A 72,089-nucleotide genomic window follows, 5' to 3' on the forward strand; every position below is an offset into this window, starting at 1 on the left:
ATCAAGGTTTGGACAAGACCAGGCTAAAATATGGCAATGGACTCTAAAGATAAAGTGTTCCACTTAAAGGCAACATTAAACATAGTGCTAGAAACATAACTGGTCCACATAAAATTTCCCAAAAGTAGACTACACTAGTGGAGAAATGTCTAACCACAACTCTTGTTCATGGCGCACCATTTCCCTCCAACACCAGAACTAATACTTTCAAATAGTACCGATGTTGGCTAAATTCGAATGCCATACTTAGTGCTGGCGTTGCACATTAGGACAATTAGGCCGACGCTAGCTCTAGTTCGTTTTATCAACCCTCGCAAGTAAAAAAACTTATCCACCCTTTTTCACTCTCATGATCGGTCCCAAATGCCACCCCATTCCTCCTCTTGATCCCCGACGACGCCGAACGCCTCCCCGCCCTTTGTCCCTCGTCTCCGCCCGATGCCACCCGATGCCGCCCTTCTCTGCCCAATGGCTCCTGCCTCCGCCCGATGCCGCCTACACATGTCCTCACCCCTGAGCACCTCCGTTGTAAATCCGATGCTAGTTCTACTCTCCTTTTCCTCTCTCTCTCTCTCTATCTCTCTCTCTCTTTCCCTCTCTCTCTCTCTCGCTCTCTCTCTCCCTCCCTCCCTCTCTCTCTCTCTCTTAGTTAGGAAAAATCTTTTGCGTGGCACTGTGGGCCATCTGGATGTGTTTTAATGTAAATCTTTTGTAATACCCACATCAACCTCTTTATGAATTAAGTTGCTATGTAGAATGTTGGAACTAGAAAACAAGTGCTTTTGGCTGCAACTCTTTTATTTAAATCTCTTGTGGTTGAATGAATAGATCTTGGAATATCTTAAGTTGGAATGTAAGGGGTATTAGTTCCAGTGATAAATGGTTGGTCATTTCAAACAAAATTGAAGAGGCAGTCTCCTCAGTTATTTGTTTGCCAGAAAAATAAAAGAGAACTCTTCGGTAATAGTTATATAAGAAATTTTCTGCCAAGAAGAATCAATTTTTTTGATATTTGCTTTCAATTGGGGCATCAGGTGGTCTTTTGGTGGCCTGGAATGATAATATGTTTCAAGGAGAATGTCTCTTCAAAAATGATTTCTCCATATCTCTAAGATTTATATCAGTACACACACATGTGTCTTGGATTTTAACCAATATATATGGACCCTATGATACCGAGGGCACACAATTTTTTTAAATTGGTTTAAAACATCCAAATGTGAGTTGATACAGACCGGATCATCATTGGAGACTTTAGTTATATCAGATATCCTTCAAACAGAAATAGTGGGACATGAGTTATAACCAATATATTGCAATTCAATGATCCAATCAGCAATCTCGCTCTGGTAGAAACACCACTTAAAGGAAGAAGTTTCACTTGGATTAATATGTAGCAAGCTCCTCTTTTCTAAAAATTGACTGGGTTTTCACATCTGAAAGTTGGTCAAATTTATATCCAAACACTACGGCTCTTTCTCTTTCCACACCTGTCTCTCACCATACCTCATGTGTCATCCCCATTGGCACCAACATACCAAAAGCTCAAATTTTCATATTTGAAAACTACTAGCTTCAACACAAGGACTACAAACAAGTAGGTCATAGCATCTGGAGCCAACCTCCGCAAGAACACAATAGTGCCAAACTGATAACTGCAAAATTCAAAATGCTTAGAAAAGGTCACTCGGTGAGGCAAAAATAAATTGCAGAGATATGGTAAAGTAACAACTGCTTGAACTTTTATCTTTCCAAAGGATATAGTCGAAATAGAGAGCCACGATCAGGTGGGTTAAATTTGGAGATGAAAACTCAAAGTTATTCCAAGCAAAAGCTTCAAACAAATATAGGCACAACTATATCAAATTACTCAAAGATGAGCATGGCAATGAACATACTAAACACAACCCCAAAGCAACTCTGCTATGGAAGGCCTTTAAAAAATATTAGGCCAAACAACCAACATTTCAGACCCATTACATATGATTGATCTTATTGAGAGGGTACATGTCTCACAACAGCTTGAATGTCCTTGCACAAAAACAGAAATTGATGATGTTGTTAAAAATCTACCTTCAGACAAAGCTCCTGGGACAGATGCTTTCAATGTTGATTTTTCAAAGCATGCTGGAATATCATTGTTGAGGATTTCTACAAGTTAATTGAGGACTTCTATGAAGGCAATATATCACTGCAAAGCATCAACACGTCATTCATCACCCTGATAATCAGTGCAAATGATTTTAGACTAATTTCTCTTCTCAACTATACTATCAAGATTTTTACAAAGTTGCTTGCGAACAAAGTTCAAAAGGTGATTCTAAAACTAGTACACAAGAATCAATATGGGTTCATCAAAAGCAGAACTATTGAAGACTGTTTAGGCTGGGCATTTGAATATATTCATGAGTGTCATCAATCCAAGAAACATATTTTGTGATCATTAAGCTGGACTTTCAAAAGGCTTTTGACCTAACCAATCACAAAATAATATTAGCAATCCTGAAAGCAAGGGGCTTTGGACAAAGATGGATCAATTGGATCAATATGATCTTCACCTCTGGAACATCCTCGGTTCTTCTCTAATTGGATCAATATGGTCTTTCTTTGCTTCCCACCCTATTTTTCATGTGCACATTGGGTCTAATAGTTGGTGTCATTGAGTAGATCAATAAATATTTAAGGAACTTCTTATGGAGAAAGTTTGGCATGGAGGGCAGAGGAACCGTACTTATTGCATGGGCAAAAATATGTAAGCCAAAGAAATATGGAGGGCATGGATTTTTGGATATTGCATTTCACAACAAGGCTCTCCTCGTGAAAAACCTCTATAAATTCATGAATAAGGTAAACATTCCATATGTAAAGGTTATATCGGAAAAATATTATCATTCAATACCACCTATGGAAAGATGTGAAGGATCCTTTTGGTGGAAAGCTCATACTTCCCTTCTACAAGAGTTCAAATCTTTATGCAGTTGCACGGTCGAATCTGGTCAAACAATCCTCTTGTGGCAAAACAGGTGGTCTGATGAGAAATTTCAATAAAAATTCCCTGAACTGCACTCTGTTGCTCTTGATGAATCTATATTTGTTGAAAATTTCTGTAAGACCCAAGGCTCGAATAACCACTTTCATCTCCCATTGTCAAATGAGGCATTCCAACTATTCTTGCAACTAGATACTATAGTCCCATAGCTGAAGCCAGACTAGATAGATAAATAGATTTGTAAGGGACTTCCAGTACCTACTCCTCCATGCATATTTACAACCAAATGATGGGAAAACATGACCAACATCCATTCTTTAAGCTAATTGGCACAGTTCAAGCAAACTGAAGCATAAAATTTTCTTCTGGCCTGTAGCACACTGCAAAATCAACTTCACAGCTCTTCTCTTAAGGAAAGGAATGCCATTGGATAATCCTCATTGCACCAACTACAATCAAAGAGCACAAGAAACCACAATGCACCTTCTATGGGACTGCAATTTTGCACAAAATTGCTGGAACACTCACTACTAGAAAAAAGCCTATAGCTAATATGGACACTAATGGCGCACCATGCATGTGGTGCGCCATTAGTGTCCATATTACTAATGGCGCACCATGTGCCTCGTGCGCCATTACTATCTTTGACCTGGCCCCCCATCCTTTCCTAGACTTACCAGTGGCGCACCGTGGGAAGTGCGACATTACTAGTTTTAACTAGTAATGGCGCAGCACGTCCACGGTGCGCCACTACTAATATTTTTTTTTTCAGTTTTTTAAAAAACTACTAATGGCGCATTCTTCCCAGGTGCGCCATTAGTAATCCTGGTTACTAATGGCGCATTCTTATGTGGGTGCGCCATTGATAACCAGAAGTGAAAAGAAACTCCCGCTCCCCTCCCCTCGTGGCTCTCCCTCCCGATCCAAATCCAAAAACTCCCGCTCTCCTCCCTCCGGCCACACCTCCCACCGGCCGCCCCTCCCACCGCACCTGCCATCGCCGGTTGGCCCTCCGACCGCCTCCCCCACCGCACCTACCGTCGCCGGCTGAACCCCCTGCTCCCCCCTCGCCGATGCGCCACCATCCGCCTCGCACTGCGCCCTCCCCGCTCCGTGCCTTTCCCCACCGCCGCCAGGAACCCCTGATGATGGGCGACGACATGGGCGCCACTGCCTCCCCCTCCGCCTCCGCTGCGCTCCCCTCCTTTGGATGCGAGGTTCACCCCGAGGTTCGCCCCCTCCCTCCCCCGCATTTTGAACATATATTGAACATAGATGGTGGTCTTGTTCATGTGTTAGCTGATCTAGAACTTCCAGCCTCCACTGCCGAGAGAAATATCAGGTGCCAGAACTAGGACAACCAACCAATTTAGCATAGCACAACTAGTAATTAGGTTTGGTGGAGTAAAAGGATTCCACCTGAGCCCATTAAGGGTTGCTGGTGATGGTTTTCACATCACCCCTTGGGTAAATGGACATACAATCTGTCTTGAACCAGTTTATAATCAGCGAAGACTCGCTTGTAAAGTTTGCCACTGTCATCTACGATAGCTTGAACTAGATGGTCAATCTCCTTTGCAATCTTAAGATCAAGCATATCAGAGCAACATGGCTTCCTTGGCTTTCCATCAGCGAATTCAGTAATTCCCCTTCTGTAGCCCACGTTAGGCTTGTAGTGATGTGCAGGACAGTCTTTTTTTCCTTGAGATCTCATTCACTTGTGATGATAGATCAAAACATACAACACTACAATACATGACACGTTGGTACTTGCACATTCTTCCCATTGCAGGACTTAGGAGCACCAAACTTCCATCCACACTAATGGAATTCCTACCATGCATGACCTGAAAAGGTACATCAATCTGCTTGCCACTAGCGCCTTTCTCAATATAAAATGAACTGTATTTTTTTACCTGTCCAGGTGAACACCATAAAGTGCACTACATGTATGTAACTACAAACCCACGATCGAATTTTCTATTCTCACTTTATCGGTCCTTCAGAATGTGCATCCAGCACAGTTTAGCTTCATCATGTCCAGATGATTATTAGCGTAAAGCCTCTGTTCCTGCCACTTCGCAAAGGAATTAACTTTACAGTCATGACCAAAGTGTAGGGCATGTGATCCCATAGTTTAAGAGATGCTGGTGACAGAAGCTCACGTGTCATGTGAAGGACCATTGACTGTTGTCCCTGGAAGCCTTGAACTGATGATTATATTTGGTGTGTTTTAGTGTTTTTGAACAATGATTGTATTTGGTGTGCCTTAAGATGAACCTTGATATTTTCATGCTATTTGAAGCTATTTGAAGTGACATGATTATATTTGAACTGCATCAGAATAGCTTCAAATAGCAAAAACACACCAAACATTAGTTTAAAACATCATAACTAGAAGCTATTTGAAATGACATGATTATATTTGGTGTGCTTTAGTGTTTTTGAACTGCTAATTCTAGTTATGCTGTTTGGTTGCCTTAAGATGAACCTTGCTAATGGCTTCATGGGTCACGACCATCTATAGTTGCTGAGTCGATTGTTTGAACTATTTGGTTCAAATTTGAATAGTATACTCGCTCTATTTTAAAATTAGTGTTGTGGTTTTAGTTCAAATTTGAACTAAGATAATGAAACTTATAATTTAAACTAAAACCATGACACTTTAGTTTGAAGCATGGTTACCAGGCAAAAGACAGTCAAGATGTAGGTGAATCGTTTCATCTTTCTTACTCATGTGCCGATGATATGAAACAAATGCATTTTCTGGTTGATGTAGATAACTAAGTAGTTGTTGTTGTTAACTTGTGATGGTGTTGTTTAATCCTCACATTCCCCTCCTATGATATGATGTTTGCCAATTATTATTCGAACCAATTATTATCTGACAAAGATGAAAGTAGAATGCTGATGTTCTTTATTCTTGTTTATTCATGCTTTTCCTTTTTGATACTTCCCTTGCACCGAAAGAGTGCTCTTCATGTTTGGTAGCTTTGCTTGTTTTGCCGGATGTTGATTCATTTCCATTCCGGCAAATTTCAGGCGCTCCATATGTCCACTTTTTAGTAAATGTCAAGCCCAAATTTTCTCTGTTTTAGGAATTGTCGTCTGACGACGAATACGTTATGTGCGAATACTGCCAAGACAAGCGCGGCCTTTGCGACATGCCTTTCCTAGTTGATGATAGGCGCTTCAGCATCATGCTAGATGGGGACTTCGAAGTGGATACAGTAAGTCACAACGACAAGTCTTTTTTCGTAATTAAGCATGACTTCTTTTGCTTCAACTTATAATTTTTATTTTTTACTATTCTACTAGCGTATCCCCTGCATGCAAGACATTATGTGTTGGATAAGATTGGTTTCAGTAGTGAAGAAACTATGGAGGTAAAGATAGTTCACTTGAGGACCGAGCATGGTTATACTTTTGCCGTAAAATTGTACAATGCAGACACCTACTCCTATTTTGAATGCAGAACTTGGGTAGCACTATGCAAGGCTTATGCATTTGGGCCTAATATGCTTATCACCTTTGATATTCGTCTGGAAGATGAAATTGAAGGTAATATCGACATCTGGGTCGATGTGCAGACGCCTCCAGTTCTACCATTATGTGAGTTTCTCAACCTCATTTATTAAGTAATTTATATTGTTTATTTAAAAATAGTTGAAAACTTATTTCCATTGACAGTTTATTTTCATTCTTCAAAAAATGTACGGAAAATGATAGACATAACCTATTACTACAATGATGAAGCAGAATTAACTTGTCAGGAGATACATCATCTTGTCCATTTTATCATTGATCTTGAGAAGTACAATACCAATCAGCAAACTTCCCCACATTATGGTCAATATGTGCCACTAGTGCACGTGGTGAACTACGGTAACATGCATGGAGATTGCATGGTAAGATTTTCTACTATTACGACATCCATGCATCTTTTGCATAAATTCTTGTAAAACTAAACTACATTGCTAGCTACAAAGCTAATACTATGTTTTTCAACAGAAAATCCCGAAAGATTGTGTGCCTCATCTGATGTTACCAAGAGGTAGCGTTCATTTTAGGATGATACGACCAGCACGGCCAGGTCAGCCTAGGTATCTGATGTACACCTGTCCATACCATATTTCTAAAACCGATGAAGTCATGATCCTACAGAGCTACTTGGAAGTAACATTGTGCGTAGGTCAAGAATTGGAGACAAGATGATCTCCATTCTTCATAATGGAGAGTCCGGGCCTATCTTGTTTTTTGATATTCTACCTAAGGAGAGGAGTAGGTCCTAGGTTCAATGTGTTATTATGTGCTACAATGTGATGATGTGCTACAATGTGATGATGTGATGATGTGCTACAATGTATTAAATAGTATTTGTGGTAATGACTATGATGATTATTAGCTATTTTCGAGATGATGTGATGATGTGCTACAATGTGTTAGAGTTGACGATGATGATGATGATGTGCTACAATGTATTTTGTAACCTGTGCACCATCTAAAAATGCACAGGTTACAATGATGATGATGATGACGATGATGATGATGATGTGCTACAATGTGCTAAAAAGATCCTAATATTCATAGTAGTGGCGCACCATCTACAAGTGCGTCATTAGTAAACCCACAACAGTGGCGCACTTCTGGGTCTACTAATGACGCACCAGGTGGTGCGTCACTGTTATGTATATTAACAGTGGCGCACCAGGGGTGCGTCATTACTATTTATTAGTAGTGGCGTGATAATAGTGACGCACCTATAGTACGCCATTAATAGGTAAAATAGGTGCGCCACTAATACTCTTTTTTCGAGTGTAATTTCAAACAGAAAAAGAGGCATTTCTCCATATGAAGACACCACTCTTGCTATGACTCAACTTCCCAAGCATTTTTTTACAGAAATTATCATCCTCAGCTGCTGGAATATATGGATACAACGAAAAAGAAAAATATTTAGAGCACAAACGCAAGCATGGAGATACTTTCTCAAGCAAGATTTGAAACTCCTGAGGTTCGAGACTGAAGAGAAGTATGCATACAACTACACTCTTTGGATAGAAAATAATTTGTAATATAAGCATAGTGATACCTGAGCAGGCATCGGATAAACTATTGCTTGTTCTTTTCGAAACTTTAATGTAATTGTTTATTTTTCATAAAATACCGTAGAACAATTGTTCTATGATTTGAGGGTAAAAAAATTACTTCTCACACTGTGTAGAAAATGTGAAAGTACAAATAAAAAAACCTTTTGTGCAGTCTCCATTGATTTATTACCTTACGATTCTTCATCAACTCTTCGCTCTTCACCATCTAAAGTGGTAGTAATCTAGCATGATACTAATGGTGAAATGCAGAGTAAGTTCAATAGCGTATCGCCTCTTTACTCTTGGAATCCTGTAGAAACCCGATTAAGGCAAATACCTAGCTATTTTTTAGAAAAGGAGGTTAAGCCCCTGCCTCTACATCAATTGATGCATGCATACATCTTTAATAATTATCATCTTTAATAATTATTTCACACAGATCTCACAAAAAACATACGTTAATCCATCGAAGCCGTCAATCACACCTACAAACTTTGATAATGTGGAGTGCTCTCATTCTCCATATCTAAAATCAGTGTCGTCGTCAATCCATCCACATAATGTATCGGGATTAACAGCCGGTGGAGCCTACCTAAAGCTCACACCACATACACACGTTTTAGAAGCCGTCATCATCATCGTACCACTGACCCATCTTCAGGAGAGATATCTGCATCATCTTTGCCAGTCCGGACATCCATCGACGCCACGACGGCGCCACATACACACGTTTTAGAAGCCGTCATCATCATCGTACCACTGACCCATCTTCAGGAGAGATATCTGCATCATCTTTGCCAGTCCGGACATCCATCGACGCCACGACGGCGCCACATACACACGTTTTAGAAGCCGTCATCATCATCGTACCACTGACCCATCTTCAGGAGAGATATCTGCATCATCTTTGCCAGTCCGGACATCCATCGACGCCACGACGGCGCCACCGTCCCGCGCTCATCCGCCCAGACGTGAAGACTCTGGAAGATTTGTCATGCGTAGCACCTGCCAACTAGGCATGACTCGACATAGCACCTGTCGGCAAAAGGCATGACTTGATAGCTCCACTGAAACTCCATGCCACAAGAGGCCGCTCCACCTCTGCCACTGTCTTCTAGCGATGTTCCACAAAACGATGCTCCTAGGAAAAAAAGGGCACCGTAGTACCGCCATTGTTCGATCTGGAAGACCAGATCCTAGGGTTTCCACCGAAGTAGCACGAGTGGGTCGACAACAGTTAGACGACGATGCCTTCATCGAGGTAACGTCGCAAAACGCGCCATCGCCCGCCAACGACCTGGTTTTCACTGGTAACTATGTCTCCCCGACTCGTAACCGGGACTAGGTGACAAATCTTGAGATACGACCACCCACCTGCAGGACAACCACCTCAGACGGAAGAGATGACCACTATCGCCGCGTGCACCAGTCAGAACAGATCTGACCGGAGGTGCCGCTGACACGACCACTAGGCCCTCCAAGCCGCTGCCGCCGATCCAAAGGCAGATGGTGTGTCGCCTGCGCCACTAGCCACAACGTCGCCGTTACCCGAACAGGGCTGGCAGCTGCGCCCGCATCCCACACAGCCTCCACACGATCCGGGGCCCCGCACAACCCCAGATCCACAGGAGAGAGGCGATGTCCTTCGTAAACGCCGTCGACCCCCGGGCTTAGTCCGACAGCGTCCCTCGGCGGCGGCGGAGGGAGGGAAGGAAGGAGTATGGGCCCTAGACGGCTGGGTTTAGGGTGCCGCCCGAGTGGGGACGACGCGGGGGATTCAAGTTGGGCCTGGTGATTAAGAGGGGGAAACCCATAAAAAATGGAAAAAACTTCGCTTCCCGGCCTCTGCACCAACTAGGAAACTATATTAGTATGAGTATCAAGTTAAACATGGTCCTGAGAAATTTTGTATATGAGTATCAAGATATTTTTTGATGTGTAGTTTTACCACACATCAAACTTGTGTGGTAGCCGACGGCACCGGAAGGGACGCCACCTGTATGGGCCAGTGGGCGAGGGGTACCGACGGCTATGGTTGTCTCGCGTGGTGTTGCAGTCGGCGTTGGTGCAAGGCGGAGAGCGCGGGAAGAGGCTTTGAGGGCTTGCTGATGTCAATGCAGGATGATGTGCGGCTTAGGTGGTGTGGAGTTTGGTAAAAACCATGTCTTGATCTTGTGCCGTGACCATCGATGGCGGCGGCTGTGGCCGTTGTTGACCTTCTTGGAGGCATCGTTGTTTGTTCTCCCACCCCTTCTGCGCGGATCTGGCCATTTTGGTCTCTCCGGGAGAAACCTTGATCTGTGATCGGACGATGATGGCGCCTTGGTGTCTTATTCCCTCTTGAGGGCTTCGTTTTGGGAGCTTAGCATCGGTGACCGGGACCAGTGGACGGTGGTTGGTGGTGGGTGTGGCGTCCAGACTTCTGTGGCAACGATGATGGTGGGAGCAATGTTGGCGACGCGGCAATGGTTGCGGTAGTCGGCTCTTCTTCGACGTGTTCACGGCTTTCCCTCGGTTTGTTTGTTGCTACGGAGGCAAAGCTGCGGCAGTAGGGCCTGCGGTATACGATGACTGGATGCAGATGGCCCGTCCGGCAATCTTTCGTGGCGCCAGCCGTGTCTGGTTTTGTCCTTCAGAGTTCTCCGTCTGAGTCGGAGCTGCGGTGTTTGGCCGTAGGTCGACGTGTCGTCGATAAGGGTGGGCTTTGGCCTGAGTGTGTGAGTCTATGAGAGTGGGCTAGGCCCTTGTTGTACCGGTTTTGCCCAGTTTTTCGTGATTAAATGAGCAATTCTCTTGTGCTTATTTAATAGATGAGGCAATATTTGCCTCTGCTTCAAAAAAAAAAACTTGATCCTCAATAAATAAGGAAAACCCCCTATGAATCACCTATCAATTCTAAAAAATGAACTCAACCCGTTAGGTTGCATAACCGCCTGACAAACCACTGAGCCAAGGCTCTCTTTGCTAGTAGCTAACTAATACTAATGGACAAGGTCTTCTTTTGTCACAAGGATCAATGAAAATAATGTGGAGATCAACTGAAACTCGGAGTTTGTTTAAGGTCTAGGTGGAACATAATGTTATCCATATTCATGTATGGCGTACTAGATGGCAAAATTTGTGCAGAAAAAACATCAGCGACGACAAGAACCGTGTCGAAAACAATGAAGAATACCAGTACAGTCCGGCAAACGAATTGCCAGGAACCGATTCGGCGCCGACAAGCTGAGCTGGTTTCCGAGGAACCACGGACGAGTCGCCCTGGTTTCACAATAGCATCCACATAGCACCTCTCATCACCTAACTGTTGCCACAGAATCCATCCAACTCGCTGCTTTTTCTGTGCATGTTTAGCTACACTTGCACTTTGGAACCACATCATCATGGATCGACGGCCTGATCATATCAGATATGGAGATGTGTTGTGATGCCACGATCCGATGAGTATGTAATTCTTTCTTTTTCTTCATCAGCATCGAATTCTTCCCTTCCTAGCAGTATGTTGTACTGTTCGTACAAAATCCTGATGCTTAAGCTTCTGCAGAAACTAAGATATATATTATCAGATCTTTTTCCCCTACTTTTTCTTCATTCCTGACGCTATCAGAGAAGGATGGATTTTTCGGTGGGAAGGAAAATAGGTATCTCATGAGAATAAAAAGTTAGTATTCTCTAGACCAATCTTCATAGGTTCAGAATCTTATGATTCTTAACCAATTCTTGGCTCCTCGCATTCTCGAGGGGTATCGGCTCTTTGACTCCTGAGATGAAAGGTGTTGTTCACCGTATATTGATTCATCACATTGTTACACATATTTATACATAGAGTACAACAGCACGAGCGCGAGAGGAGAAAGTGGTGCGTAACGGACGCACGCATGCAGGCGCGACGTGCGCGGGTGAACTGCCCCCGTGGGAGTCGCTCAGTTGGGTGGAGTGGACGTCTTCCAACAGCCCACCGCAGCCGAAACGGGGTCCTCGACGACGTTGAGGCTGGACCTGAACTTGATGAAGACGTTCGTGGGCAGCCCCTTGGTGAAGATGTCGGCAAACTGCGACGTGGATGAAACATGCAGAAGACGGACATCTCCAAAGGCGACGCGGTCGCGAACGAAGTGGAGATCGATCTCCACATGCTTGGTGCGCTGGTGCAGTACCGGATTGGAGGAGAGGTACGTGGCCGACACATTGTCGCAGTAGACGACGGTGGCGCGATCCGGTGGGCGCCCGACCTCCTATAACAGTTGCCGAAGCCAGCACGACTCGGCGACTGCATTGGCCACCGCCTGGTATTCGGCCTCCGCGCTGGACCGGGACACGGTGGTTTGCCGCTTCGACGACCAAGACACAAGATTGTCGCCAATGTACATGCAGAAGCTAGACGTCGATCGCGGAGTGTCAGGGCAGCCTGCCCAATCGGCGTCAGTGTATGCGACCAGTTGTGACGAGGCGGAGGGTCGGAGATGGAGCCCGAGATGGAGCCCGAGATGGGTGGTGCCGCGCAGGTAGCGCAAGATGCGTTTGAGCAGGGCGACATGCGGTGTGTGTGGCGAGTGCATGACAAGACAAACTTGCTGGACGGCGTAGGCAATGTCAGGGCGCGTGAGCGTGAGGTATTGCAAGGCACCGGCGAGGCTGCGGAAAAGAGAGGGATCAGGAGCCGGAGCGCCGGCGGTGGCAGACAGCTTGGCTTTTGTGTCAACGGGAGTGGCGATAGGCTTGCAGTTTAGCATGGAGGCGCGGTAGAGGATTTTGAGTGCGTATTGCTGCTGCGAGAGGAACAAGCCGTGGTCGCTGCGTTGCACATTTATGCCAAGGAAGTGATGAAGGGCGCCAAGATTCGTCATGGAGAACTCCGACGTGAGGGCGTTAGTGATGGAGGTGAGCAGCGCGGAGGAGCTAGCAGTGAGGATAATGTCGTCGACATACAGGAGGAGATATGCCATGGCATCACCGCGGCGAAGAATGAACAGCGAGGAGTGGTGAAGTGCTGGAACCACGCTCTTGGAGCCTGTTTAAGCCCATACAGGAAGCCGGCCAGTTGTTGACGGTAGACAACCTCGACGAGAGTGCCGTGGGGGAAGGCGTTCTTGATGTCGAGCTGGTTGATAGCCCATTTGCTGCTGAGGGCGAGACTAAGGATGACGCGGATGGTCGCCGGCTTCACCACGAGGCTAAAGGTCTCCCCGTAGTCAACACCAGGCTGTTGAGTGATGCCTCGTAACACCCAACGAGCCTTGTACCGGGCCAGCGATCCATCAGGGTGAAGCTTGTGGCGAAGATTCCATTTGCCGGTCACCAACTTGATCCCTGGAGGGCAAGAAACCAAAGACCACGTTTTGTTTGCCACCAAAGTGTTAAACTCCTCAAGCATAGCATTGTACCAGTTTGAGTCCTTGAGGGCATGTTTATAGCTGGCAGGGATGGGAGAGATGGGTGCGGTGGTGGTGGAAACGTTCATGAGTTTCTTGTGCTGGAGGAAGCCGGACTTGGCGCGGGTGCGCATGCGATGAAGATTTTTCGGCGAGCGACCGGAACCGCGCGGGGTGGGAGGGCGGGCGCATGCACGGGCGGCGTGTGAGCGGGGGAGTGGTTGGCGCGTGCATGCATGGGCGAGGGTGGGGCAGGCTTGTCGGGTGCGGAACCCAGAGGGGAGACGCTGGGTCCGAGTGGTGCGACAAGCACGGAGCCCGGAGTGGATGGACTGGGCGCGGCAGGCTCGGGATCCAGAGCGGATCGGCTAGGCCCGGCGGGTGGAGGGGCCGCGCTATTGGTGGGTACGCGATCCGCGAAAGATGCGGGTGGCAGGCGTGCAGGCGATAGTGGGGCCGCAGCAGGGCCGAGGTGGATAGGGGGCGGATTTTCTGTGGCCGGCGGGGTTGGCTCTCGTGCGGTGGTGTGGCCAACGGGAGAATCAGAGTAAGGGAACTGGTCTTCGTCAAAGATGACATGGCGGGAGGTGATAACGCGTCGGGTTTGGAGTTCGAGGCACCAATAGCCCTTGTGTTCAAGGGGCATACCGAGGAGGACGTAGCGGACCGAGCGGGGAGCAAGCTTGTGTGGCATGGTGGCGTAGAGGTTCGGGTAGCACAAGCACCCAAAGGTGCGAAGGGAGGAATAGTTGGGGGAGGTGCCGTAGAGCAGGTAATAAGGGGTTTGTTCGTAGATGGCACGCGACGGACGGATGTTGAGTAAGTAAGTGGCGGTGTGAAGGGATTCGACCCAAAAGGGGGGTGGCATGCGGGCTTGGAGGTGAAGTGTGCAGAGAATGTCGTTGGTGGAGCGAATGGCATGTTCGGCTTTCCCGTTCTGTGGAGAGGTGTGTGGGCAGGAGAGACGGAGGGCGACACCACGATCGTAGAGAAAGGTGTGGAGGCGAACGTTAAGAAACTCGCCGCCGTTGTCGCATTGCACACACCGGAGGGCGATGTGGAACTGGGTAAGGACATACATGTAGAAGCGTTCTAGGGTGGTGGCAGCGTCAGACTTGTTTCGGACGGGAAAGCTTCACGAAAAATGCGTGAAATCATCCATGACAAGTAAGTAATATTTGTAACCAGAGAAACTCGCAACGGGAGAGGTCCAGAAATCACAGTGTATTATTTGGAAGGGAGATGTAGTAAGGGACATAGAATCGGGAAAGGGTAAACGGGCCTGATGGCCTAACTGACAAGCATCACAAGCACCACGCGGGTGAAGTCGTTTATTACAATTTGGTAAGAAATCATGTGCTAAACGGGAAAGGGAGGCGGCGCTGGGGTTCCCTAGCCGCCGATGCCATAAGGTGCCGACGCCCACGGAGAATGCAGCAGTGATGGTGGTGTTGCCGTCGGAGAAGGAGTATAGTTGACCATAGCTACTGGAGCTCATGAGCGGGGTCCGTGTGGCTAGATCCTTCACAACAAAGTCAAATGGGTAAAACTCAATGGTGACAGAATTGTCAATGCAAAAACGACGAACAGAGATAAGATTTGTGACAACGTGGGGGAGTAAAGAATGTTGCGAAGGTTAAACGTGTGAGAGGTGAGTTTGTCAGAGCCGGTGGCTACTACAGGGAGATGGGACCCATCCCCCACAATGATGCTGCGAGAAGAGTGCTTAGGAGGAGAACAGAACGAGTCAAGGTTACCTGGATTCCCTATGACATGGGACGAGGCACCCGAGTCGAGGTACCACTCGTCGGGCTGCTGCTGCTGCTGCATCGTCATGTTCTGCATGCCGGCGATGAGGCCGGCCTGGTCCCACGAAAGAGGCGGGGAATGTGGCTGGATGATGGGGCACCGGGGAAGACGACCGGGTAGGCGTGTGCGGGGTTGCCAGGGCGCGGCCTGAGTACCCCGGCGGCGTTGGGAGGTACCCATGGTGCACGTCCCTGGCGAGGGAATGGCGCACCCCACGGCGCGAAGTACCCCATCCAGGGGGTGTGGCCCGCCGGAGCCAGATGCGACTGGCCGCGTCCACCTGTGTTTCCGCCGTTGTTGTCGCCGCGCCCATTGTCACGACCACGGCCGCGTCCCTGGCCACGCCCGCGGGTGTTGCCGCCGCCCTGAGCACTGGGATCGGCTGGTGGTTTGCCTCGGCCACTGCGGTCACTGGAGGAGTGCGGGGCACTCGAGGAGGAGCCGGTGCCAGCGGATGGGCCGCCGCCGCCGTCGCCGATGCCGATGGAGAGGGCGGTGGATCCGTCGGAGCGGTCGCGCTCGTCCTGTTGGATCTCTTCGAGAAGAAGCCGCGAGCGGGCCTCGTTGAAGGAGGGGAAGGGGTTATGCATGGACAGGACAGTAGCAATCACATGATAGCGGCGGGAGAGCCCGCGTAGCAGCTGCAATGTCAGAGTCCGATGCTTGACGGGCTCGTCGACGTCCGCCAGGGCGTCGGCCAACAGCTTGAGGCGAGCGCAGTACTCGGCCATGCGGAGGTCGCCCTGGGAGAGAGCGCGGAACTCGGCGGACAGATGGACCGCCTACGTCGGCTAGTGTGCGAGGAAGAACTCCTGGAGTTTGTTCCAGGTGACGAAGGTGGTGTTGGCGTCGCCACGGATAACCTCGTAGAGGGCGTCGGTGATGGTGGTGTACAGCAGCAGGAGGAGGGTAAGGTCGGTGTGGTGCCAGGCCAGAGTCTGCTGGTCGGGATCGGAGTAGTGAGTGATGTGGTGCTGCACGACATAGATGGTGAGGACGCAACGCCATAGCTCGAGCCAGTTGGAGTAGCTGACGTACTGGACGTCCATCTTGAAGGGAATAAGGTTCCCGATGTTGTGAAGAGAGTGGATGGTGGGGACGGTGGCGGCCGAGGAGGAGGCCGCGGCATCGGGAAGGATGGGAGGTGGCGGCAGGGTCATGGCAGACGAGGCCATGGCTGGCGTCGTGGTGGCGACGGGAGTGACGAGCTCAGGCGAGGAGAGCACCGGGGTTGGGGTGGGAGGGATAGGATTTGGTGGCACTGGATTGGAGGAGGGAGAGATGGTGCCCGGGTGGTCGCCGGAGGGTGCGTGAGAGGCCATGGCTAAGAAAAAGGAGGCTCTGATTACCAAGATAAAAGGTGTTGTTCACCGTATATTGATTCATCACACTGTTACACATATTTATACATAGAGTACAACAGCACGAGCGCCAGAGGAGGAAGTCGTGCGTAACGGACGCACGCATGCAGGCGCGACGTGCGCGGGGTGAACTGCCCCCCACTACTGGAAAAACATAATTTGCCGACAGCTTTAAGCTTTGCCATCAACAATTTCACGGGGCTAACGGCAAAGAGACTTCGCCCTCAGCCAAAATAAATGCTGACGGCATAGGAGAGGCTGACGGCATAGAAAATCTATGCCGTCCGCTTTATCTAAGCCGTTAGCCAGCTGACGGCAAAGGACAAAAACACTGTCGGCATAGGGAGGCTGACGGCATAGGGGGCTAACCCAGCCGCACGTTCGACCAGTGCTTAACGGGGGCCGTCTTTGCCGACAGCTGGCTGAGGGCAAAGACTAACGCATGTCTTTGCCGATAGCTGGCTGAGGGAAAAGCCACATGCCTTATCCCCTCCGTGCCATGACCTAACCCCTCTTCTCTCTCTCACGTACCTCTCCCACCCTGCTCTCCCGACCGGCCCTGCGCCGCCCCGCGCCGCCCCGCGCCGCCCCTACTCGCCTCTGCCCCCGTGCCCGCCCCTACCCGCCTCTGCCCCGCGCCGCCCCTACCCGCCTCTGCCCGGCGCCAGCCCCGCCCCGCCGCCGCCCTGCGCCAGCCCCGCCCCGACTCGCCGGTGAGCTCCTCCTCCCCCTTTTTTTGTTTTTTAGTTTACTTTTTCTATGTTAGGGCCTCTTAGATTTACAGGATCGCAAAAACATGGGAATAGGAAAAATGTAGGAAAACTATCGGAACGAGTGATTTGGCAGTCGTTGCATGCTTAGGAAAATACATGTTTTGTTGGTGTGGAAGTCGTTGCATGCTTAGGAAAATACTTTGTGGGTTGCAACTATTTAAGAATAGAAAAGGGTTGCATGCATAGAAAATATATTTAGTGGGATTGTAGATTAATTATGTGGCATACATGCATGGTTTTTTGGTGTGGAAGCATTGCATCCTTAGGAAAAATACTTTGTGGGTTGCAAGTATTTAAGAATAGAAGATGCATGTGTAAAACTGAGGTTTGAAAAACAGAGGAAAAGTACATGAATATGAAACAAATGAAACGTTTGAAATGGAGGCCTTAGTTAGATCCTATGGAATTTGCATTCCTGCGTTTTTCCTATGAAAAATCCTTCAAATCAAAGGAGGCCTTAGTTAGATCTGTTAGTAGTGGATTTTTAGTTAAATTTAGTTAGCAATTACTTAGTCGTAGATTTTTAGTTAGATTTAGTTAGCAATACATGTTAGTACATGTAAGTATTAGTTAGCTAGCTGTTAGTATTAGTCAGCTAGCTGTTAGTATTAGTTAGCTAGCTGTTAGCAATAGAAAGAAAATAATAAGAAGAAAAGAAATAGAAGAGAAGAGTAACAAAACTTGAATAATAAATTATGAATAATAGATGTTAGTATTAGTTAGCTTAATTACCGCGAATGCGTATTTGTGTTGATTGAGTGCATTTAAATGTGGAGTAGCTTCTCCGCGAGGGATTGGTTTTCGACGACCTCCCCTGCATTTAAAAGTGAGCACATTTGTTAACTCCTCCTCCACTCCCTTTATTTTGCTCTGTTCCGGCCTTCGTGCTGATGACACTATCTAGCTAGGTATTTTTAGTATTAAAATGCAAAGGTGTTGCGTAACCGATATGCGTCTCCCATTCGAAAGGGTTCCTGTCATAAATATGCATGTATTTGCATATTTATAACGGCGATTCTTTCGAATTGTCCAACGTTATCCATGGACAGCCCGGGTATGTGTAGATTGGGTCGTTTCCCACGCTTTGCTCCGGATCTCATGCAGAGTTTCGACATCTCCTCCTTGTTGTTCTCCGGGTACAATCCTCTCGGTTAGTTGCCGAGACGTGTATCAGGAGAACAGCGGGCAGGTGCTGCCGAAATTTTGCGTTGGGTCGGGAGCAGAGCATGGGGAAATGACCCAATCTACACATACTCGGGTGGGATTAGGACCCATCTTTACCTAGTAGCTGGTAGGTGTGCATGCCGTGCATCCCAATGTATTAACCATGATTAAAAAATGGCCATAATTAATTTAACATACTTGATGAATTGATAATTTATATTGTTTTATATGTGGATACTATGTAGCTAGCTTGCCAGAATGACTGATCGTGAATGGATGTACACCGGTCACCATAGTCAGAGAGATATGACCGATGAATGGTTGAGCAAAACCTATGAATTTGTGGAAACGGCGTTTTCTAAAGGTCAGCCAAAAACATGGTGCCCCTGCACTAAGTGCAAGAATTATTCGCGACAGACAAAGGATGTAATGGGTAAACACGTGCAGATGCGTGGTTTTACTCCCGGCTATACCTTGTGGACATTCCATGGTGAGTCGGCCCAACGTAACAGAGACGAGGTGTTGCGTCAGCGCACCGATGATTATGGTACAGGGATTGAAGACATGGTGAATGACTTTGATGATGCTCGGAACAAGGACGAAGAGATGGAGGAATCCGCGAAAACTTCCTCTTCACGAGCACACTAAGATTTCTCAGCTAGATGCCATCGCACAAGTAATGGCTCTAAAAGCCCAGTTCAACATTGGAAGAGACCTGTTTGACTCAGTGATGACCATATTTGGGCGCTTTCTACCAGAAGGTCATATTATGCCTTCAAACCTATATGAGTCAGACAAAATCCTTAGTGCACTCAAGATGCCGTATGAGCAGATACATGCTTGTGAGAAGGGATGTGCCTTATTTAGGAAAGAGTATGCGGACGAAACATATTTTCCATTTTGCAAGTCCTCCAGATATGTTGAGGTAGAAAACGGTGAAGGTGAGAAGAAGCAGAGCAAAATCCCCGTGAGTGTCCTACGGTATCTGCCGATCCTACCAAGACTTCAACGACTTTACATGCTCGAAGAAACAGTAAAACAGATGACATGGCACAAACATGAAATTAGGAAAGAATTAGATGAACACGGAGTTCCGATGTTGGTACACCCTTCAGATGGTGACGCATGGAAGGCATTCGATAGTATACATAAGGAAAAAGCTAAAGAACCAAGGAATTGTCGAATCGCCATCAGCCTCGATGGGTTCAATCCTTTTGGTATGACGACTACCCAATATAGTTGTTGGCCTGTATTTGTCATTCCCCTCAATCTTCCACCATTATCCATTATGCAAAGAAAGCACATATTTCTGACGTTGATAGTTCCAGGGCGAAAATACCCGGGGAAGAATATGAGTGTGTACATGCAACCGCTGATGGATGACTTGAAAGAAGCTTGGGTGAATGGGGTCAACACATACGACGCAGCTAAGAAAGAGAACTTTCAAATGTATGTTTGGTACCAATACTCGTTGCATGATCTGCCAGCATTTGCGCTTTTCGTTGCCTGGTGTGTGCATGGAAGGTTCCCATGCCCACAATGCAAGGCAACTCTTAAGTTTCATTGGTTGCCGGCGGGTGGGAAGTATTCCTTCTTTGACTTGCATAGACAGTTCTTGCCTATGGACCTCCATTCAGAAAAGACAAGAAGAATTTCATGAAAGGTAAAGTTGTCAAACACTCAGCACCACCTGCGTTGACGGGGGCACAAATTAATGAACAGTTTCTAGGGTATTTCTTGGGTTATAATGAGGAACACGCCTGGACCCACAAGCCATGCATCTGGGATCTCCCCTACTTCGAAGACCTCTTACTTCCACACAACATTGACATGATGCACACTGAAAAGAATATCGCCGAGGCCCTTCTTGGCACATTTTTCGGCACTGATAAGAGCAAAGATAATACAAAGGCTAGAGTTGACCAGGAGACTCTGTGTGATAGGCCATCACTAAACATGCGAGAACCGAAAGAAAGAAAAAATTGGTCCAAACCACCTGCCTGGTACAATCTTGAGAAGGGAGCAATAAGGGAAATCCTCTTGTGGGTGCAAAAAAAGTTGCTGTTCCCCGATGGGTATGCTGCAAATCTAGCGAGGGGAGCGAGCATTGAAAAAATGAAAAATTTTGGGCTCAAGAGTCATGATTGGCACATATGGCTTGAGCGGATAATGCCGGTGATGTTGCGTGGCTATATCCCCGAGGCTGAATGGCTAGTATTGGCCGAATTGAGCTATTTCTTCCGTGTTCTTTGTGCTAAAGAGTTGTCGCGTGCCTTGATAGATGACATGGAAGAGTTGGTACCTGAGTTGCTCTGCAAGTTAGAGAAGATATTTCCACCGGGCTTTTTTAATCCAATGCAACACATGATTTTGCATCTCCCAACCGAGGCAAGATTGGGTGGCCCTGTGCAAAATCGTTGGTGCTACACAACTGAAAGAATGCAGAAGACACTTCGAGGAAAATGTAAAAATAAACGTAGAATTGAACCATCGATGGCCGAGGCGTTCATTACCGAGGAGGCGGCAAACTTCGTAACAGCACACTATGATGCCACTATGCATAGCTTGCATAATCCAAAGCCTCGGTACAATCTGGGCGACCCCAAACGTCGTGAATCCAATCTCAGCCTTTTCAAAGGGAATCTCGCACCTTCTGGTGTGGGAAAACCAAAGTTGTTGTGCGTTGAGGAGTGGCGCACACTAACGATGTATATATTGAACAATTTAACAGAAGTTCGGCCATACATTGAGTAAGTGCTCTGTACATTGTTTCGCAACTTTTAACAAGTTTTGTGTCTAACAACTATTATTAATTGATATAGTCGATACGTCGAACAATTCTCGAATGGTGTTGCAATCGAAAAAGAATCCATTCTCGAGTATGAACTTCTTGAAAAGACAGGAGGCGGCTATCCCGGTTTCATCTCTTGGTTCAAAAAAACGGTACCTCCCTTATATATAATAAGTGATTTCCTTTCTTGCTATTACTCATGAGTAACACACCAAACTCTATCTTTTCTTAACTTCTAGGCTAATTCAGATGAGCAAGTCGACGATGAATTGAGACAAATAGCTAATGGTTTTGTCTTTAAGGTCCGTACATTTCAGAAGTACGACATCAACGGGTATCGCTTTCGTACTGCTAGCAAAGAGCTTTCAATGCCCGGTCGAAAAACAAACAATTTCGATGTCTCTACTATAGGCGAGGGAGGTGTCGAGTATTATGGAAGACTTGAAGAAGTCTACGAACTTCATTATTATGGTGAAAATCCTCCGAACGTTGTTGTGTTCAAATGTCATTGGTTCGATCCTACTAAGACAAGACAGACTCATGAACATCTTGGGATTGTCGAAATTTGACAAGACAGGTAGTTAAGCGGTGTCGATGTCTATATTGTGGCTCAACAGGCCACCCAAGTTTTCTATCTGCCATACTATCGTCAAAGTGTTAAGAACCTAGAAGGTTGGTATGTCGTGTTCGATGTGCCGCCACATCTTAGACCACCTCCCCCAAATAAATATGATTATGAACCTCAAATTGACCCAATAACATATGATGGAGAATTCTTCCAAGAATCACGTGGTGTCAGACGTCGTACCCGAAACTGCTCTACGTCCACCCTGAACACGGAGGAACAAGACTCACGTGATGATGAGGAAGAAGTGGAAGTAGAAGAAGTTACCAATGCCGATGAGCTATCAATGCTTGATCGGTTACAAAAAGGCCTTCCACATGATGTCCCTGAACCCGATGACGATATCAGTCATGACGACACGTGTGATACTGATGATGATTTTGCTTCAATTGACCATGGAGAAGAGACAGATGATCCAGACTATTAGTACTTTGTATGCATCCAAACATTGTTGTTTAATTATTCAATTATTAGTTGAATTATTCATGTATTTATTATTGTTCATTTAATTATTGTCCTTGAATTTGTACTAATTATTTAACTATTTATCGTTACAGGTGGTGAGACATGGTAGGCGGGGATAAGTTGAGGATAGCACCTGGGCAGCTACGGAGAACTTTGTTGCAGAGCTTTGCCGAGGAGCCCCGTGGGAGAGGCGTAGGAAAGAAGAGAGGCAGAGGACGTGGTCGTGGGAGAGGGAGGCTGCATGATAGGAGCCAGTCGCCACCACCCTCGGCTACTTCTATCTCAGCCACTTCACCCTTGCAGACGAGGGTGTCACCGGTGCGGGATCCTACCGTCCAGGAGCAGACACCGATGCAGGGGGCTGAGGCGGAGGGTGCTGAGACGGAGGCTGAGGCGGAGGGGGCTCAGGCGGAGGGTGCTGAGGCGGAGGGGGCTGAGGCGGAGGCTGAGGGGGCTGCCAGCAAGTCGGTCTACCAACGTGGTATGACACGACTTCCAGACCGATTGGAGTTCCAGCACAGGCCGTTCATTAAGCCAGATGGCGAGAAGTAAGTTGATATATATTGTGTACCTTATATCATTATATTTCACCAAGTAGCTAATGTCTTTGCCTTATCATTATGTAGGGGGTGGGATTACCCGCAGAATACCCGGAATTCAAACTGCCTCCTTGGTGCTTTACTTAGGGAGCACTTCCCCGGGATAGTGCAGTTGCCCGGTGAGGGTATGGTTCCCGAGCCAGGTCTCAAGTGGGAGCACTACCAAGCCGCTCTGCTCCCGGAAAACACAGATGTCAATGGTGTTGTTTGCGTGAGCGTGGCCGACAAGGTGTTGGCTGATTTTTGGGTAACTATTATTTTACCCAATAAAAAGTATACAATGTTATATATTGTTATTTCCTTCCAAATCATTTCACTATTCATCTGTGCATCTATTTGGCATAATTGCAGAGTTACTTTAGGGTCGAGGAGGGGATGGAGGAGGCGGCCAAGAAGAACCTCGTGAAAGAGTGCAAGAGTTTATTGAATAACACGAGGAACGAGCTGCGTGTTCAGGCTGTTCGAGATTGGTATGCCAAGCAAGGGGAGCCGAAGACAAAGACTGAATGTCGAAAGATTTTTCTTGATAAGACCGAGTACATGGAGGTATGTACATTCCAAAGATCAATTCTTAGGGCTAGTTAGGTCTATTTAGTTATAATACTTAGTTTCATTCTTCATTAACTTACATTCATAGGTGCCCCCGTGATGGTTGGCCGATAAGATGGATTGTTGGGAGATGATAGCGGACAGGTGGTGCACAGAGGCTTGGTTGAGCACCCACACTATGGCCAAGGACCGTCGTGCCCAATTGGTTGGTGTGCCACACCACCAAGGCAATGCCAACATCAAGCAATACGCCAAAAAATGGGTATGTGTGCCTTGTTTTGTTTCATCAATAATTCATTCGTTCATGATTTTTGTTGTACTAATTCTTTGTCTTTTCGTGTAGGCCAAACACAATAACCAGCCCGAGCCTGAGGGATACGCCGCATTTAGCATGGCCCATAAGGGCTCGTACAAGACGGCGAAGGCATATTCCGAGGGGGACGGGCCGTCGGCGTACACAAGCCTGTCCGCCTACAACAAGATGACGCCTTATTCTGAGGTGGTCAAACAGCTGCGCGGGCCTGACTTTGACCCGAGCCAGAATCCTATCGATCCAGAGGCATTAATGATCTCTGGTGGCGGTAAGAGTCATGGCACGCTGGCCATGTGTGATGGCTTCGTCCCTATCACTGAGACTCTATCTCAGATCAAGTCGAGGCAAACGAGCTCCGCTCCTGCAATACGACAACGCGCGAGGCCAGTTGATCTTGCCATCAAGGTTAGTTTTCTTCATTATTTCTTTCGTTCTTTTGTCCCTGGATGGATGATGAAAATTCCTTTTGAGGAGTGGTTGCAGGCCGCACTTATGAAGGAGAGGGAGGCCACCAGGCTCTTGTTGGAGGAGAGGGACCGGAATACGCAGAGGTTGCTTGACGAGGAGAGGGCACACAATAATGCCCATGCAAAGGCCATGCACGACTTCGTTGCGGTAAGTCAATTGTGTGAGAAGCAAGGCTATTTCTTTGACTCCTCGAAAACTAATTTGCAGGCTATGTGTGAGAAGCAAGGTTTGCCGCCCCCTCCGCCGATGCCTTCTTCGGTGGGAACGGTGAGTTCCCTTTCAATGACCAACCTTGCACGGTCTTATACCATTGTCTGTCGCCGTGGTAACCACATATTTTAACTCTTGCCTTGTTGCAGCATCATTCCAGAGTTGAATCCCACGATCCCTTTACTTCTCCTCGTGAGAGCCCTAGCAACCCAGCGACCAACGGAGATGCAGCTTCTCCTCCGTTTCTTGGCATTCGGTAAGTTATTCCTCTCCTTCTTATTCTTCTTATTGTTTAGATCAACTTAGATTATGCCAGGCTTTAGTTAGCTTAGTAAATTCTAGTTGATATTAGCCATGGTTTAGTTAGCTTAGTAAATTCTAGTTGATATTAGAGCTCAAAAGTTACATAATTAGTTTAGAAAGTTTTAAAAGAAACCAGAAGAGAAGAAGAAACAAGAGAAGAAGAAAGAGGAGAAAAAGATAACTTCTCTTCTTTCTTTTTCTCTATCTTCTTCTTCTTCTTCTTCCACTTCTTCCACTTCTTCTTCTTGTTCTTCTTCTTCTTCTTCTTCTTTTTCTTCCACTTCTTCTTCTAATTGCTTAGCTTAATTTAGATAACTTCTTTCTTATTGTATTATTCTTCTAACTTCTTTCTCATTATGCAGATTTTGATAAAGCAGCATGGCATATGGATGGATGCTCGAGGGACTTTGTAATGCACTTGTGTAGTCTTAGATGAACTTTGTAATGCAATTGTATTTGTGGATGCACTTGTGATGCTTTGTAATACTTTGTGATCTTGTTTGCACTTTAATTACATATATTCGTGCTGTTTGCACTTGTGTTGTGCTATTTGCACTTTGTGATGCACTTGTGGTGTTGTTTAGGGGCTGGGCAAATATATATATATATGTTGTTGTTTGTATCTATGTTTTGCAAATGCAGGGAATTAACAGAAAACAAATATGAAAAAAAAGCAGAGAGGGTCTTTGCCTACAGCTTATTGACGGCAAAGGCTTTGCCGTCGGTGGACTGACGGCAAAGAAGACACGTGGCGGCAGCCTGTGTATCCTGGCAACTCTGGGAATACCAAATTTTCGGCTTTGCCATCAGCTGGGATCCAGCTGTCGGCAAAGAGGCGACCAAGGGGACCCAGGGGTTTCGGCTTTGCCGTCAGCTCTGCTACGGCTGTGGGCAAAGAGGGGACCTAGGGGACCTAGGGGTTTCGGCTTTGCCGTCAGCTTTGCTACGGTTGTGGGCAAAGCCTACCGTTAACCTTCTAACAGAGCTCGGCCTGCGCCGTTGCCGCCACTGCTCTTTGCCGTCAGCCCGTGCCACAAAGCTGATGGCAAATTCTTTGCCGTCGGTCGAGCTCCGGCTGTCGGCAAAGAAGGTGATTGCCGATAAAATCTTGGCCGGTACCTTTGCCGACAGCACACTAACGGCAAAGCCTTTGCCATCAGTTAAACTGTCCTTTGCCGTCAGCTCTGGCTGTCGGCAAACCAGCAGATTCCAGTAGTGCCCGCAGGACTCGCTCAGGTGGGTGGAGTTGACGTCTTCCAACATCCCAAAACTGGAATACGCAATGTAGCTCTTCAATTAAAATCATTGAACTGGGTGTTGAAATAAATTGTCGGCCTTGTTGACATATATCGGGCATCTTTGTTCATCAGTTCGGTCCTGAGCAACTGCCTCGAGGATAATTTCAATATGGTATCAAAGACAAGAGGTCGTTATGCCTTTATAACGCTTGGATTGAGTTTTTGTGCACACCAACCAAAGGAGACTAAATCTACTGCTCGTTTCCTTGGAACTGTTGGTAGACCTCAAATGGATTATGATGTGCTCTCTTATCTGTCTACTTTCCTTATGAGTTGTATCAAACTTCAAACATGAGTTATCAAAGAATTTGATAAATACACGAGTCATTGTCTGTTGGGTGAAAAATATATGAGCAAATGTAGAGTAAATTGTCAAAAACTAACACATTTCGCGCAACCGTGTCGAGTAGCTACCACTTTACGATTTTGTGCGGAAAACTACCAAAATTTTCGTAATCCGTTGCTAAAAACTACCAAGTGTGAAAACTGCTCCATTAACCTCTTCTAAACACCTTTCCAACATGCTGGGCCCACAAGTCAGGTTGACCATTAACGTTGACCGTTATTACAGATAGGACCCACACGTCAGACCTTTCTTCCACCTCTCTCCACCCTCATGTGCATTACATCGAACAGGTTATGTGCGTCTCGTCGCAGAGCACGGAGAACTCGAAGGCCGCCTCCTCCTCATCATCATCGGCCTCTGCATCGTCGCCGCCGTCCTCGGCGCGCTCCTGCCGGCCAGCTTCCCCGCCGACCTAGGCACTGGCGTCCTCATCATAGTCCAGGGCCTCTGGTTCTTCGAGGCTGGGTTGACGCTCTACGGTCCTACGCTCCCCGCTGGCTGCCGCGAGCGTCGACGCGCGCGTCGAGTGCCGCTACGGCGCCATGCTGGAGCGCGCCGAGCAACTGGCAAAACTGCAGCTATTCGGGCTCGTGTTCCTCGCGTTCGTGTACGTGCTCGGGTGCTACGCCGTCGCCGCGGCGAGGTCTTCAGGCACCCGGACATGACGACAATGAACAACAGGCATGTCTGGTCGATGGATCCGTGCCGCCGCTGGCGAGAACGACAAGCACGTCGCCGGGTGGATCTAGCGCTAGCGTGCACTCCTACTGGTGCTGTTATTTTTCTTGGATTTGGTAATGCTATGGGTAAGTACATGTTCTCCTCCTCCACCACCGACAGCTCCATCGTGTCCTCCGCCAGCGTGCGCCCGCCGCCCACCAACCGGCTCGACTGGATCTGGAGGAAGAGAGTGAAGCGAGAGGACGGAGAAGGCGAACACGCGCCGTTAACGGCCATCTGCGCGGGGGCGTCAAAGGTGGCTATGCTAGCATCTGACATGTGAGCCAGCCTTGCCAGAAAAACGGTTAATCGAGGTAAAACGGGCAGTTAAAACTTTTGGTAGTCTTTTGCCATTGATTAGAAAAAAATTGATAGTTTTTCGCACAAAATCGTAAAGTGATAGCTACTGGACACGTTTGCGTGAAATGTGGTAGTTTTTGGCAATTTACTCAGCAAATGTACTAAACCCCTGTTGCTTGGGATCTTGTTTGCACAACAAAACATGGAGGAGGTTTCGGGTCTTGAATTTAGAGCTTCATAATAATTATGTATTGCTAAAGAATATTCACAAATTTCTTAATAAGCAAGATATTCATTGGGTCAAGATGGTGTAGGAGATTCTTGTAATGTAGAATTCGGTAGGGCCTACATGATGACATGAGGCCACGGCCAAAATTATGAGAGTTTAAACGGGTATTTTGGGCAATTGGTAAATTTTATAATTTCAACCCTTTAGATTAGATGAGGGTTGAATTAATCATCAGTTTCAGACTAAAATGAATGTATAATAATGCTTATGAGATGCTCATGATGCACAATCAATTCCAAATAAAATGTACCCTCTGTCGGCTATTACACATGTTGTTATGGAGCCGTCGACCAAGGATAATTTGATAAATTGAAGATGATAGGAAGACCTTCTTGCTGCTATTGTGATCAAAATCTTTCTCGAGTGCCCATTTGCAAAACTGTTATGAAGGACTGTTCATATAGCTATAAAGTTAGTCAACCTACAAGCATTAATGTGTTATTTGGGACTGGCTCGTTGGAGTAGATGAAACTATAGCGAATCTTATACGGATTGGTATAAGTGCTTTAATTTGGTCTATATGGAACACTGAAAACCATATGATTTTTAATGGCAAGAACTTTAACATATTTTTGCAGGTCATTCACAAAGCCACGTCTTGGATCCGTATATGGTCGTTACTCACTCATGAGAACTTCAGGGAGCTTATGGCTATTGGGTGCAACCGATGAAAGACGGTTGCACGGGTTATCTTCAACCGATATGGATAGCGAACTAATAATAGACTAGGTGTATAGGCATCGTAGTCTCCTTTTTGTTTCGTCGGTTGTGGCAGGTTGTATTAATTTTTACAGTTTTCTATATACTCGCATCTTGAGCATTTTGTGGATCTAAGATTTTTCCTTTAAGATTATTAAATAATATAACTGCATGCATCGATTGATGCAGAGGTCGAGACTTAGTTCCTCTTTTTTTTTAAATGTCGTCCTATTTGCCGAGCGCAACACGGCAAAACCAGTGTAAGCCGGTCTGTTCGCTTTGCCAAGTGTTTTTACTACGCGCTCGTCAAAGGCACTCCTTTACCGAGTTTCTACCTTCACTGAGTGTTGTGTTATGTGTACTCCGTAAAGGACATCTTTGCGGAGCATGAGGAAGATGGCGACAAGTGTTGGAACTGGACGTAATAAATTACACTTCTCATTTGAAGATACATGTATTCCCTCCGTCTTAAAATTCTTGTCTTAGATTTGTCTAGATATAAATGTATCTAGTCATGTTTTAGTTTTTTAATATATTCATTTGTAGACAAATCTAAGACAAGAATTTTAAAACAGACGAAGTATGTGTTATTCGAGAGACTCACACAGTTATCTCGCCAACGACAAAACAAAACTTCTCGTGTTCCCGTCATGTTGGAAAGAGGAACTACTCTATGCTGATGCGGCGACAAGCCCAATAACCAGCACAAGCGAAATTGCCCTACTTATGTTATAAGCGCAGCCGATACATGCTTGCATGCGAGGTGGGAAAATTGGCAAAACTGGGATGAAGTGCTGTTGCTTGCTCCCATGGTCAGAGCCACATGGCTCCGGCGGCCACGAGCCTTGAGCCCATGGTCAGAGCCTTGAGCATGACCACGAGCTTCCCACTGAGATGCAAGGACATGATCCTGTCGGTTGAGCCAACGAGCTTGCCGCCGATGAAGACTGCGGGGACGGGCGGCGTACGCCCAAGGCGTCGGGCGAGGTCGCGCTCCATGTCGCGGCCGCGTGGGTCCTTGTCCAGCTCGTGGACCGCGGCGCCCACGCCGAGGCTCGAGAAGAGGCTTGTCACCGAGTGGCTCATCGGGCAGTTGCTCACGGTGAAGATCACCACCGCTTTCTCCGATGACAGCCTTGTCACCCTCTCCATCGCTGGCAGGTCAGCGTGTTCCTGTCTCCTTTTGGATGGCAACTTGGTGTTAGTATGCTCAGCTGAAACTGTTTTCTGTTGTCCTGTGATCCGTGGTTTGTAGGGGTGTGAATCGATGCCCTCTTATAGTGTTCATGGATATGTGAACCGATGAGAGGGGAGAGGGGGGGGGGGGGGGGGGGGGGTGTTGGGGGTATGCAGTGCCGTGGGCCCTTGGTGTGGGGCATAAGAATCTGGGACGTCCGTGGTCAGGTTAACGGTTGTACAGATGCGTACTTCTCTTTTGCTCTGAGAAAATTGAGAGGGCGAAGAGGACAACAACTACAAACAAGACCAAGGGAGAGGGCGATTACCGTATATAAAATCCGTGTAATCTTTTATAATCTTTTAAGAGGAATGACTGATTGACGGATGCATACAGGGTAGCTCGAAGTAACAAAGCAGCATTGCTCTCTTAAGAGGAATGACTGATTGACGGATGCATACAGTACTTGTGACATCACTGTAAATGCAAATAACGAAAGGTCGAGTACATCCTATTTGTGTTATAAGCTCTTGAAAAATATTTTGCAGTTATAATGTCTGTTTTAGCAAAATAGCAGGACGACAGTCTTATGTAACGATTCAATGGCACTTGTAGAGATATCCATGCTATAAAGCATATATGTGTGTCCTTTTTAGAAAAGGAGGATTCCCTCCTCCTCTGCATCCAAACGATGCATGCAGCCATTTTATTTATAAAATTAAAGTAATGTCTAAAGGTTCCGACCAAGTTTAAAAAGGCAGTAAAAAGATAAGTAGTACAAAAAATATGCCACAACCGACAAACATAGGCCTGGATGACTAACCATCTATCATATTACAGAATCGCATTTCAAACCGGTTGTAGATATCCCGAGCTATCATCTTCCACCGGATAGACCGAGTAACCAAGGGCTGCCTGATTTCCGCACGAGTGAGTAACGACCATGTACAGATCAGCGTTGATGCCATGTAGACTACCTGCAAGAAATTTATATTTGATAATCTGTTAAAGGTGACATCATTTCTGCAGTTCTATATAGCCTAAATTAATGCACATACTTCTATACGAATATTTCTGGCAATAATTAGGTCAACCCTATTTAGCCACGTCCCAAACGACGTGTCGATGCTATCCGACGGTGTAAAATTAAATGCTATACACACTGTTTGCCAAAAGATTTTTGCTAATGGGCATTGAAGAAAAAGGTGTTTGATAGTCTCATCATGGTCACAAAAAGAACGTCGTTTACTTCCCTCCCAATTTCTCTTTGCCAAATTATCTCCAGTAAGGATCACCTTCTTATGGACAAACCATGTGAAGACTTTGATACGCAATGGCACTTTCACCTTCCAGATATAATTGGACTTTGGAAATTTTGTTGTATCAATGAGACTCAAGTACATAGACTTGACAGTAAAGATGTGAGTAGACGTTAGCTTCCACTGAAGCATATCGGTCTCCTCCGATAGCTGGACATCCATAAGTCTTGTGACTAAGTGCAACCATGCCTCCCATCTATGCCCTATTAAAGCTCTCTAGCATTGAATATTTAGAAGGTTAGACTGTAATATTTTGGCAACGTATGTGTCGTGGGTATAAGTCTGACAGTAGATGTGTAGGGTATGAAAGGATGGGCAGAGCCTTAGCTACGGCGAGGTTGTATGAGTTCATGCCCCTCTACGGCGGAGGTAAAAGCCCTACGTCTCAGTGCTCTTGGGAGCTTAGTATCGAGTGGAATATAGGATTACAGTAAAAGCCAACCCCTGCACCAGTGGGGAAGGGTGGCTTATATAGAGTGCACTGCCCTTCACAACGGCCCGGCGGACAGGGGTGGATTAGTGGTGAATAAATGCCTACGTTACAGGTAACGTGTGCCTTAAATGTTAATAATGGTGTATGAAAACGTATGACCGTTGTCCTCCTAGGAGGTTACCATGTACAGAGTGGAATCCAGTCGGTACGTTGAATACGCTCCGAATGCTCGTCACCGACTCGATGATGGGAGGAGTCCTTAGTTCAGTCGGAACTGTCTAAGGGCCTTGCCCTCTATGAAGGGTAGTCCTTGGGTAGGACATATAGGGCAGGCCTATGACCCTACCCTGGGACTATAACCCCATCATTAGTCCCCGAATGGATCGGGGTTAGTACGATGAAGTGATGCCTGGAGTTCGGATCTGACTGGTATGGACGTGACTTTGGCGTTGCTTGCCCCGATCCATTGTATCCTTTCAACCAATGATCCGAGTGAATATACCAGTGAAACGAACCGTCAGGGACCAAGTGCTTCCGCGGAATCTTTCGATGTGACCGGTCAACTGACAGCGGCGGATTTTCTGGGATCCTCAAATTTCGGTTGCCGCGCGCTCAGCGGGGATGACGACATCGTCATCGAGTAGTTCATGCCGCCTCGATTACCGTGCCTTTATCTTCTCCACTAATATCGCAGTAGCCGGTCGGGGGATAAGATTTCGGGGCCACCTGTTAGTGACCCAGTCGGAAGCTTATTTAAGCCTCTCCGGCGGGGGTCTCTTGTTGCGCTGCCCTTGTTACTCGCACTCGCCTCGCTTCTCCATAGCTCCCTGTGCGCTCCAAGCCTCCTCCTTCCTCTCCTCCTCTGCGGATCTGCTGCCTTCACCATGATAAAGGGGCAGACGAGCAAGCTCGAGTCGCAGAAGAAGAAGAAGAAGAAGGCGGCCCCTGCTCAGCGGCGACAGCGGGCACTGCCGGTGGGTTGGATCCAGGGGGATTTCCTCCCCTCCACGGTGACGGCGGACGACTTGCTGGAGCTGGTGGAGCAAGGCATGATTGCCAACAAGTCGTGGAGGCTCCCGGCGGAGGGCGAGACGGAGCCGGCACCGTAGGAGGGAGAGCGCGTCTTGCTGCTCAGCCACGTGTACAGGGGCTTCTCCTTGCCTCCCCACCCCTTCTTTAGAGGTATTATGAATCACTTCGAGCGCAGCTCCATCATTTTCCTCCAAAAGCGATAGCCCATCTCGCCGCATTCGTCACCCTTTGTGAGTGCTTTATTGGATGTCCCCCCCCATTGGGGGCTCTTTAAGTACATCTTCTTCGCTCGGTCCCAGACTGTCAAAAAGCTTAGCCAGTCGGACGATAAAACCCATCTCCTCCAGCTCTGTGGGGGCTTAGGCTTCCAGAAGAAAACGAAGAGTAGCTACCCCCCTCTCCAGTTGTCCGAGTCAGTTAGGAACTAGCAGTCGACCTGGTTCTACTGCCAGGACATCGCTTGTCCGAATGCCGCGACTGGGTTGCCACCCTTTATCCTAGACCATCCAGCTCCTCCCAGGCAGCTTGCGCTCTCAAAGGTGGAAATGATCCAGATCCAACCTCTGGTTGACGCGCTGATAGCTGTCGTCCGCAAGGGGGTCACCGGCACGGATTTGCTGGAGACTTTTCTGGGTCAGCGCATCCAGCCGCTGCAAGCCCGACACCATGCCATGTGGCACTACGTGGGGCCTGAGGACTCCACTCGGACTCATCCAGAATGCGTGATCGGGGAGGTTGTGACGGCGTGGGTCCGCGGCATCACAGGCGCATGCGATAACCCCGAGGAGCCCGGCGGGTGAAGCCCTTCCGCACCGACAATCCTCCTCCGAATGAGGTGAACACATCTTGTCGAGTGTTTTCAATCTTCTTAGATTTATTGCTTTTTCTTGTACCACCGACTGACGTCTGACGTTGTCGACTGTATTTTGTTCAGGAGTGGACCAACTGGTATTCCCCTGTCTCGAACGGGAATCCAACTAAGGAAGAGGAGGGCAGCCAGGAGGGCAGCGTGGACAGCGCCGAGTACGTCTCCGGCAGTGGGGAGATGGAGGAGGAGACTGAAGAGGAGGAGGGGGAAGTTGGGGAGCAGAGCTCGCCACCTCCGCCATCAGAGCCTCGAACTAAGCACCGTCACGAACCCGTGGCTCCGCCGGCTCCTCCAGCGGCCCCGAGTGCTCCGCCGGCCTCTCCCGTGGCTCCGAGTGCTCGGAGCGTGAAGAGGACTAGGGACGCTGCTGCCGAGCCCACGGACTAGTCGTCCAAGGTGGCCAGACCTAGCGGGCCCAAGCCTCGGAAAGCTCTGCCTCGGATGAGGATAACTGTTCCAGTCGCCTCAGCATAAGTGTCTTGTTCTCCCATCTTCCTTCAGTCTCTAGTTGAACTCGTGCTTATCCGTCGAGTGGATTTTACTCGACAGAGCTGCTACCTCCGCCACCTCTCTACCGCGCCAGGACGATGATCCCATGGATACGGATCACGCTGCCACATCCCAGCAAGGTACGTTGTCACGACTCTGAGAGTTTGTATTATTGTTTCGCGAGTGTTGTCTTTAATCTTGCCCTTTTTCTGCAATTCCATGTTGTTCAGTCGGGCTTCCTTCGGAGGTGATTCATCTGGAGGACGATGAGCGGAGGGGGTCAGGGCCAGCTTTGGCACCTGTCCTTGAGGTTGTTCCATCTGCTGCTCCCACCACGAACGTGCCGCCGACCGAGACGGTGCCACCGACTGAGACGGTGCCGCCGACTGAGACGGTGCCCCTTGCGGCCGAACAGACTGGGGCGGAGCTTGGGATGCCCAAGGAGTCTTCTGTCGTGCCGGGTCCGTCGACCGTCCAGTATGATGCCCGACACCTCCCGGAAGACCAAGTGGGAGCCGCCAAGGAGGCCATGGTGCAGGTGGAGTTGATGGTGGGTGATGCCAAGGGAGCGTACGACTCCATCGCGTCTTTGTACAAGAGAAGCTTGGAGCTTCGGGACGATATCCGAGTAAGTGCGCTAGTAAGTGTTTACTTTCCTCTTGTAACCCACTGGGGGTTTAAGTGATATACTCGGATACAGTACGATTATTTTGCAGTGGGTTCACTCCGAGTGAACCCAGTGGGTGTAGTCCCCGAGACTTCTGTCGAGTGCTTGCACCGGTAGTTGTCTTTATATGCATTTTCTGTGACCCGATCAGATCAGAGCTGATCTGCTCGAATGGTACCAGTGGGGGCACTCCGAGTGCACCCACTGGGTGTAGTCCCCGAGAGTAGTGTTACTCTTGTCGGGTAATAGTAGTCTCATAGGCTTGTCTGTTTGTCATGTAGCTTAATAGGGCCGGCCTATTCGAGCTTCATGCCAGTGGGGTCACTCTTAGTGAACCCACTGGGTGTAGTCCCCGAGGCTTCTGTCGATTGCTTGCATCGGCAGGGATCTGAAGAACTTTGAGCTTTGTTTGTTTTCCTTGTTGAATGTGTCTGATCTTCCCTTTGCGCTGATTTGGCAGAAGACTTGCGAAATGGGATCTGCGTACAATGCTCTGAAGGCTGAAAAGATTCAGCTTGTTGCGGAATTGGAGGCGGCTGTGAATGACTTGGCTGGTGTGAAGGGGGCTCTTGCTGTCCGAGAGAAGTCTTTGGAGGAGTCCCGGGAGACTAACAAGGCACTGGTGGCCGAAATTGAGAAAATGGGCAAGCAAAGAACGGAACTGATGGGTCAGATGAAGTTGATGAACAGTCGGTGCATTTCGCAGGAGAATTACGTCAGCGTCTGGGCAAGGAAGATGATTGTACTGCTCGGTGGTAAGCTTTTTCCCGAGTGCTTCTTGACTTTGTAGTTCATTCTGCGCTTACTTTCTGCTCGTCTTTTCTTTGCAGATTTTTGTCTGGACGCTGAGGCTGAAGCAGCTGACATTGAGCGGTCGCTTATTCCGAACGTTCCACTCGGCAACGAAGCCAATCGGGACTTGCTCCGAGCGCATATTCGCCTTGGCAGAGTGGGACCTTTCATTGGCCGCCTGAGAGAAGTCATCGGCCGGATCGACATGGAGCTGTGGCCCGAAGACGATTCCCGGCGGGAAATACAAGGGTTGATGACTCGGCTAGAGGATGTCCCGAACAAAGTGCAGGCATGGAAGAAGTCTGTCGCTCGTTGTGGTGCGAACGTGGCGCTATCGCTGGTCCGAGTGCACTGCAAGGAAGCTCGCGAAGAAAAGCTGAAGGGGTTGCAGGTCGCCAACACCAAGAAGCTTCGATTCGAAGATTTCATGGAGACCTTCCTCGAGACATCCACTCGTATCGCGGACGGGACCGACCTTGACACCTTTGTGGAGCCTGCCAGTCCCGGTGCCAGTCCTGGTGACGCTTGAAAATCTTTACCTCAGTATGCCGAGTGGTATCTGTATCAAACTTTGGCCACTGCTGTTGGCCGTCACATTCGTGGTTCGGTGTGGATAAGCTTGATCCACACCGAGCCGACTATCGTAGATCCAACTTTGAATTGGAATCGAATATTTTGCTCTTCTTTCGCCAAAAAAAAAATTTGACATGATTTTGGCTCGTGGTTTTTGTTTGGTGTTTTTTGGTGAAGCCAGTGGCAAACGTGCGGAGCATGTAGTTGTCAGTTGTCTTCACATCCACATGAGCCTCAATCAGGGTCTGCCTCAATACGCACTCGGAGCGAGCTTTTATTTGGTGACTCTTCGTCGCGGCTAAGTCTCCGAGTGCGACTTTTAGTGCACACTCGGAGCGAGTTGTTACTCATGTAGTTGTTTGTTGTCTTCACATCCACATGAGCCTCAATGAGGGTCTGCTAAGCCTCCGAGTGGATCTCTAGGATACACTCGAAGGAAGCTTTTTACTTAGGGGATTCTGGATCGCAGCTAAGTCTCCGAGTGCGTTTTTTAGTGCGCGCTCGGAGCGAGTTTGTACTTAGGCGATTCTGGGTCGCAGCTAAGTCCCCGAGTGCGGCCTTTAGTGCACACTCGGAGCGAGTTTGTACTTAGGCGATTCTGGGTCGCAGCTAAGTCCCCGAGTGCGGCTTTTAGTGCGCACTCGGAGCAAGTTTGTACTTAGGCGATTCTGGGTCGCAGCTAAGTCCCCAAGTGCGGCTTTTAGTGCGCACTCGGAGCGAGTTTGTACTTAGGCGACTCTGGGTCGCAGCTAAGTCCCCGGGTGCGACTTTTAGTGCACATTCGGAGAGAGTTTTTTACTTAGGCGACTTTGGGTCGTAGCTAAGTCCCTGAGTGCGGCTTTTAGTGCGCACCCGGAGCGAGTTTGTACTTAGGCGATTCTGGGTCGCAACTAAGTCCCCGAATGCGGCTTTTAGTGCGCACTCGGAGCAAGTTTGTACTTAGGCGATTCTGGGTCGCAGCAAAGTCTCCGAGTGTGGATTTTAGTGCGCACTCGGAGCGAGTTTGTACTTAGGCGACTCTGGGTCGCAGCTAAGTCCCCTAGTGCGACTTTTAGTGCACACTCGGAGAGAGTTTTTTACATAGGCGACTCTGGGTCGCAGCTAAGTCCCCGAGTGCGGCTTTTAGTGCGCACTCGGAGCGAGTTTGTACTTAGGCGATTCTGGGTCGCAACTAAGTCTCCGACTGCGGCTTTTAGTGCGCACTCGGAGCGAGTTTGTACTTAGGCGATTCTGGGTCGCAGCTAAGTCCCCAAGTGCGACTTTTAGTGCACACTCGGAGAGAGTGTTTTTACTTAGGCGACTCTAGGTCGCAGCTAAGTCTCCGAGTGTGACTATTAGTATGCACTCGGAATGAATTTTTTAGACCGGAGTCTGCAAACGCGGAAGAACTTTGAACCTGCAAGAAATCAATCTGCTTTGTATTACTTCAATGATACTTGTTCTTTACATTGCCCCCGTCGGCGGTCACGTGTAGAAGCGCTTCAGGAGATCTCCGTTCCATGCTCGTGGCTCATCCGTTTCCCTGTCGAGGTTGTAGAGTCGATATGCTCCGTTGTTCAGCACCTTAGAGATGATGAAGGGTCCTTCCCAGGCGGGAGCCAACTTGTGAGGCCTCTGCTGGTCCACTCGGAGCACCAGGTCACCTGCTTGGAATGTGCAACTACTGACATGCCGCGCGTGAAATCGCCACAGATCTTGTTGATAAAACATTGAGCGAGTCAGTGCCATCTCGCGCTCTTCTTCTAGTAGATCCACTCCATCTTGCCTGGCTTGCTCTGCTTCGGCTTTGGAGAAGAGTTCGACTCGTGGAGAGTTGTGAAGCAAGTCACTCGGAAGGACTGCCTCTTCTCCATAAACGAGGAAGAACGGGGATCGCCCTGTAGATCTATTTGGAGTTGTGCGGAGGCCCCACAGCACCGAAGACAGCTCGGTGACGCATGCGCCGGCAGCATGTCCAACTTCTCGCAGGAGTCGAGGCTTCAACCCTTGAAGAATAAGTCCATTCGCCCGCTCTGCTTGCCCGTTTGTTTGGGGATGCGCCATAGATGCAAAATCCACTCTGATACCTTGGCCTGTGCAAAAACCTTTGAATCTGTCCGAGTCAAAGTTTGTGCCATTGTCGGTGATTATGCTGTGCGGAACCCCAAATCTCGCGATGAGGTCTCTGACAAATTTGATGGCAGTAAGGGTGTCAAGCTTCTTGATGGGCTTGGCTTCAATCCACTTGGTGAACTTGCCGACTACCACCAACAGATGAGTGAATCCCCCCTGGCCTGTTCTGAATGGTCCGACTGTATCTAATCCCCACACCGCGAACGGCCAAACAAGAGGGATTGTCTTCATCGCAGATGTTGGCTTGTGGGACTTGTTCGAATAGAACTGACAGCCTTCGCATTGGTCGACCATATCTTTTGCCATTTCATTCGCCTGCAACCAGAAGAAACCAGCTCTGAATGCTTTGGCGAAGATTGCTCTTGAGGAGGCATGATGGCTGCAGGTTCCCGAGTGAATTTCTTCCAAGATTAACTGTCCCTCCTCAGGGGAGATGCATCGCTGAAGGACGCCTGAAACACTTTCCTTGTACAAATGGCCATCAATGGCGGTGAAGGACGTGCGGACGATCTGCCTCGCTTGGACTTCGTCTTCTGGTAATTCTTGCCTCAGGATGTACGCAATGAACGACACAGTCCAATCGGGGATGAGAGCAAGAATCTCCATGATCAAATCAACCACAGCTGGGACCTCGACTTCAGTCGGATCTGTTGAGCTCTTCGGTTGTACTGGTTCCTCTGTGAAAGGATCTTCTTTTACTGAGGGAAGGTTTAGGTGCTCGAGGCAGACATCACTCGGGACCGGTCTCCGAGTGGATCCAAGTTTCGCCAATTCATCAGCTGCTTGGTTTTTCAGTCGCGGAACATGGTGAAGTTCCAGACCTTCAAACTTCTTCTCGAGCTTCCTTACTGCGTTGCAGTATGTAGTCATGGTGGGGTTCCTTACATCCCACTCCTTCATCACTTGATTAACCACCAAATCTGAATCGCCATAGACCATTAGGCGACGGACGCCGAGTGTGATGGCCATGCACAATCCATAAAGGAGAGCTTCGTACTCTTCCTCATTGTTGGAAGAATCGAAATGTATCTGCAACACATACTTAAATTTATCACCTTTTGGTGATATGATCATTACGCAAGCGCCGGAGCCATTCAACATCTTGGACCCATTGAAGAACATGGTCCAATGAGCCGAGTAGATGTGAGTCGGTTGCTGTTGTTCTACCCATTCTGCTATGAAGTCAGCCAGAGCTTGAGACTTTATAGCCTTCTTGGCTTCGAACTTGATGTCGCAGTATAACATCTCCATTGCCCACTTCGCCACTCGGCCTGATGTGTCTCGATTGTGGTGGATTTCCGACAACTAAGCATCAGAAATGACAGACACCGAGTGGTCTTGGAAATAATGAGCCACCTTCTTTGCAGTCATGTAGATCCCATAAATAAGCTTTTGATAATGGGGATACCTCTGCTTGGAAGGACTCAGGACTTCAGAGACATAATATACTGGCCGCTGAACCTTGTACGCTTTGCCTTCTTCTTCGCGTTCGACTGTGAGAACAGTGCTGACGACTTGATTTGTAGCCATGATGTACAGAAGAAGGGGTTCTTTACTGAGCGGGGTAGTAAGAACCGGCTGGGTGGAAAGCAAGGCTTTGAGGTCGTTGAATGCAATTTGGGCTTCGTCTGTCCACTCGAAAGTATCTGATTTCTTCATGAGTCGGTACAGAGGTAACGCCTTCTCGCCGAGTCGAGCGATAAACCTCCTCAAAGCCGCCAGGCAACCTGTGAGCCTTTGAACATCATGTATTCTGACCGGCCGCTCCATTCGGACGATGGTCCTGATCTTTTCGGGGTTGACATCGATCCCTCGTTCGGAAACGAAGAAACCGAGTAACTTTCCGCTGGGAACACTGAATGAACACTTGGCAGGGTTGAGCTTGATATCGTACCTATGAAGGTTGGCGAATGTTTCTGCCAAGTCAGTCAACAGGTCGGAACCTTTGCATGACTTGACTACGATATCGTCCATATATGCCTCCACATTTCGACCGATCTGGTTAAGGAGGCATTTTTGGATCATGCGCATAAAACTTGCTCCTGCATTCTTCAAACCGAATGGCATAGTGATGTAGCAGAAACACCCGAACGGGGTGATGAAGGCTGTTTTTAATTCATCCGGACCATACAGACAGATCTGATGATAGCCCGAGTAGGCATCAAGGAATGATAAACGCTCGCAACCCGCAGTCGAATCAACAATTTGATCAATGCGGGGGAGCAGGAAATGATCTTTGGGGCAGACCTTATTGAGATGCTTGAAGTCGATGCACATACGGAGAGACTTGTCCTTCTTGGGCACCATTACAACATTGGCGAGCCACTCGGAGTGGTGTACCTCGCGAATGAAGTTGGCTGCCAAAAATTTAGCCACCTCCTCTCCGACTGCCTTCCTTTTGTGCGCGGCGGACCGACGCAGGCGTTCTCGGACGGGCCGAGCGGCAGGATCCACATGCAGTCGGTGCTCAGCCAACTCCCTGGGTACACCTAGCATGTCAGCGGGCTTCCATGCGAAAATGTCCCGGTTCTCACGGAGGAATTGGATGAGCTTGGCTTCCTATTTTGGATCAAGGGTGGTGGAGATGTTCGTCGGGGCAGCAGTGTCGTCCGTCGGGTGGATGCTGACCTTCTTCGTGTCTCCCGCTGACTGGAATGCGGACTCCGAAGGTGGCTTCTTCGAACGCATCAAGTCAGCGGGGTCGGCAGTCTTCTTGAACTCGTCCAGCTCGAGGATAGCCATCTGCTGATCGGCGATCCTCGACCCCTGCTGCAGACACTCCTCGGCTCGCTGTCGATTGCCCGTGACCGTGATCACACCTTTGGGACCCGGCATCTTCAGCTTCAAATACACATAACATGGACGAGCCATGAAACGCGCATACGCCGGACGGCCCAGAATCGCATGGTATGCACTCTGGAAGTCCACCACCTCGAATGTCAGCTTTTCCTTGCGGAAGTTCTTGTTGGAGCCGAAAACGATGTCCAACGCGATCTGGCCGAGTGACTTGGCCTTTCGTCCTGGGACGACTCCGTGGAACTGCATGCTGCTCTCGCTAAGTTTGGACATCGGAATGCCCATCCCCTTGAGAGTGTCGGCGTACATGATGTTCAAGCCGCTGCCGCCGTCCATGAGGACTTTGCGCAGTCGGACTCCTTCCACCACCGGGTCGACGACAGAGCTTGCCTCCCTGGGGTGGGCACGTGTGCTGGATGATCTGACTGATCAAAGGTGATCGCAGTCTGAGACCATTTGAGGAACGTGGGGTTGGTTGGTGTTGCCATGTTCACCTCCCTGTTCACCAGCTTCAGTCGACTCTTGCTTTCCACGTCAGCAAAAATCATCAATGTTGCATGGACTTGGGGGAACGGATCCTCCTTGTCCTCATCATCCTGCTCATTGTCCTTTTCGCTCGGCTGCCCTTCGCCGAACCCTTGTATCAGGAGGCGACATTGCCGAGTGGTGTGCTTTGGGAATATGGCGTTGCCTTCTTCGTCCATCTTTGTGTGGATTGGACATGGCTGATCCAGGATGGAGTTTCCGAATTGCTTCTTCTTGGGGGTGTACTGAGCTTTCCCCTTGCCCTTAAACTTGGCATTGGTAACGGCTGCTGCCTCTGCTTGCGGCGTGGACGGAGCTTTCTGCTTCTGCTTCCGATTGTTGTTCCCATCTCCATCGGCGACTGCCTTATGCTTACCGCTCCGTATGCGGTCCTCTTCTTCGCCATTTGCATAGCGTGCGGCTATCTCCATCATCTTGCTCATGGAGATGTCGCCTGTCCGACCGAACTTCAGGTACAAATCTTTGTACCGCACGCCTGCCTTGAAGGCGCAGACTGCTTGGTGCTGTGTGACGTCCTCTACCTTATGGTAGAGGGTCATCCAGCGCTGGATGAAATCACGCAGGGGCTCATTCTGCTTCTGGACACAGTGCTGGAGCTCCACGAGACCAGCAGGGCGTTTGCACGTGCCCTCGAAGGTCCTGATGAAGATTCGGGCTAGATCTGCCCAGCTGTAGATGCTTGATGGGGCCAACTAGTTCAGCCACGCTCGTGCCGAGCTGTCGAGCATTAGGGGGAGATGTTTCATGGCGACCTGGTCATCTCCGCCACCGATCTGGACCGCCACTCGGTAGTCGTCCAGCCACGTTTCTGGCTTGGATTCTCCTGTGAACTTGTTGATCCCCGTCGCCAATCGGAAGTTGGGAGGAATGTCAGCTGAACAGATGGCCCGACTGAAGCACTCGGGGCCAGAGACGATGGTCTTGCTTCCACTCGGACGGTCTCTATCGTGATCATCACGGTGGGCTCGACTCCTATCGACCTTCCTCTGGGCGATGTACCCTCTTGCGTCGGGCCTTGGATCATAGGCATCACCGACTGAACGCCGATCATCATGATGTCGGGGGCCGTAGGGCCCACCCCGCGGAGGGGTGCGTGAACGGCGACGATCTTCGGGATTCATGGAACGGCTGCCCCCTCTGCGTCGCTGATGAGAATCGGGGCTGAAAACCGACCGATGCGTGTTCGCGTGAACAGAACTGTTGTGGATCCTGTTGTGTGACTGGGAGACCGCCGAATTCTGCTGCTGCGCCGTGTGCAACAGGGCACGGATCTGCTTGATCCCTCTACCAGCCTCTGAATCAGTCGGTTGGAGGGAATCGGCTATCTTGGCAGCGGCAGCCAGGTTGAGGACGGGTGTGCGGAACACCTCGACGTTGCTCTGACGAGTGCGTCGACTGGCAGAACGGTGGTGTTGGCGACGAGCGCCGGATGACTCGCCGACCTCATGCTCGTTCCAACCAGTTCGGCGGGGACTTTCATGGGAATCGGCCATGAGAACTTCGGCTGCAGGCCCGCGACCCAAGTACTCGGAAGGTAACTCAGTCGGAACTGAGTCCAAGCACTGGGACGGCGGCGCGACTACCACCGACTCGAGGACCGCCACTTGAGAGGACGCGTTCTGTCGCGCCTGGGCGTGTCGCACCCAATGCTGGAGCCGCGGATGGCGGGACCGCTTGTTCCGGCGCGCGACGGGGGCGAAGATCGACACCGGGGCCGATTGCTGGAGGAGAAGGACGCCACGGGAACCGGCACGGAAGTGTGTAGCCCCACGACTGGGAGCGCCTCGACGTCGAGAGGCACATCCCGAAGCCATGCCGAATCGTCGACGATGAAGGAGAGTGCGCCGAAGAGGATCTCATGACCCATGCAAAAATCTCCGCCGGACGACATGATGAAAAGATGAAGTTGCAAAATCGCCGGAAGTCGCTTAGACGCGTGCCCCAAGGTGGGCGCCAACTATCGTGGATATAAGTCTGACAGTAGATGTGTAGGGTACGAAAGGATGGGCAGAGCCTTAGCTACGGCGAGGTTGTATGAGTTCAGGCCCCTCTACGGTGGAGGTAAAAGCCCTACGTCTCAGTGCTCTTGGGAGCTTAGTGTCGAGTGGAATATAGGATTACAGTAAAAGCCAACCCCTGAACCAGTGGGGAAGGGCGGCCTATATAGAGTGCGCTGCCCTTCACAATGGCCCGACGGACAGGGGTGGATTAGTGGTGAATAAATGCCTATATTACAGGTAACGTGTGCCTTAAATGCTAATAATGGTGTATGAAAATGTATGACCGTTGTCCTCCTGGGAGGTTACGATGTACAGAGTGGAATCCAGTCGGTACGTTGAATACGCTCCGAATGCTCGTCACCGACTGGATGATGGAAGGAGTCCTTAGTTCAGTCGGAACTGTCTAAGGGCTTGCCCTCTATGAAGGGTAGTCCTTGGGTAGGACCTATAGGGCAGGCCTATGACCCTACCCTGGGACTATAACCCCATCAGTATGCTTCCTTACATTGAACAATATTATAGAGAGATGGATATTGTATGGCTAGAGGCGTCTCCCCCAGCCACGTATCCTTTCAAAATCTCGTAGACTTACCATCTTCAATGATAAATTTAGTTTTGTGGAAAAAGGCCGCTTTCATTTTCATCAAGCCTTTCCAGAAAGGAGAATCATTGAGCATCACTGTTACCTGAGCCAAGGTTTTAGATTGTAGGTACTTATTACGCAGAATTTATACCCACATGGCCTACATCTCCACAGATAGTCTGAACAGCCATTTGCTTAGCAGACATATGTTCTTTACTTCTAAATTTTTAATTCCCAAACCTCCCTGATCTTTAGGTCTACAAATAATATCCCATCTAGTAAGCCGATATTTCTGCTTAACTTCATCACTCTGCCAGAAAAATCAAGATCTTCAAAAGTCCAGTCTTTCCAGTACCCCTACTGGTACCTCAAAGAAGGACAGAAGGAACATCGGCATGATCGTGAGAACCGAGTTGATCAGTATGAGTCTTCCTCCGTAGGACAATAGCTTACCCTTCCAGCAGCTAAGTTTTTTCTCAAAAGGGTCCTCAACACATTTCCATTCTTTGTTTGATAACTTACGATGATGAATTGGTATGTCTAAATATCTAAACGATAGGCGTCCCAGTTCACATCCAAACAGTGTGTCCATGTCCATTTTGATAAAGGAGCTCAGAGGCATACGGGATAACGTTTAAAGAACTTTAAACAGGGACTAGCAAGATATTGTGGGAATAGTTCAGATGCCAACTACTTAATGAAATGGAATCCCAAAAAGCTTCCCCCTCACGTCTTTTTCAAGTCTATGCCACTTACGACAGCATTGGATGCTATATATTTGGCAATGATCTAATTCAACCTATACATTTTCTAAAAGCTGCTTCTATATACATGCATGGATGATGAAATATTTGTGGTGATTGTAATTTAGCCCATGTATATTAATTAGTGGCATAGGTTGTACACCTGTTAATTTGTGTAATATAGAAAATTATTTTTATGTGGCAAATGAAGTTTCATATTAATTTTCCTATGGGGCACTTTATCTAAAATTTATTTGAAGTTGGTTCTTCTACATTGCATATGTTATCATATATAAGTTTCCATCATAGTCGCCACCACTGCACGTATTCAACAAACTTATGAAAATTCAAAAATCATAAATATATCAGTTATGATTATATCCAACAAATAGTTCAAGTACACACAAAAAATCCATATCGTCCAGCACACACAACTTTGCATGTGCGTGTTGCAATCAATACTATGCATCGACTAGTCATTGCAAGTGCAGTGTCAAAATCATTTCTGATTCCACTAAACTAGAGATCCAAAATTGAGAAGCCAATAAAACGAAATCAAAACATAGATTGAAATTGAGCTGCCATATATGCTCAGATATTTGCACCCAACAATCCACACCTTTGGAGCAACTCTAATAGAGTCGCCATCCGGATCTAATCACCATAATATAATTGTTAGTATGCTGTTCAAGCCAAGGAACCACTCTAGTAGATTCATCGTATTTGTGAAAATCGCCATATCTTTTGAAGTGGTGTTCATATCTGGTATTCCAACCTTCATATTGGATGCCTTGCGGCTAACTTTTGAAGTGCACTCCATTCAACCAAACTGTATGGCACAAAGAAAACTTCACATGATCCCCCACCTCAAATGGAGATGAGAAAGAGATTAAACGAATATTTCATTGAAGGGGAGGGGGAGGGAGGGAGCACGTGTTAGACCCCCCCCCCCCCCCCCCCCCCCAAGCGATCGCACCCTCAACAATTTTTAGCAAACAGTGTGGGGCTATATAGTACGTACCGTACCACGTACGGTTGCTATGCTAATGGCTGGGCATAATAATAATTAACTTAATTAGCCCAAGCTTGACCAATAATGCACAAATCAAAAAGCCTAGCCCATGTGGCAATGTGGCTTTGCCATGTGCCGTTGTTTTACCCACCATCCGTCAGATCGACCGGGGTATATGCGTCTCGCTGCTATATGGCATCTGTGAGTCTAGGTCTACGGCGTTTCCTGTGGCCGCTTGCTGATGTTTGCCTCGCTGCCGTCCATAATCACATACGAGCACACGATGGGACGTTAGGAGATTGGAGACCCGCTGTAAGTAATTTGTATATACTAATTTCAACCCGGCCACTTATTAGTCCTGCAACGGCGGCATTTTTTGCCATCGTCGGCTTTCGGCACGCAGATGGCGCCATGAAGTGTATTCTCTGGCTTGATCGTTTCTTAAGGTACTTACATACAACTAATCTCCCTCTCTTTGATGCATCAAATTTTAGTATAACTTAATTCATAAGAATAGTAAATTAGATGTACTAAGATGAGATATAGATCTAATTTATTTGTTTCTTCATTCAGCTACACAATATTATCTAGTTTAACCTTGAGAGGAATTAAGAATAGTGCAGATTATTACTCCCTCCCTTGAGTGACACTTGGTATGGGCCTAAGTGAGTAACTCTTATAATCTTATAAACAAACGTGTGCAAGGCTAAATTTAGACAAACTATCGTTGTGACTTGTATTACATAAATTGTTCATGTAATGTTATTGGAAAACGTATGTTGCTATGTGAGTGTGACACTTGATCCTTGCTTCTTCATCCTCCTATATTAAAATCCTGGCTCCGTCCCTGCAACCGATAAGACGATTTTCAATTTGTGCATCACCTAGGCATGCTCTAGCGTACTCCATACGAGTTAAAGGTCGTTAATATGACGACTCTGTTAAAGTTGTTGTTAGATATCATGCTCGATCTTATTTATCCATGCATCTCCATTTCTGGTTCTAGGAAATTAATGACACTAATGCATGGAGATGAAAAAGGTAGCTAAAGTAGCTAGTCACCAAATGCAACTAGCAAGAGGCATCAGTCTCTTTTTTCCCTTGGTCTATCGCTTACCTCACCGGGTCGACAGCTAAGAGTATGTACATACAGTGCGTGTGATGCAGCGATCCGAGATCGATCGATTGCAACGTATATATCCCATATGCATGCATGACCGCTTGCCTTTATATCCATCTATCACATTATCATATTACCTCTATGTATTGTCCATTCACCGTAGATACATGCATGCATGTACCATGCACTAGCTCAATTTTTTACTGAATTATCACCAATCTGTGGACAAAGGCTTCTAGGTATTACTTTTCATTAGTAGAAAACAGGTATTTCGTCCGGAGCATTAGTCCCGGTATGGGTTGAGCCCAGGACTAATGTGATCATTAGTTTCGGTCCCAACGGTTAGGAGCGGACGAGGGCACGGCCACCATTATTCCCAATTCATTTCTTATCTTTAGTCCCGGTTGGTATTACAAACCGGGACTAAAGAGGTGGTGGCAGGCTGGCGGCAGGCTGGGGCCCTAGCGAACCCATTTTCTTCAGGTTGGTATTATCAACTCGTACTAGAGGTGGACCTTTAGTTCCGGTTTGTACCAACAACAGGGACTAAAGATGTCCCTATATAAACACCTTAGTCCAGTCCGAGCTCGAGCTCATCCTCTCTGTCTTCTCCTCTTTGTTTTCCCCATAGCTCGAGCTCTCATCCTTCATTTTTACCAACTGTCGTGGGTATAAGCCTGACAGTGATGTGTAGGGTACGAAAAGGATGGGCAGAGTCCCAGCTACGGCGAGGTTGTATGAGTTCAGGCCCCTCTACGGTGGAGGTAATAGCCCTACGTCTCAGTGCTCTGGGAGCTTTGTTGTCGAGTGGAATATGGAATACAATGATTTGCTAACCCCTGCACCAGCGGGGGAGGGTGGCTTATATAGAGTGCGCTGCCCTCCACAACGGTTCCGGTACAGGGGTGGAGTAGTGGCGATTGAATGCATACGTTACAGGTAATGTACGTCCTAAATGCTAATAAATGCACTGGGAAATGTACGACCGTTTCCCTCCACGGGGGTTACGATGTTCCGAGTGGCATCCAGTCGGTTAGTTGGATGTTCTCCGAATGCTAGTCTCCGACTGGATGGTCGAGGACCTGTTACCGGCTAGACGATGGGGACTCCTTAATTCAGTCGGAACTGACTAAGGGCCTTGTCCCTGATGAGGGTAGTCCTTGGGTAGGACTTACAGGGCAGGCCTATGACCCTACCCTAGGACTATAACCCCATCATTAGTCCCCGAGTGGATTGGGGTTGGAACACGAAGCGATGCTTGAAGTTTGGATCCGACTGGAACGGATATGACTTTGGCGTTGCTTGCCTCGATCCATTTTATCTTCTCTGACCAACGATCCGAGTGGAAATCTTTGTGGAACAAATTGTCGGAAACCGAGTGCTTCCAGGGTATCTCTTGACGTGACCAGTCAACTGACAGCGGCGGATTTTCCGGGATCCTCAAATTTCGGTTTCCGCGCGCTCACCGGGGATGACGCCAGCGCGCTCGAGTAGCGCCTGACGCCTCGATTCTCGCGCCTTCAACTTCTTCACTGATATCGCCGCGGTCGGTCGGGGGATAAGGTTTCGGGGCCACCTGCCAACGACCCAGTCGGAACCTTACTTAAATCCGAGCGGCAAGGGTTTTTCGTTATGCCTGCCGGATCTTTTGCCTTTGCTTCGTCCTCCTCGCCGCCTCCAGCGCACCTAACCTCTTCAATCCTCCTTCCCCTCCGCGGATTCGCAGCTTCTGCCATGACCAAGGGTCAGACCAGCAAGATGGAGGCGAGGAAGAAGAAGGGGAAGGCGGCGGCTCCTGCTCAGCGGCGGCAGCAGACGTTGCCGGCGGGGTGGATCCAAGGCGACTTCCTCCCCTCCACGGTGACGGAGGGGGATCTGCTGCAGCTGGTGGAGCACGGGATGATCGTGCACAAGTCTTGGAGGCTGCCAGCGGAGAATGAGGTCGAGCCGGCGCCCCGGGAGGGGGAGCGCGTCCTGCTGCTCAGCCATGTCTATCGAGGTTTCTCTCTGCCCCCGCATCCTTTCTTCAAGGGAATTATGAACCACTTCGGGGCACAGCTTCACCACTTTCCCCCGAATGCTATTGCCCATCTCTCTGCTTTCATAGTTATGTGCGAGTGCTTCATCGGCTGCCCTCCCCATTGGGGGTTGTTCAAACATATATTCTCTGCCAGATCTCAAACTATCAAACGACTCAGCTAGTCGGATGATAAAACGCATCTTCTCCAACTCTGCGGAGGCTTAGGTTTCCAGAAAAAGAGTCAGAGTAGTTATCCTGCTCTTCACCTGAGTGAGTCGGTTAGGAACTGGCAGTCGACGTGGTTCTACTGCCAAGACGTTGCCTGCCCGAATGCCTCGACAGGGTTGCCTCCTCCGCCACCTCTCCGGCGCGCCAGGAGGATGATCCCATGGACGCATACAACGTCGTGTCGTCCCAGCCAGGTGCGTTGTAGCGATTCCAAGAGTTTTATATTATCGCATCGCGGATTCTGTCTTTGGTCTTGCCCCTTTCTTTTTCTGAGATCCCGCGCCATTCGGTCCGGCAGGGGCGATTTATGTGGATGAGGGTGACCAGGGGAGACCTGAGCAAGCTGCGGAGCCTTTCCTTGAGGCTACCCCGCCAGTTACTGCTCTCGCCGCGGTCATGCCACCGACTGAGGCGATGCCGCCGACTGAGGAGGCGCTGGTGGCTGCTGAACCGACTGGAACGGGCCTTGGGATGCCCAAGGAGCCTCCAACGATGCCAGGCCCGTCAAATGTCGAGTTCAACATCAAACACCTCCCGGAGGATCAGGTGGGAGCGGCCAAGGGAGCCATGGTGCACGCAGAGCTGATGGCGGGAGAAGCCAAGAAGGCGTACGACTCCATCGCCTCTCTGTACCAGCACAGCTTGGAGCTGCGGGAAAATATCCGAGTAAGTAGTCTAGTAAGTATTTGCTTTTCTCTTGTTTCTCTTGTAATCCACTGGGTGTGCTCGGATACCGTATGATGTTTGCAATGGGTTCACTCTGAGTGAACCCAGTGGGTGTAGTCTCCGAGACTTCTGTCGAGTGCTTGCACCGGCAGTTGTCTTTATGCATATTGTCTCTGACTTAGTCATATTCGTAAATAATATGGTCGACTGCTAACAGTTGGGGCACTCGGAGTGCACCTACTGTAAGAGTCTCCGAGAGTAATTTTACTCAGGTCGGGTGGTATTAGCCTTGTAGGCGTAAGTGTTGTCATGAATCTCAATAGGGCGGACCTGTTTGAGTTGCATGCCAGTGGGGTCACTCTCAGTGAACCCACTGGGTGTAGTCCCCGAGACCGCTGTCGACTGCTTGCGTCGGCAGGGGTCTGAAGAACTTAGACTTTGTATTGTTGGATTTGTCTGATCGTCTCTTGGCGCTGACTGGCAGAAAACTTGCGAGATGGGGTGAGCATATGAGACTCTGAGGGCAGAAAAGGTGCAATTTGCTGGTGAGCTGGATGCGGCAATGATTGCAATGGTTGGAATGAAGGAAGTGCTGGCGGAATGAGAGAAGTCGTTGGATCAGGCTCGTGAAGTGAACAAAGCGCTGACTGCTGAAGTTGAGAAGATGGGGAAGCAAAGGTCCACGCTGATGGGACAAATGGATGTGCTGAACAAACGGTGTATAGCGCAGGAGAAATACGTCAGTGACTGGGCTCGGCAGATGATGACGTGCTTGTGGTAAGTCCTGTTTTTCCGAGTGCTTGTGGTACGTGCGTTACACTTGGCGCTGATTGTTTGCTTGCCCTGTTTTTGCAGATTTTTGCGTGGACGCTGAAGCTGAAGCAACTGACGTGGAGCGGTCGATTCGCAAGAACATTCCACTCGGCGAGGACGCCAATCGAGACCTGCTCGCAGCGCACATTCGCGTGGGCAAAGTTGGTCCTTTCATCGGTCGACTGAGAGAAGTCATCGGCCGGATCGACAAGGAGCTTTGGCCGGAAGATGAGTCGCGGCAGGAGATGGAAAACTTGACGAGTCGACTGGAGGAGGTCCCCAACCGAGTGCAGTCATGGAAGAAATCTGCGGCTCGCTGTGGTGCAGACGTTGCTCTGTCCTTGGTCCGAGTGCATTGCAAGGAGGTGCGCGAGGAGAAGCTGAAAGCGTTGAAGGTCGCCAACACAAAGAAACTGCGATTCGAAGACTTCATGGAAACCTTCCTTGAAAGTGCCACCCGCATCGCCGACGGAATCGACCTGGACACCTTCGTGGAGCCCTCCAGTCCTGGCGCCAATCCAGACGACGCGTAAGAAAACTTTATCCTCGGTATGCCGAGTGTTGATTTGTAAGAGACTTTGGCCACTACTGTTGGGCGTCACATTCTTGTTTCGGTGTGGGTAAGCTTGATCCACACCGAGCCACTATCTTTGTTTGAACCTTGAATCGAATCTTTTGTTCTTCTGTTGCAATTTTGACTCGAGTTTTTGTTTGGCGTTTCTTGGTGAAGCCAAAGGCAAACATTCGGAACATGTCAGTTGTCTTGACATCTGCATGAGCCTCATTGAGGGTCCGTAGAATTTCCGATTGGATCTGTATGATCACCGAGTGGATCGGTAGGATCGCCGAGTGGATCGGTAGGACGTACTCGGAGGTCAAAGAGTACTTGGGCGATACGGGATCGCAACTAGGTTGTCGAGTTGGACTATCAAGTCACACTCGGGGAGATTTTGTACTGATGTAGTTGTCAGTTGTTTTGACGTCCACATGAGCCTCAATGAGGGTCTGCAACTCATGTAGTTGTGAGTTGTTTTGACCTCCACATGAGCCTCAATGAGGGTCTGCCACTCATGTAGTTGTCAGTTGTTTTGACATCCACATAAGCCTCAATGAGGGCCTGCTACTCATGTAGTTGTCAGTTGTTTTGACCTCCACATGAGCCTCAATGAGGGTCTGTTGAGTTCCCGAGTGTACCTGTAGGATACAGTCGAAGGCATGTGGGTGCTTAGGCGATTCTGCATCGCAGCTAAGTCCCCAAGTGTGGCGTTAAGTGCACACTCGAAGAAAGTTGATACTTAGGCAATTCGTGATCGCAGCTAAGTCCCCGAGTGTGACGTTAAGTGCACACTCGGAGAAAGTTAATACTTAGGCGATTCTGGATCGCAGCTAAGTCCCCGAGTGTGACGTTAAGTGCACACTCGGAGAAAGTTAATACTTAGGCGATTCTGGATCGCAGCTAAGTCCCCGAGTGTGACGTTAAGTGCACACTCGGAGAAAGTTAATACTTAGGCGATTCTGGATCGCAGCTAAGTCCCCGAGTGTGACGTTAAGTGCACACTTGGAGAAAGTTAATACTTAGGCGATTCTGGATCGCAGTAAGTCCCCGAGTGTGACGTTAAGTGCACACTCGGAGAAAGTTAATACTTAGGCGATTCTGGATTGCAGCTAAGTTTTTTTTTGAGACCGGAGAGTGCGACCACGGGAGAACTTTGAACCTGCAAAAAACTCAATCTGCTTTATATTATTTCACCAATACTTGTTCTTTACATTGCTTCAGTCGACGGTCACGTGTAGAAGCACTTCAGGAGATCTTCGTTCCATGCTCGCGGCTCGTCTGTCTCCCTGTCGACGTTGTAGAGTCTGTATGCTCCATTGTTCAGCACCTTGGAGATGATGAAGGGTCCTTCCCAGGCAGGAGCCAACTTGTGAGGTCTTTGCTGATCCACTCGGAGCACCAGGTCGCCTGCTTGGAACGTACGACTCCTGACGTGTCGCGCGTGAAAACGCCGCAGATCTTGTTGATAAATGGTTGAACGAGTCAGTGCCATCTCGCGCTCCTCCTCTAGAAGGTCCACTCCGTCTTGCCTTGCTTGTTCTGCTTCAGCTTCGGAGAAGAGTTCGACTCGTGGAGCATTGTGAAGCAAGTCACTCGGAAGGACCGCTTCTGCTCCATAAACGAGGAAGAACGGTGATCGTCCTGTAGATCAGTTCGGGGTTGTGCGGAGACCCCAAAGCACTGAAGGAAACTCGGTGACCCATGCGCCAGCGGCATGTCCCACCTCTCGCAGGAGTCGGGGCTTCAAACCTTGCAGAATAAGTCCATTCGCCCGCTCTGCTTGTCCATTGGATTGAGGATGTGCTACGGAAGCAAAATCCACTCGGATACCTTGGCTTGCGCAGAAACCTTTGAATCTGTCTGAGTCGAAGTTTGTTCCGTTGTCCGTGATTATGCTGTGAGGCACACCGAATCTGGAGATGATGTCCCTGACAAACTTGACGGTTGTTAGGGCGTTGAGCTTCTTGATGGGCTTGGCTTCAATCCATTTTGTGAACTTGTCGACTGCCACCAACAGATGTGTGTATCCTCCTTGTCCTGTCTTGAATGGACCGACTGTATCTAATCCCCATACTGCAAACGGCCAAACAAGAGGGATTGTCTTCAACGCAGATGTCGGCTTGTGGGACTTGTTGGAGTAGAACTGACAGCCCTCACATCGGTCGACCATATCTTTAGCCATCTCGTTTGCCTACAGCCAGAAGAAACCAGCCCTGAATGCCTTGGCGAGGATTGCTCTTGAAGAGGCGTGATGACCGCAGGTTCTTGAGTGAATATCTTCTAGGATTAGCTGCCCCTCCTCTGGGGAGATGCACCGTTGAAGAACGCCTGAAACGTTTTCCTTGTACAATTGGCCATCAATGACAGTGAATGACTTCGACCTGCAGACTATCTGCCTGGCCTGGACTTCGTCTTCTCGTAGTTCCTCCCTCAGGATATATGCAATGATCGGCACAGTCCAGTCGGGGATGACAGCAAGAATCTCCATGACCAGATCAACAACCGCAGGTACATCGACTTCAGTCGGATCTGTTGAACTCTTTGGTTGTACTGGTTCCTCTGTAAAAGGATCTTCTTTGACTGAGGGAAGGTGGAGGTGCTCGAGGCAGACGTCACTCGTGACTGGTCTCCGAGTGGATCCGAGTTTTGCCAACTCATCAGCTGCTTGGTTCTTCAGTCTCGGAACATGGTGAAGTTCTAGACCTTCAAACTTCTTCTCAAGCTTCCTCACTGCATTGCAGTATGTGGTCATGGTGGGGTTTCTGAGGTCCCACTCTTTCATCACTTGATTGACCACCAAATCCGAATCGCCGTAGACCATCAGGCGACGGACGCCGAGTGAGATGGCCATGCGTAACCCGTAGAGGAGAGCTTCATACTCTGCCTCGTTGTTGGAGGAATCAAAGTGTATCTGTAGCACGTACTTGAGTTTGTCGCCCTTTGGCGATATGATCACAACGCCAGCGCCGGAGCCATTCAACATCTTGGACCCATCGAAGAACATTGTCCAATGGGCCGAGTAGATGTGGGTCGGTTGCTGTTGTTCTACCCATTCTGCTATGAAGTCAGCCAGAGCTTGAGACTTAATAGCTTTCTTGGCCTCGAACTTGATATCGCAGTACGGCATCTCCATCGCCCACTTCGCCACTCGGCCTGACGTGTCTCGATTGTGGAGAATTTCCGACAACGGAGCATCGGAAACGACAGACACCGAGTGGCCTTGGAAATAATGGGCCACCTTCTTCGCAGTCATGTAGATCCCGTAGATAAGTTTTTGATAGTGGGGATACCTCTACTTGGAAGGAGTCAGGACTTCGGAGACGTAGTACACTGGCCGCTGAACTTTGTATGCTTTGCCTTCTTCTTCTTGTTCGACTATAAGAATAGTACTGACGACTTGATTTGTAGCCGCGATATACAGAAGAAGGGGCTCTTTACTGAGCGAAGCAGTAAGAACCGGCTGGGTGGAAAGTAGGACTTTGAGGTCGTCGAATGCGACTTGGGCTTCGTCTGTCCACTCGAAAGTATCTGATTTCTTGATGAGTCGGTACAGAGGAAGTGCCTTCTCGCCAAGTCGACTGATGAACCTACTCAAAGCCGCTAGGCAACCTGTGAGCCGTTGAACTTCGTGTATTCTGACCGGCCTCTCCATTCGGAAGATGGTCCCGATATTTTCGGGGTTGACATCGATCCCTCGTTCGGAAACGAAGAAACCGAGTAACTTCCCGCTGGGAACGCCGAATGAACATTTGGCGGGGTTGAGCTTGATATCGTACCTACGAAGGTTGGCGAATGTTTCTGCCAAGTCAGTCAGCAGGTCGGAACCTTTGCGTGACTTGACTACGATATCATCCATATATGCCTCCACATTCCGACCGATCTGGTCGAGGAGACATTTTTGGATCATGCGCATAAAGGTAGCTCCTGCATTCTTCAAACCGAATGGCATAGTGATGTAGCAGAAGCACCAGAATGGGGTGATGAAGGCTGTTTTTAATTCATCGGGGCCATACAGACGGATCTGATGATAGCCCGAATAGGCATCAAGAAATGACAGACACTCGCAACCCGTAGTCGAATCGACGATTTGATCGATGCGGGGGAGCGGAAAATGATCTTTCGGGCAGACCTTATTGAGGTGCTTGAAGTCGATGCACATTCGGAGCGACTTGTCCTTCTTGGGCACCATGACAACATTGGCGAGCCACTCGGAGTGGTGAACCTCACGAATGAAGTTGGCTGCCAGCAGCTTGGCCACCTCTTCCCCGATTGCCTTCCTCTTGTGCGCGGCGGACCGGCGCAAGCGCTCTGGGACGGGCCGAGCGGTGGAATCCACGTGCAGTCGGTGCTCAGCCAACTCCCTGGGTACACCTGGCATGTCAGAGGGTTTCCATGCGAAGATGTCCCAGTTCTCACGGAGGAATTGGGTGAGCTCGGCTTCCTATTTAGGATCGAGGGTGGTGGAGATGTTCGTCGGGGCAGCAGTGGCGTCCGTCGGGTGGATGCTGACCTTCTTCGTCTCTTCCGCCGACTGGAATGCAGACTCTGAAGCTGGCTTCTTCGAGCGCATCAGGTCGGCGGGGTCGACTGTTTTCTTGTACTCATCAAGCTCGAGGACGGCCATCTGCTGGTCGGCGATTCTTGATCCCTGCTGCAGACACTCTTCGGCCCGCTTCCGATTGCCTGTGATGGTGATCACACCCTTCGGGCCGGGCATCTTCAGGTTCAGGTATACGTAATATGGACGGGCCATGAAACGTGCATACGCTAGGTGGCCTAGAATTGCGTGATAAGCGCTCTCGAAGTCGACCACTTCGAACGTCAGCTTTTCCTTGCGGAAGTTCTTGTCGGAGCCGAAAACGACGTCCAACGCGATCTGGCCGAGTGACATGGCCTTCCGTCCAGGGATGATTCCATGGAACTGCATGCTGCTCTCGCTGAGTTTGGACATCGGGATGCCCATCCCCTTGAGTGTGTCGGCGTACATGATGTTCAAGCCGCTGCCGCCATCCATGAGGACTTTGCGCACTCGGACTCCTTCCACCACCGGGTCGACGACCAGAGCCTGTCTCCCCGGGGTGGGTACATGTGCCGGATGATCCGACTGGTCGAAGGTGATCGCAGTCTGAGACCATTTGAGGAACTTGGGGTTGGTAGGGGTGGCCCTGTTCACCTCTCTGTTCACCAGCTTCAGTCGACTCTTGCTCTCAATGTCAGCAAAAATCATCAGAGTTGCATGGACTTGGGGGGAACGGATCCTCCTTATCCTCCTTATCCTCCTCATCCTGTTCATGGTCTTTCTCACTCGGTTGCCCTTCGCTGAACCCCTAGATCAGGAGGCGACACTGTGGAGTGGTATGCTTCGCATATATGGGGTTGCCCTCTTCATCCATCTTCGTATGAACCGGACATGGCTGGTCCTGGATGGGGTTATTGAACTGCTTCTTCTTGGGGGTGAACTGAGCCTTCCCTTTGCCCTTGAACTTGGCATTGGTTACGGCTGCAGCTTCTGCTTGCGGAGCGGTCGGAGCTTTCTGCTTCTGCTTCCGAGTGTTGCCCCCATCTCCATCAGCGACTGTTTTGTGCTTGCCGCTTCGGATGCGGTCCTCTTCTTCGCCATTTGCATAGCGTGTTGCTATCTCCATCATCTTGCTCATGGAGATGTCGCCTGTTCGGCCGAACTTCAGGTACAGATCCCTATATTGCACGTCTGCCTTGAAGGCGCAGACTGCTTGATGCTCGGTGATGTTCTCCATCGTGTGGTAGAGAGTTGTCCAACGCTGAATGAAGTCATGCAGGGGCTCATTCTGCTTCTGGGCGCAGTGCTGGAGCTCCACGAGGCCAGCAGGGCGCTTGCACGTCCCTTCGAAGGTCCTGATGAACACTCGTGCCAGATCTGCCCAGCTGTAGATGCTTGAGGGGGCCAACTGATTCAGCCATGCCCGCGCCGAGCCGTCGAGCATCAGAGGGAGGTGCTTCATGGCGACATGGTCGTCTCCTCCTCCGATCTGGACTGCTACTCGGTAATCGTCCAGCCACGTTTCTGGCTTGGACTCCCCTGTAAACTTGCTAATTCCCGTCTCCAATTGGAAGTTGGGAGGGATGTCAGCCGAATGGATGGCTCGACTGAAACACTCGGGACCAGAAACGATGGTCCTACTTCCACTCGGACGGTCAATATCGTCACCATCGTGGTGGGCTCGGCCCCTGTCGACGCTCCGCTGGGTGATATGCCCTCTTGCGTTGGGCCTTGGGTCGTATGTGCCGCCGACAGAACGCCGATCATCATGATGTCGGGGCCCGTAGGGCCCACCCCGTGGAGGGGTGCGTGAACGGCGACGATCTTCGGGATTTATGGAACGACTGCCTCCTCTATGTCGCTGATGAGAACCAGGGCTATGAACTGACCGATGTGTATTCGCATGAACAGAACTATTGTAGATCCTGTTGTGCGACTGGGAGACCGCCGAATTTTGCTGCTGCGCCGTGTGCAACAGGGCGCGGATTTGTTCGATTCCCCTGCCAGCCTCTGAATCAGTCGGCTGAAGGGAATCGGCTATCTTGGTAGCCGCGGCCAAGTTGAGGAGAGGTGTACGGAACAACTCCACGTTGCTCCACCGAGTGTGTCGACTGGCAGAACGGTGAGGCGGACGACGCGCGCCGGATGTTTCGCCGATCTCGTGCTCGTTCCGGCCAGCTTGACGGGGATCTTCATGGGAATTGGCCATGTATACTTCTGCTGCAGGCCCGCGACCCGCTTACTCGGAAGGAAACTCAGTCGGAACCGAGCCCGAGCGCTAGGACGGCGGGGCAACCACAACCGACTCTAGAACCGCCACTTGTGAAGACACGTTCTGGCACGCCTGGGCGTGTTGCACCCAACGCTGGAGCTGCGGACGGCGGGACCACTTGTTGCGGCGCGTGACGGCGGTGTGGGTCGACACTGGAGCCGGCTGCTGGCGAAGAAGAATGCCGCGGGCGCCGGCACGAAAGTGCGTAGCCCGCGATGGGGAAGCGCCTCGACGTCGAGAGGAGCATCCCGAAGCCACGCCAAATCGTCGATGATGAAGGAGAGAGCGCCGAAGAAGATCTGATGACCCATGCTCGAATCTCCACCGGACGACATGACGAAAGGAAGTAGTCGCAAACTCGCCGGAAGTCGCTTAGACGCCTGCCCCACGGTGGGCGCCAACTATCGTGGGTATAAGCCTGACAGTAGATGTGTAGGGTACGAAAAGGATGGGCAGAGTCCCAGCTACGGCGAGGTTGTATGAGTTCAGGCCCCTCTACGGTGGAGGTAATAGCCCTACGTCTCCGTGCTCTGGGAGCTTTGTTGTCGAGTGGAATATGGAATACAATGATTTGCTAACCCCTGCACCAGCGGGGGAGGGTGGCTTATATAGAGTGCGCTGCCCTCCAGAACGGTTCCGGTACAGGGGTGGAGTAGTGGCGATTGAATGCGTACGTTACAGGTAACATACGTCCTAAATGCTAATAAATGCACCGGGAAACGTACGACCGTTTCCCTCCAGGGGGGTTACGATGTTCCGAGTGGCATCCAGTCGGTTAGTTGGATGTTCTCCGAATGCTAGTCTCCGACTGGATGGTCGAGGACCTGTTACCGACTGGACGATGGGGACTCCTTAATTCAGTCGGAACTGACTAAGGGCCTTGTCCCTTATGAGGGGTAGTACTTGGGTAGGACTTACAGGGCAGGCCTATGACCCTACCCTAGGACTATAACCCCATCACCAACATTTGTCAAGATTTGAGGCACCCCATCTATCCAAGGATTGTAAAAGGTTAGCAACTTCATGCTTTCACCTTTCATTGCTAGTTTAACTTGTTTCATGCTCTATAGGTATAGTGAGTTGTGAGTTTTAGTTTGAGAGTAATTATGTAGGAGTTTATTTGACTAATATGCAATTTGAGCTCAAATTAACTTCTTAGTTTGCATATGTGTAGGTGTGGTTTACATAGTGCCTTCCCGTCTCAGTCCTCACCGCCGTCGATCGCCCGCGCCGGCCTGTAGCCGGCACCACCTTGGTGAGGCTCTTATTATTATCCTTTTTTGTGAAAAAATAATCTTATTTGTATGATTTATATACTTTCTTGTATAATTTTATTACTTGCATGATTGTTTGTTATACGTAGTGTCATGGTTTTGATATCCGCCCCGTCCGCCCTCATCTGGTTTATGATTCGGATGTGCTATAACATCTTTTATAACTATTTGTTTCATTTCGTGTTTATGATAATTATGCCCAACAAGTTGACATATGTATTTTTATCTAGGAGGTATCTGAACCAGAAATTGCAACCGACCCTCTTGTCGAGAAGTTAAATTTAGTTGAAAAAACGAGTATTTGATTTTTTTTGAAAAGAATTGAAGAAGGGAAAATGAAATTGGAGTTGTATGTTGCCGATGTCGTCGATGATCACAAGATCAAGACGGATGCAATGAGCTTGAAGATTAGAAATATTAGAAAATATGTCGTTAATAAAGAGGCTCGGTATCATTATGATGTTGGATCAGTTAGTAACTTAGTTGCGATTTTGATCGCATTTATTGTTGCATTTAAATGTTTTAGCTAGATAGTTGTATGTTGTTTCATGAGAATAAGTGTATATGAACTTGTATTAATTTGGTCTTTTTGATGTTGTGTAATGAAGATGAGCCGGCAATGGATGTACTATGTCCGACACTCTCCCCAGTTCATTAACGGCATGCATAGTTTTCTGCGTGCGGCTGAGGCAAACAAGCGGGATGGTTTTATGTGTTGCCCATGTGGTGTTTGTAAGAATGATAGGAATTACTCTAGCTCAAAAGTCCATGTCCATCTGTTTACGTCCGGTTTCATGTCCGGCTATAACTGTTGGACCAAGCATGGAGAAAGAGGGGTTCTAATGGAAGAGAATTAAGAAGAAGAGGATGATTACAAGTATCCTAGGTTTCCGGAATACGATGGTACTACAATGGGGGAAGAAGCTGAAGAAGAGGCATCACATGAGCCCGCCGATGATCTTGGTCGGGCCAATGCTGATGCAAAGAGAAACTGCGCAAGTGAAAAGGAGGATCACAAAAAATTGTTGTACCCAAATTACGAATGTGACAAGAAAAAGTTGGGTACCACACTGGAATTTCTGCAATGGAAAGCCAAGAATGGTGTATGTGACAAGAGGTTTGAAAAGTTGTTGAAAATGTTAAAGAAGATGCTTACAAAGGACAACAAATTACCCGACAGTACATACGAAGCAAAGAATAAGACTGTCTGCCCTCAAGGATTAAAGGTGTAGAAGATACATGCATGCCCTAATGACTGCATCCTCTGCCGCGATGAGGAGTATGAGAATTTGAATGCATGCCCGATATGTAATGCATTGCGCTATAAGATCAGTTGCGATGACCCTGGCGATGTTGAGGGCGAGCGCCCTAGAAAGAGGATTCCTGCCAAGGTGATGTGGTATGCTCCTATAATACCATGGTTGAAACGTTTGTTCCAAAACAAAGAGCATGCCAAGTTTTTGTGATGGCACAAATAAGACAGTAAGAAAGACGGGGACTGAGAGTACCCAGTGATGGGTCGTAGTGGAGAAAAATCGAGAGAAAGTGGCCAGAGTTTGCAGATCACACAAGGAACTGTTGGTTTGGTATAAGTGTAGATGGCATTAATCTTTTTGGGGAGCAGAGAAGCAATCATAGCACCTGGCCTATGAATCTATGTATCTATAAACTACCTCATTGGTTGTGCATGAAACGGAAGTTCATTATGATGCCAATGCTCATCCAAGGCCCTTAGCAACCCGGCAACAACATTGATGTGTAAATAAGGCCATTAGTTGAAGAACTTTTATAGTTGTGGCATATAAAAGGTGTACGTGTGTGGGATGAGCAGAAACAGGAGGGATTTGACCTACGAACATTGTTGCTCTTAGTAACCTTTCAGGATAGACAAACAAGTTATACAATGCATGCACACACTATTTAGATGAGACCGAAAGTATATATTCAGATAAATGTAAGAAGAATGTGTACCTGGGACATCGTCGATTTCTTCTTATCAAGCATCTCTTAAGAAAGAAAGGCAACAATTGAGGCAAATCACCGGAAGAAGCCTGACCACCGTTCTAGTGATCATATACTTGATGTGGTCAAGGATTTAAAAGTAATCTTTGGAAAGGATCATGGCGGACAATCTGTTCAGAATAAAGCTGACAGGCACGGACCCATGTGAAAGAAGAAATCTATATTTTGGGACCTACCCTATTGGAAAGTCCTATGGGTCCGCTCTAAAATCGACGTGATGCACGTGACGAAGAATCTTTGCATGAACCTGCTAGGCTTCTTAGGCGTGTATAGGAAGACAAAATATACACCAGAGGCACGGGAGGACCAGCAACCTATGCATGGAAAAGACGCGAGGCATCAAAAGTAGTATCATGGTCCTGCCAGCTCCGCTCTTACCAACGAAGAGAAGGGAATCTCCTTTGAATGCTTGCTCAGTATGAAGGTCCTGTATGGCTTCTCATTGAATATTAAGGGAATAATAAATATGGAAGAGAAAAAAATTCCAAAACCTAAAATCTCATGACTGCCACGTGCTTATGACACAATTTCTTTCGGTTGCATTGAGCGGGCTTCTACCAGAAAATGTTCAGTTAGCCATTGTGAAGCTATATGCATTCCTCAATGCAATTTCTGAGAAGGTAATCGATCCAGAAATCCTACCAAGGTTACATAATTATTTGGTGCAATGTATTGTCAGTTTCGAGTTGGTGTTCTCACCATCCTTCTTCAATATAATGACGCATGTCCTAGTTGACCTAGTCGAAGAGATTGCCATTATCGATATTGTATTTCTACACGATATGTCCCCCTTTGAGAGGTTCATGGGAGTCTTAAATAAATATGTTCATAATTGCACTAGGCCAGAAGGAAGCATCTCCAAGGGCCATGAAACGGAGGCGGTTATTGAGTTTTGTGTTGACATTATTCTTGACCTTTGGCCGATTGGTTTTCCTAAATCACGACATAAGGGGAGACTGAGTGGAAAAGGAACTCTAGGAAAGGATTCAGTAATATGTAGGGACGGGCATTCTTGGGCGCAAGCACTGTTGTTGATACGCAAAATGAGTAGGCCCATGAAGGGTCGAAATACCATAATAGCATTGGTTACACAGATGAGATGGTTCTAGACAAATACGTACATACTATCCACTCATACAAGTACATTCCATCCACTCGGATCACAATCAACCACTCGGCCAATTGACTCACTCGGGTATGCGAAGACCAACAGTCGGCAAGGTAGTCGAAGCATAGAGAAGGTTCTGTAGTGGGTTGACAATATGGTATCAATGCCCCATCATGTAACATAAGAGGTGAGGGGAGACGCACTCTAGATAAGCCACCCCCTCCACATAATCAAGGGGGCTCATTCTTCCCCCTTGGATTCCGGGACATTAGTCTACGGACTTAGCTCAGGCATGGAGAACTGTTCTCCCCTCTTTTTGTCAAATTCACCATGTAACTCAGTGTTCATGACAGATATGCAAAGCCTCTCTGGAGCACGAGATGTAGGGTTGTTATCTCCACCGCGAGAGGCCCGAACTCGCTAAAATGACCGTGTCACCCATTTGCATCTCAATAGATCATGCTCCTTTATCCTAGCCCATTCTATTGTTGGAATCGATACCACGACAGTTAGCACCCACCGTGGGGCATGTCGTCTGTCGAGCCATGATGTAAATGGTTTTCTTTCTCCTATCTTCGTCCACTGATCAAACTATCATCGATGAAGAATTTGATCCAGGATGTTCCAGACATCACTCCATTTACAGAAGAGACATGATACTCTTCGCACTTAGGGATGAGGAAGTTTCATTCCATCCTATCTCTTTCTTTACAACCGATCTTTAAATTTAACAATGGTTTTTTTTTCTGTATGTACACGTCCTCATGCGAGTACCGTGAAGTGTCGATCAATCGAAAAGGAAAGAAGATACATGCGAGGATGACGGCCGGCCACATCATCTTCTTCACATCAACCAGAAAGAGCGAGTAACAGCGGCAGCGCCACCGAGCACCGTTCGGACGGACACCATGGAGAGACACGAGCATGGACGATGACCGGAGCTCCTCGGCCATCGTCCGATCGGTAGTGATATCCATGGTTGATTCGCCCCTCCCGCCAGTGTTGCAGGCGTCGTCCGCTCGACAGTGATCTCCACGGTCGAGGTGCCCCTCCTCCGGTGTTGTAAGCATCGTTCGCTCCGCAGTGATCTCCACAATCGAGGTGCCCCTCCCTCGGTGTTGCAAGCGTCGTCCGCTCGGGAGTGATCTACATAGTTGAGGCGCCCCTCCGCCGGTGTTGCAGGTGTTGTCCGCTCGATAGTGATTTCCGACTCGGTCGCTGCGACGTGTGCGGCGAAAAAATAGGAAGCTGGTCAGGCAGGCCTCCGGGCTCGGCGGTTCTCCTCTCTGTTGCTAGCTGCTGGCCATGGCCCTTCCTTTTCTATTAACCATACGAGGCGTGTGGGCCACCTCCTCCTTGATTTCCTGCATGCAGGTAAATGCGCATAAGAGCATGGTTAATAGTATAGCCAACTGTTTTCTATAAGCAGTCTTATAGTTCATCTTATAGCTAGCTTGTACAATAGTTAGCTACAAAAGAGTACTACTCTTATCATATATGACCCATCTTTCATTCTCACAAAGCACCTAGGAACACGTGCTAGAGCCGGCTCTTCACGAAGAGCCTGCTTCCCTGCTCTCTGCTCTTCTCTCTCATCCAACTCAGCAAAAATATAGTATTTTAATTCTTACAGCCTGCTGACTGTACTTTATTGTACTTGCTCTAAGTTCAGGAAACCGAACGACGTGGTGATCTTCAACGATCAGATTAATTGGCTCATTAATTAGCCATTATCTCGGAGCTGGTTACAACGGAAAGAAGGTGCGTTGATTTAGCTTTTTCCATTAACCATGCAACCCACTAGCACCGGTCTCCAGTGTAGAAAATATGAGATAAACGCTTGCATCTTGCAGGGGCGCTTTACGTGTTAATATAGGCCACCGGCCAGGTTGTTACAAAGATCTACAAGATTAGTTGTTGGATTGCTATACAAGTCATATCTCCAACAACTAACTTAAACACAATCATATACCGTTTATATTACATGGATATATGTTACATCTTTTAACACTCCCCCTCAATCACAACTATCTAAGTTGAGATTGTTTCTAAATGCTTCTAGCTGCCGAATGGTGAGTGGCTTAGTGAAGCCATCTGCAACTTGATCACAAGTTGGTACAAACCTGATGTTCAAGAACTTGTCTGCCACTCGTTCACGAACAAAATGATAATCAATTTCAATATGCTTTGTTTTAGCATGAAAAACAGGGTTAGCAGACATATAGGTAGCACCAAGATTATCACACCATAGCGAGGCTGCCTTTGGATGGCGTACACCTAGTTCAGTCAACAAATTCTGGACCCAAATAATTTCAGTAGTTGCATTTGCTAAGGCTTTATACTCAGCCTCAGTGCTTGACCTGGAAACTGTAGGTTGCTTACGAGCACTCCATGAAACAAGTTGCCTCCAAGAAACACAGCAAAGCCTCCAGTAGATCTCCTATCATCAGGACATCCAGCCCAGTCTGCATCTGAGAATGCACTTACCAGCATAGAATCGGTTTTGCTAATCTTAAGTCCATGACTTTTTGTTCCCTGCAGATATCTCAGTATTCTTTTTACTGCAGTCCAATGCACACTAGTGGGAGCATGCAAAAACTGGCATACTTTATTAACTGAATATGAAATATCAGGCCTAGTAAGGGTCAAGTATTGTAATGCTCCTACAATACTTCTATACTTTGTCGAATCCTCAACTCCTAACACTTCCCCATCATAAAGAGACAGTTTTTCAGAGGTAGACAATGGTGTGGGAGAGGGTTTGCAACCCGTCAGCCCTATGCGTTGAAGGATTTCCTGCACATACTTTTCTTGGGACAAAAGAATTCCAGTATGTACTTTTGTTACCTCAATGCCAAGGAAGAAGTGCAAATCTCCAAGATCCTTGAGTGCAAATTCCTTGCCGAGATCCTTCAAGAGAGCCTCAACCGCTTGGGGAGAGGAGCTTGCAACTATGATGTCATCAACATAAATCAACATAAAAATAGTAACACCATGCTTATGGTAGAAGAAAATTGAGGTATCTCCTTTGGATGGAGCAAAACCAAGGGATTGCAACTTTGAGGACAACCGAGAGTACCAAGCTCTAGGTGCTTGCTTGAGCCCATATAGTGCCTTCTCAAGTTTACACACATGTCTAGGTGAGTTAGAACTCTCATACCCAGGAGGTTGTCTCATGAACACTTCCTCTTCCAGAACACCATGCAAAAACGCATTCTTCACATCTAATTGTCTCATGCACCAATTTCGAGAGACTGCAACAGAAAGGATCAACCTAATAGTAGCAGCCTTAACTACATGACTAAATGTGTCCTCATAGTCAATCCCATACCTCTGCTTAAAACCTTTGGCAACCAGGCGTGCTTTATACCTATCAACACTGCCATCAGCTTTCCTCTTTACCTTGTACACCCATTTGCAATCGATGATGTTTCTGCCCTGAGCTGGAGGAACTAGGCGCCAAGTCTTGTTTTGCATAAGGGCACTATACTCCTCATCCATGGCCTCTTTCCACCAAGGTAAGGTAAGGGCTTCTGTCACGTTTTGTGGTTCACCTGTGGCCCAAAAAGAGCCCCAACGAATGCAACCGTCGTGATATACCTTTGGTTTGATGACACTACCCTGGGACCTGGTGTGAGCACGCGCAGGTGGAGGTGGCGCAGGGCGTGAGAGCCGCAGTTGGAGGCGATTTGATGAATCAGAACCCGATCCCGAGGAGGATTCCTGTGGAGAGGCGGCGGCGGCGTCGGCAGAATCAGCACCTGCATGCGCTGCATGGCAGTAGTCGTGGGAGTCAACGCCAGAATCATCATGGGAGTTAGCACCGGTCGGCGCGACCGACAGCGACCGCGCCTGGGAGGTCGAGGCTGGCGCAGCGTCACGTGCGGGGGGCCCGCCTGTCCCCGCACCCAGCCCCGCGCCCGAGGAGCCGCCAACCGTGCGCCCGCCTGGCATCGTGTTGGGCACACCTCGTAGCGAAGCAGGCCCCGGCGCGCCGGATCCCGAGGAAAGTGCGCCAACTGCTGGCCCGCCTGGCGCCGCAAATCCCGGGGAAGACTCGCCAGCTGCTGGCCCGCCTGGCGCCGCAAGTCCCGAGGGAGATCTTCCTGCCGCGCCGGATCCCAATATGCCAGGGTGGCCTGCTGCGCCCTATCCCGAGGAGGATTCTGCCGGATTTTCTGCACCGTTGGAGAGCATAAATCACGGCTGTTTGCAGCCGTTTTTGCACCGATTCCTGCACTGTTTTCCTGCACACTTTCAGCTGGGATATGATCAAGTGTAGTAGTATGAGGCATTGTCATGCTAGCATCAGTATTATTTCCACCGCGTAGGGAGGGAGGGGATGCTGGAAGGAGGTGGGGTGGCAACACAATAAGCTCTTTGCGAAGTTGGGCACCAGCATTGGGATGTAATTGCGAGAAGGGAAATATTTGCTCATCAAACACCACATCACGAGACACATAAACCCTACCAGAGGCCACATCAAGGCATTTGTAACCTTTATGCAACGAGCTATAACCTATAAAAACACATCGCTTAGACCGAAATTCAAGCTTGTGTTTATTGAAAGGACGTAAATTTGGCCAAACCGCACAACCAAAAATACGAAGGAAATTGTAGTTGGGTTTAGTGTCAAAGAGGCGTTCAAGAGGTGTTTGGTCATGGATTACTTTTCTTGGGACACGGTTAATAAGGTACACAGCAGTGGTAAAAGCTTCATCCCAAAATTTCAAGGGCATGAACGCATGAGCAAGGAGAGAAAGACCAACTTCGACAATGTGTCGGTGTTTTCGTTCAGCGGATCCGTTCTGCTGATGAGCGTGAGGGCATGAGACATGGTGGATAATACCTATGCGCTCAAAGAAGGTGTTGAGGTGTTGATACTCTCCACCCCAGTCGGTTTGCATGGCTAGAATTTTGCGATCAAACTGGCGCTCAACAAGTTGTTGAAAGAGATGAAATTTCTCAAATACGTCAGACTTGTTTTTGAGCATGTAAATCCAGGTGAACTTACTAAAATCATCAATAAAACTCACATAATACTTTTGTCTGCCGACAGAAACGGGTCGAGGACCCCACACATCCGAGAAAACAAGTTCTAGAGGAAAATTCGACACACTACTAGACCGAGAGTATGGGAGTTGATGGCTCTTGGCCTTTTGACAGGAATCACAAACTAAAAAATGATCCTTTTTATTTGACACTGGTAGAGAAAAATTACTAAGAACTTTCTGGACCACCGATAAAGCTGGATGTCCTAAACGCTTGTGCCATCGCGAGGTGGAAGGTTTGACAGCGCCAAGAGCTTGTGGATGTGGGGCTTCGTGATGACCTGATACTTGTAACTAGCGACCCTTACTCTTGCTTTGAAGAATGGTTCTCCGAGTGTCCCGATCCTTAACAAAAACAATTTCAGGGTAAACTTTGAGAAAGGCATGGTTATCAAGCATGAGTTGCGAGGCGGAAAGAAGGCTTTTTTCGGCTTGTGGAGAGTGGAGGATGTTGTTAAGGCTGAGGGAACCATGCGGGGTAGATAAAACTGAATGACCAACATGGGCAATGCTCATACCTTGACCATTGGCGGTGTCGATCTACTCGTTGCCGGTGTAGCGATTGTGGACAACCAGCTTCTCAAGTTCGCCAGTGACATGATCGGTTGCACCAGTGTCGAGATACCAGTTGGTATCTATTCCATAGGAGTGGGCGGCGTTAGCAGATTTTTGTCCACGTCCACCGGCACCTCCTCCCCTACTAGATTGCGGACATTGTTGTTGTAGTTGCGATCAAAGCGCTTCGCACAGCGCCATGCCCCATGTCCACTTTCCTTGCAAATTTGATAGTTCTCAAACTTGCGATCACCGCGATCACCGCGGTCTCCTCCTTGGCGTGGTGCGTTGTTGTTGCTGTCGGGGAAGCGTCCTCCCGTGGTGTTGTTGTTGTAGCCACCACGGGAGCCGTTGTTGTTGTAGACACCACGGCCACGGCCACCTCCCCGAGCAGCGAGATTAGTGGTGTAGACGCTGGTTTGGGAGGTGATCCGTGCTTCGGCTGCGAGGAGGAGGGAAAAGAGCTCACCGAGGCCGATGGGTTGGTCGGTGACGGTGAGAGTGGTGATGGCGGAGACGAACCCGTTGTACTGAGGCTCGTGCATCAGCGCCTGGAGAATATGCGAGACGACGTCATCTTCGTCCAGAGGCTTCCCGGCTGCTGCCAGTTCGTCGGCAAGGCCCTTCATCTTGGTGAAGTAGGCGGCGGAGGAGGAGTCACCCTTGCGGGTACTCCCGATCAGAGATCGTAGCTGGATGATGCGCGCCCGTGACTGCGAGGAGAGGCTTTGGAGGATCTCCTTCCACGCTGTCGCAGCCGTCTCACAGTTGCTGACCTGGAGAAGGATGTCACGGGAGAGGGACGCGAGCAAGAACGTAAGCACCTGCTGGTCCTGCGTTACCCAAACACCATGTTCAGGGTTTGGCGTGGCGGTAAGCTCCTTCTTCCCGGCGACATCTTTCTCCTAGATGAGCTCGGCGGGAGGAGCCTTGAGGGAACCATCAAGGTAACCCATCATGCCGGCAGCCCGGACATGAGGGAGCACATGCACCCTCCAGACAAGGAAGTTCTCCGTGTTAAGTTTCTCGGCGATGATGTGGCCGAGAGAGGCGATGGAGGGGAGGGCCATGGTGACGGCGGCGGTGGAGGAGGAAGACATAGATGTGATTGGAAGAGTTTAGGCTCTGTATACCATGTAGAAAATATGAGATAAACGCTTGCATCTTGCAGGGGCGCTTTACGTGTTAATATAGGCCACCGGCCAGGTTGTTACAAAGATCTACAAGATTAGTTGTTGGATTGCTATACAAGTCATATCTCCAACAACTAACTTAAACACAATCATATACCGTTTATATTACACGGATATATGTTACATCTTTTAACATCCAGGGCACATACAACTTACGTTGACTCCAAGCCGGCCGAGCCACTCCGCTACTCCAAGGTCGTATTCTGGTATGCTCAGACAAACACAGGTCGCCACTCGAGCAGGTATGCCTTCAACTCACTCGGGCGGATTCGTTCGTGAGACGGATTCTACTCTGGGGCACACTTAGTTCTCTTGGACACGTTCAGGTTCATTCAGACTACTAAACGTCTATAGGTATTTTACATGAAATCTGCAATCAGAAGACTAACATGCAGGCACTCGATCATTCGGGTGTTTTTACTCGGACACCTTTTCGATCACATGTTTGACTTGACCAGCCCGGGTGCCGTCAATTGGTCGGACGTTTTCCTCACGACGTGTTTGACTTAAACGTCTCGTGCACCTTCACGTGTTCGACTTAAACGTCTCGTGCACCTTCACTCCACTAACACGTCTATGTCAGTCGGTCGGCCGATGCTGCCACTCCGCAGGATGGATCTTCATCATCCGGTCGCCCCGTGCGCCATCGTTCAATCGGACGCGACTTCATCGCTTGGTTGCCCCGTGCGTTGTAGCTCAACCGGACGCGACTTCATCGCTTGGTTGCCCTGTACGCTGTCTCTCAACCGGATGTGACTTCATCACTCGGCCTCCTCGTGCGCTGTCGCTCAACCGTATGCACTTGCTGGACACGTCTACATCACTCGACCGCCCCGCGTGTCGCTGCTCCTTAGTCACATCTTCATCACTCGACCGCTCCGCGCGTCACCATTCGGTGAGACATGATGACCCACAAGTATAGATGATCTATCATAGTCCTTTCGATAAGTAAGAGTGTCAAACCCAACGAGGAGCAGAAGGATCTGACAAGTGATTTCAGCAAGGTAAAATCTACAAGCATGAAATTATCGGTGACAAGTAGTTGTGTGGTGAGATGATTCATAGCAAGCAACAAGTAACAAAAATAGCAACGGTGCAGCAAAGTGGCCCAATCCCTTTTGAAGCAAGGTACAAGCCTGGACAAAGTCTTATAGAAGGAAAAACGCTGCCGAGGACACACGGGAATTTCTGTCATGCTAGTTTTCATCATGTTCATATGATTCGCGTTCGTTACTTTAATAGTTTGATATGTGGGTGGACCAGCGCTTGGGTACTGCCCTTACTTGGACAAGCATACCACTTATGATTAACCCCTCTCGCAAGCATTCGCAACTACGAAATAAGAATTAAGACAAAGTTTAACCATAGCATTAAATTAGTGGATCAAATCAGCCCCTTACGAAGCAACGCATAAACTAGGGTTTAAGGTTCTGTCACTCTAGCAACCCATCATCTACGTACTACTTACCAATGCCTTCCTCTAGGCCCAAATAATGGTGAAGTGTTCTGTAGTCGACGTTCACATAACACCACTATAGAAAAAACAACATACAACACATCAAAATATCGAACGAATATCAAATTCACATGACTACTATTAGCATGACTTATCCCATGTCTTCAGGACCAAAAGTAACTACTCACAAAGCATAATCATATTCATGACCAGAGAGGTAATGAGTAGCATCAAGGATCTGAACATAAACTCTTCCACCAAATAATCCAACTAGCATCAACTACAAAGAGTAATTAACACTACTAGCAACCTTACAAGTACCAATCGGAGTCGCGAGATGGAGATTGGTTACAAGAGAGGAACTAGGGTTTGGAGATGCGATGGTGCTGATGAAGATGTTGATGGTCATGAGTCCCCTCCGATGAGAGGAGTGTTGGTGATGACGATGGCGACGATTTCCCCCTCCGGGAGGAAAGTTTCCCCGGCAGGATCGTCCTACCGGAGCTCTAAATTGGTTCTGCTCAAGTTCTGCCTCATGGCGCGGCGAATCCTCCGAAAAGATTCCTCCTGAATTTTTTTGGAATGAAACCCTTCATATAGCAGAAGAGGGGAGCCAGTGGGCCAGCAGGGAGCCCACAAAGCCCCTAGGCGCGGGCAGGGGGTGGCCGCGCCTAGCAGGCTTGTGGCCACCTGCTGGCGCCCCTTTGGCACTTCTTCGGCCCAGTATTTTTTATATATTCCCAAAAAATCCACGTTGATTTTCACGGCTTTTGGAGTTGCGCAGAATAGGCATCTCAAACTTGCTCCTTTTTCACGCCAGAATTCCAGCTGCCGGCATTCTCCCTCTTCATGTAAACCTTGCAAAATAAGAGAGAAAAGGCATAAGTATTGTACCGTGAAGTGAAATAACAGCCCAAAAAGCAATAAATATCAACATGAAAGCATGATGCAAAATGGACGTATCAAGATACGTCTTCATCACTCAGCCGCCACGGGCGTCTCCACTCGGTGAGGCATGTATTCATCACTCGACTGCTCCGCGCGTCGCCTCTCCGTGATGCATGTCTTCATCACTCGGCCATTCTACACGTCGCCCCTCAGTGAGGTGCGTCTTCATCACTCGGCCACGCCATCAGTTGAACACGTCTTCACCACGCAGCCGCTCACGCACCGTCAGACAACTAAGTCATTCTTCACACACGACATTGCATTGAATTAAATAGTTATTTCCGAATTACCGAATTTAAGTAAGTCATACATGAGTTCACTCAGGGGCCACACCATCGAGTGTACCTCTGCACTCGATTGTTTATTTTCATGTCGAAACACTTTACTTCCGCTTCATTTGGGTCCACAACTCAAACGAGTTCGGCCGAATCTTTCACTCTTCTAGACTCTTGCTGGTTCCGACACAACAATCACCTGGCCCACCTAGCGTGTGCAAATGGGCGTTAGGGTGTTATTTATACAAATCACTTCAGCAAACTCATATTACTTTGAGAAATTTTTACGTTGGCTTGTGCTATTTTTCGTACATAGGTTACACGGTCACTCGGACGCC

At 48.6% G+C, this 72,089-nt stretch overlaps 1 protein-coding gene and 1 pseudogene across 1 annotated transcript; one reads left to right on the forward strand and one right to left on the reverse strand.

The window, feature by feature from the left end:
• The first annotated feature begins 22,977 nt into the window (after positions 1 to 22,977).
• Positions 22,978 to 27,190, forward strand: LOC123396406 (annotated as a pseudogene).
• Positions 27,191 to 29,097: 1,907 nt separating this feature from the next.
• LOC123397562 (glutaredoxin-C15-like) lies at positions 29,098 to 29,773 on the reverse strand. Its single transcript, XM_045092095.1, has one exon. The coding sequence runs from the start codon at positions 29,683 to 29,685 to the stop codon at positions 29,347 to 29,349; it is 339 nt and encodes a 112-aa protein (XP_044948030.1). The 5' UTR covers positions 29,686 to 29,773; the 3' UTR covers positions 29,098 to 29,346.
• Between the last annotated feature and the right edge of the window lie 42,316 nt (positions 29,774 to 72,089).

Source organism: Hordeum vulgare, chromosome 5H (assembly GCF_904849725.1).
Source record: "Hordeum vulgare subsp. vulgare chromosome 5H, MorexV3_pseudomolecules_assembly, whole genome shotgun sequence".
Lineage (NCBI taxonomy): Eukaryota > Viridiplantae > Streptophyta > Magnoliopsida > Poales > Poaceae > Hordeum > Hordeum vulgare.

What these genes read in the sequence shown, in the direction of transcription:
- LOC123397562 (XM_045092095.1), bottom strand. Translation starts at nt 29,685, where the DNA reads ATGGAGAGGGTGACAAGGCTGTCATCGGAGAAAGCGGTGGTGATCTTC.